This window comes from Manduca sexta, chromosome 24 (genome assembly GCF_014839805.1).
Source record: "Manduca sexta isolate Smith_Timp_Sample1 chromosome 24, JHU_Msex_v1.0, whole genome shotgun sequence".
Lineage (NCBI taxonomy): Eukaryota > Metazoa > Arthropoda > Insecta > Lepidoptera > Sphingidae > Manduca > Manduca sexta.
Genome location: NC_051138.1, coordinates 8,976,259 through 9,034,469, shown reverse-complemented (window position 1 = coordinate 9,034,469; position 58,211 = coordinate 8,976,259). Strand labels below are relative to the sequence as shown.

General features: G+C 38.2%; 6 protein-coding genes and 1 long non-coding RNA gene across 8 annotated transcripts in view; 4 read left to right on the top strand and 3 right to left on the bottom strand.

Annotated features, from left to right (window-relative positions):
- Nucleotides 1-9,326: 9,326 nt before the first annotated feature.
- Nucleotides 9,327-10,213, top strand: LOC115451667 (histidine-rich glycoprotein). Its single transcript, XM_030180032.2, has one exon. It carries the CDS (start codon nt 9,399-9,401, stop codon nt 10,110-10,112), a length of 714 nt encoding a protein of 237 aa, XP_030035892.1. The 5' UTR covers nt 9,327-9,398; the 3' UTR covers nt 10,113-10,213.
- Nucleotides 10,214-21,207: 10,994 nt separating this feature from the next.
- Nucleotides 21,208-22,011, top strand: LOC115451666 (histidine-rich glycoprotein-like). The gene has a single exon (XM_030180030.2). The coding sequence runs from the start codon at nt 21,274-21,276 to the stop codon at nt 22,009-22,011; it is 738 nt and encodes a 245-aa protein (XP_030035890.1). The 5' UTR covers nt 21,208-21,273.
- Nucleotides 22,012-22,341: 330 nt separating this feature from the next.
- LOC115451665 (histidine-rich glycoprotein-like) lies at nt 22,342-23,490 on the top strand. Its single transcript, XM_030180029.2, has 2 exons — nt 22,342-22,431; nt 22,515-23,490. Exon 2 carries the CDS (start codon nt 22,517-22,519, stop codon nt 23,333-23,335), a length of 819 nt encoding a protein of 272 aa, XP_030035889.1. The 5' UTR covers nt 22,342-22,431; nt 22,515-22,516; the 3' UTR covers nt 23,336-23,490.
- A 78-nt stretch (nt 23,491-23,568) lies between these two features.
- LOC115451669 (eukaryotic translation initiation factor 3 subunit K) lies at nt 23,569-30,651 on the bottom strand. The gene is made up of 4 exons (XM_030180034.2): nt 30,467-30,651; nt 30,174-30,393; nt 28,025-28,244; nt 23,569-23,807 (listed from the first exon to the last, which is right to left on the bottom strand). Exons 1-4 carry the CDS (start codon nt 30,517-30,519, stop codon nt 23,656-23,658), a joined length of 645 nt encoding a protein of 214 aa, XP_030035894.1. The 5' UTR covers nt 30,520-30,651; the 3' UTR covers nt 23,569-23,655.
- Nucleotides 30,652-32,600: 1,949 nt separating this feature from the next.
- Nucleotides 32,601-35,281, bottom strand: LOC115451662 (magnesium transporter NIPA2). Of its 2 annotated transcripts, XM_030180026.2 has the most exons (4): nt 34,845-35,278; nt 34,494-34,636; nt 34,333-34,419; nt 32,601-33,482 (listed from the first exon to the last, which is right to left on the bottom strand). In XM_030180026.2, the coding sequence occupies exons 1-4, from the start codon at nt 35,062-35,064 to the stop codon at nt 33,438-33,440; spliced, it is 495 nt and encodes a 164-aa protein (XP_030035886.1). In that variant the 5' UTR covers nt 35,065-35,278; the 3' UTR covers nt 32,601-33,437. The 2 variants fall into 2 exon arrangements, with proteins under 2 accessions (XP_030035886.1, XP_030035885.1); XM_030180025.2 differs by having other exon boundaries at nt 32,601-34,419; nt 34,845-35,281.
- An 11,963-nt stretch (nt 35,282-47,244) lies between these two features.
- Nucleotides 47,245-58,211, bottom strand: part of LOC119190434 — a 12,452-nt gene continuing 1,485 nt past the window's right edge. Inside the window, exon 2 of the mRNA XM_037442397.1 lies at nt 47,245-48,351. Within this exon, the coding sequence (XP_037298294.1) occupies nt 47,245-48,351 (1,107 nt within the window). The remainder of the gene's footprint in view (nt 48,352-58,211) is intronic.
- Nucleotides 49,664-51,846, top strand: LOC119190401. Its single transcript, XR_005112898.1, has 2 exons — nt 49,664-49,699; nt 50,113-51,846. It is a non-coding gene; the product is annotated as an uncharacterized LOC119190401 (long non-coding RNA).

The window sequence follows — 58,211 nt, the reverse complement described above, 5'->3', positions numbered from 1 at the left end:
AGTTGAAAAAATGATAAACGTGATAATATTTTATATTTTTCAAAACGTTTTTTATGATTATCTTGAGCAAATTAAACACTTACCAAATAAAATTATGTAATAAATTGATCATTATTACAGCTAATAATAATATTTGGGAGAAAATCACTACAAATAATTTAATTAAAAAAAGGATTATCCCTATCTACTCACTCATCACAACACATAACATCAGCCCTGTATATATACCGTCGCACTGCTGGTCACGGGCCTCCTCTACTACTGAGAGGGATTAGGCCTTAGTCCACCACGCTGGCCTAGTGCGGGTTGGTAGACTTCATACACCCTCAAAATTCCTATAGAGAAATTTTCAGGTATGCAGGTTTCCTCACGATGTTTTCCTTCACCGTTGAAGCAAGCGATTATTCACAATGAATACACACATAATTTTTTAGAAAAATCAGAGGTGTGTGCCCTTGGGATCTACTCACTATCACTACTATTTTGTAAATTTTCTAAATTACTCTCTATATTAATAAATTCTAGCTCTTCTGGTTCTGTTGACAAATGCAGAAGTTCTTTGGCTTTTGGAGAGAGTAACAATACATTTTGTTTTGTCATGCGGGGTCTAAGGCTAGTTATCTTTGGATCAGACGACAAAAGAAGATTATGGAAGATGTCCTCATTTGTCGCTATCCTATTTATTTTCCGGGAATGGTTTTCTCTATAATGTCGAAAGTCTTTATTACGTGCTTCTGCGGCTTCTTCTGACAGCTTCCCAATGGGTATGGCCCCAAAATGTTTAATTATATCAGCCCCATGCATTAATAATTTGTGTACACTGGACGGCATATAATACCAAGGATATAATTTAACATATAGTTCTGCGGTTTCATTGCAGAAAATAGAAAATTTAGTATGATCAACACGCTCTCCAGATGCAATGGCTTGAAGAATCACGTAAAAATTTTCTATGAGTTGCTCATTAATGCCAGTGATACGCGCTGTTGTGGCTTTATTTTTCAAAAATCTTCGGGCAGTATTACCGTCGTTAGTACTGCCTGCTCCTTGCTTTACTACATCAATTAATAAACCGCATTCTTCTTTAAATGCTCGTTGTATTGCAGACTTTCTGATCTTGATTTTATCTTTATCGTCACCCCTGCAGCTCCACTTCTTAACTTCCAAACGATAAGCTATGTGGAGTAGGCACTCCATGCATTTTATCCAGGCGTGCAACGATGATAATCCATACTGGTACATTTCTTCATCATTATCTCGCAGATTGTGCGATTCTAAATTGTTCATTTGCGTCGGTTTGGCTTTGCAAATATCACAAACTACTGTTGAAGTCTCAGACAAATATGAAGTTATTTTGCCGTCAATCATTGTCATCATTAGTTCATGGACTATTTTTACTTTTTTTAATGTAGTTGGCTGTAGTGTTTCGATTTCTCTTGATATACCGGCCTTTAAAGCTGCTACAGTAGTTTGAGTTTCTTTTGTAAATTTAAACATAATAGAACGAAGGTAAAATGTAGATGAAGGCCGATCGTTTTCCCATAGAACTGTTCCATCATTCCGTTGTAGTCTTATTGCAACTAAACTTGCCATAAACACACTGGAATCATCGACGTCCAGAGTTCTGCTTATAGTTACTTTGCCCCGAGGATCCATCAAAACCCCATTTGCTGATAAGCTTTAAGTCATCTTAAGCGGTTTTAAATTTGACGGTTTGTACCGCTGGCATGTTGCACATGACAAGTCATGTACGTTGCCGACTTTGTCTTTGTCAAGACAAAGTCGGCAACGTAACGTCTCATGCCAGGGAAGAAAAATCGCTGCGAAAGCTTATGTAAGGTCCTGTCAATACCTTGATCTCCAGCAAGTGGAGTGTCATGACATTCCTTCAAGACATCGAGTCGCAAACTTATTGGAAGAACGAGTTGGGGTTCTTCAACATCGACATCAGGATTGTATCTATAAAGAACACCATGCTGCATAAAATAACCTCGCTCAGACCAGCATTTATCTTCCATTGCATCGTTACTTTCAAGACCATTAATAATTATTATTTTCAGCTCCGGATCATCTAACTGAGCAGCCCGCAGATCAGCAGGACTTCGTGTAGGTAAGTCAACGACAACCGTACATATACCACACTGAACTTTACTATTTTCTTCACAGGTAGGACGACTCAACGTGTCGGCGACAACATTGGCCCTGCCAGGAGTGTATTCGAACTGAATGTTAAACTCCTGTAACTTCAAAGCCCACCGAACTAATCTACCTGATGGTGACTTCAAACTCAACAACCACTTAAGAGGCTAATGATCACTGCCTATAATAATTTGCTGACCTTCGATATATTCTCTAAAACGATCGACTGACCACACTACCGCAAGTGCTTCCCTTTCGGTAGTACTATAATTACGCTCAGCTGGGTTTAAAAGACGGCTTGCATAAGCTATCGGTCGTTCGTCTTTCCCATCTCCCTGCAGCAACACTGCGCCGAGGGCGTAATTACTGGCGTCAGTACGCAAGACAAATGGCTTGCTGTAATCAGCCTGGGCAAGAATGGGTGCAAACGTTAAAAGTCTTTTGAGCTCCTGGAACGACTGATGTTCCTCAGAGCCCCATACCCATGGTTGATTTTTCTTTAAGAGACGTGTAAACGGTTCAGCAATCTTTGAAAAATTCAAAATAATCTTTCTGAACCACGAACAAGTCTGAAGAAATGTTTTGAGGTGACGTAGCGAATTTGGTGCTTTCATATCCGCTACTGCGCGGACTTTATCATGATCAGTTGAAACCCCATCCTGATTGATGACATGTCCCAAATATTTTATTTCTTCGCGCGCGAAAACACATTTTTCGCGATTGGCACGAAGATTAAATAAGCGCAACCTCTCGAAAACCATTTGTAAATCAGCAATATGTTGATCAAAGCTTTCTGAAATGACGAGCAAATCTTGATAGGCTAATAAAGTCACATTTTTAAGTGACGCGCCAGAATGCAACCTATCTATCAATCGTTGGAATGTGGATGGAGCGTTTTTTAATCGAAACGGCATTCTTTTGAAACGATACATTCCAAAAGTTGTCAAAAATGCAGTTTTGTCTCTATCACACTCACGAACAGAAACATACCGAAATCCACTTCGCATATCTAACGTACTCATGATGCAATTGCGCTTGGTAGATTGTATTAACTCATCTATAAGCGGCATCGGGTACACATCGGTTTTCGTAATCGCGTTAAGTTTTCGATAATCAACGCAGAAACGAACTTGACTGGATTTCTTAGGCACTAATAACGCAGGAGAGCCCCATGCAGATTCACACTCTTCTATTATGTCATCAGCTAACATCTTTTCTATTTCAGATTGCATAACAGCTTTTTTCGCAGGATTTAATCGATAAGACTTGATTAACCTACGGTTGACTTACCTACGCAAAGTCCTGCTGATCTGCGGTCTGCTCAGTTAGATGATCCGGAGCTGAAAAAAATAATTATTAATGGTCTTGAAAGTAACGATGCAATGGAAGATAAATGCTGGTCTGAGCGAGGTTATTTTATGCAGCAAGGTGTTCTTTATAGATACAATCCTGATGTCGATGTTGAAGAACCCCAACTCGTTCTTCCAATAAGTTTGCGACTCGATGTCTTGAAGGAATGTCATGACACTCCACTTGCTGGAGATCAAGGTATTGACAGGACCTTACAGAAGCTTTCGCAGCGATTTTTCTTCCCTGGCATGAGACGTTACGTTGCCGACTTTGTCTTGACAAAGACAAAGTCGGCAACGTACATGACTTGTCATGTGCAACATGCCAGCGGTACAAACCGTCAAATTTAAAACCCTCAGGTCTTTTACAGACCCCAGTCTTAAATCAAAGGGAGAGGTTTTGGCGATTGATTTGTTTGGCCCGCTCCCTCCTGGAGAGAACGGGGAGAAATACATTTTGTTAATAGAGGACACAGCTACTCGGTGGGTCGAGCTTTTTGCTCTCGTTGACGCCCCTTCAGAAGCTTGTGCTCGAACTCCAATAGAGGAGTATTTCCTTAGATACGGCCTTCCACGTCGCATTGCCTCAGACAATGGCGTACAGTTCGCATCTGCCGTTATGCAACAGTGCATGTATATTCTGGGGGTTAAACACGATTTATTACCCTTGTATCACCCAGAAGCAAACCCGGCCGAAAGGAAAAATAGAGATCTAAAGGCACAGCTGGCCCAGTTGGTAAACACTGAGCATTCTTCGAGGCCTAACCTTTTACCATCGGTTCGTTTTGCTATGAATTCGGCTATGTGTCAAACAACAGGCATTTCACCAGCTTTTCTTACATTAGCTAGAGAACTTCAATCACCTGTTGACGTTCATTTCGATATAAGAGCTGTTTTAAAAAAGGATAATTTCGTGCCCCAGACCACGCCCTACTTAAAGAGGTTCTTGGATTCTTTAGTTTCAATTAGGGATAGAGTAGAAAAAGAACAGGATAGGCGTAAGGATTATGCTGATAAAGGTCGTAAACCTGAAGAATTTAATGTCGGAGATCAAGTTTTAGTTAAGTCGCATGTATTAAGTGATGCTGCAAAAGGGTTATCGTCTAAATTTGTACCAAAAAGAGACGGTCCTTATATGGTTATTAGGAAAACTAGCCCTACAGCTCACCTGGTGTCAAAACTTAATGCTCCTGATGATATTTTAGGCAGGTTTCACGCATCCCAACTTACGCCATTTGTGAATAGAGATGACGCGCCACCTCCACCGATTATGCCAAAGCGTCGTAGAGGCCGGCCTCGTCATGTACAGCCTGTTTCTGATGTTCTTGAGCGTGTTCCTGAGCGAGGATGCATTCACGAACCCGAGGGGGAGTGTATAGCGGTGACTAGTAGCAGACTCCCCGTCCGTATAGGTCGCGGAACGTTGCCTGCACGATACACCTCGTAACGGCGAGTATCCGAAACAAGTATCCAGGCGCCGCACGTGACATCTTCCCGATCAATAGAGTGTGCCTGCGCGCTCACCGGGGCGAGTCACGTAGTCCATGGCGCGCGAGTGTACTTATGTAAAAGTTGTAGTTAAGTGCATTAAAGTTTACGCTGTAATAAATGGACTCTTATTGAAGCTGACCCACCCCGACTATACATATTATTTTAATAGGTAAATATTTTAAATCACATTAAACATAGATATGCGTTACATAAGTATTTGAAATCCAACATAACGGCGAGCGAGAGTGCACTGGAAGGCCATATTGGCCTTGAAATCTATAATATTATGAAAGCGATAGAAAAGTGTTCAGCAGACCGTAGCGGTCATGAACTTATCTGTAGATACTTGCTCACGTAGCACGAACTACTTATTTACTGTAACCATATAACTAGTTTTCGTATATGCCTCGTATTGGCGCCGTTTTTATTATAAGTAGATACTTTCCCATTATATTCATTTGATATAGTATATTGTTTTCTCTATACCTATCCGGAATTAAAATTACACAATAACGCTCTACGTATATACATTACTCTGGGGTTCGCCGGCGACCAACGCTCGCGGTGGGGTCCTGGAGGAATGGGCGATCTCCGTCGGCCTGGCCGTCCTGAACAGGGGGTCGGTGAACACGTGCGTGCAGCACAACGGCGGGTCTATTGTGGATCTATCGTTTGGGAGCCCCGCCGTCGCACGTCGTGTCCAGGGCTGGAGAGTCCTCGTGGGCGTGGAGACGTTGTCGGACCATCGTTATATTAGGTTCGACGTCTCCGCGCCCCCGAGTGTCCGGCCCAATAGTGTTGGACCGAGTGCCCCTCAACAGGACGGCCCGCGGTGGGCTCTAGGACGCCTCGACAAGGAGGCCCTAGAGCTGGCCGCTCTGGCAGTCTCGTGGCTCCCTGCGCCGGAGGGTCCGGTGCGGGTCGAGCAGGAGGCGGAGTGGTTCGGGGTGGCAATGTCGGATGTTTGCGACGCCGCCATGCCCCGGACGCTCCGTCGTCCTCCGCGGCGGGAGGTGTACTGGTGGTCGGCGGAATTAGCGCAGTTGCGCGCGTCATGCGTGGCTTCGCGCCGCCGATACGCCAGACATCGCCGCCGCCGTATCCGCAGTCAGAATCACGAGGACCAGGAGCGGCAGCTCTACGGCCTCTACAAGGAGGCGAAGAGAGCGCTGCGGGTGGCCATTCATGGACACCGCGACCCTGGCAGCGGTGGGCACCGGTCACGTAGTGAGCCGAATCAGGCGTTTAGGTTTGAAGGTGGCCCTCGAGAAGACCGAGGCCATTTGTTTCCACGGGCCTCGGCGGGGGCCACCGGCCGGTGCCCACATCGTAGTTGAGGGGGTGCGGATTCCCATCGGCAAAACGATGAAGTATTTAGGTCTAATTTTGGATAGCCGATGGGACTTCTGCGCCCATTTCGAAAAGTTGAGGACGAAGTTGTACAGGGCGGCGGGCGCTCTTTCTAGCCTGCTGCCCAACCTGGAAGGTCCTGGTATCCCCTGTCGAAGATTGTACCACGGGGTCGTGCGGTCCATGGCGTTGTACGGCAGCCCGGTTTGGGCTGACGCCCTGGGAAAGCGTTCTGCCGCTCTCCTGCGGGGCCCGCAGCGGGTCGTAGCGCAGCGGGCCATACGGGCGTAACGCACGGTCTCGTACGAGGCGACTTGTCTTTTGACCGGATTCCTGCCCTGGGATCTGGACGCCAAAGCTCTCTCCAATGCATTTCATTGGAGGGAGGAGGCGTCTAGGAGCGGGCAGCGTCCGACCCTGAAGGAGGTGGAGGCCAAGAGGGCCTCCTTACGGCGAGCCGCCGTTGAGGAGTGGCGTCTCAGGCTGGAGGCCCCGACAGCGGGGCTTCGGGCCATCGCGGCAGTGCGTCCTGTCTTTGCACAGTGGCTGGACAGGCGCCACGGCGCGGCAACATTTAGATTGACACAGGTGCTCACCGGGCATGGGTGCTTCGGTGAGTACCTGTGTCAGATAACAGGACGGAGGTTAGCGCCGTGTGTCACCATTGTGACAACTACCCGCGGGATACGGCCCAACATACGTTGGAGTCTTGCCCAGCCTGGGACGATGAGCGCAGCGCTCTCGTGTCAGTCGTCGGAGGAGATCTCTCGCTGCCGGCTGTGGTCGCTTCCATGGTCGGCAGCCAGGAGGCCTGGCGTGCGGTGGCCCACTTCTGCGAGGCGGTCATCTCGCAGAAGGAGAGCGCCGAGAGGGATCGTGAGAGGGCCGATCCCTCCCGCCGTCAGAGGAGACATAGGAGACGCCGGGTGGACGACTGACCGGCGTCTCCCGCCCTGTGGAATGGGGGCGTTTGGAGAATACCACCACGGTAAACCCCTGCCTGTCGTAAGAGGCGACTTATAGGGGCTACGAAGGGGGTCGTCGGCGGGCAGCAGGGTGCTGTCCGCGCTAGTGCATTTTTGTGCATTTCTTGCACATTTTCGGTTGACCCCGGGATGGACGGCAGTGTGGCGTTGACCCCATGCTGCCGTTGACGCTGAGAGCGTCCTTCGGTACGAGGGGCTTAGGCGCCCCCACATTTAGGAGACGGGCCGCAAGGCGGCACCGCGCAGGGGCGGCCGCGGACGAAGACTCGGACCTGCTGTCTCGGGGAAGCCCGCAGTCGTCCCTTATGCGCCGAAGAGGGTCAACGCGGAGTTTTAGTTGGTAGGCCGTTGCGTAGGGACTTAGGTTAGGTTCATTGGTTAGGGACTCGGCCCGACCGCCGCCCGAGGGTCCCGGGCTGCTTCAATTGTCGGGTCGTAAGGCAACGGTTACCCCAACATAACCGCTCAGTCACCCCCCGCGAAGACTGAACGGTAGTAATAAGGGACTTTCTCCGCGAAAACAAAAAAAAAAAAAAAAAAAATACATTACCTTATAACAATTAGTATTTAAATCGTACATAAATTCTCTTCCCGTAACTCTACAACTACTTTAGAACGCAGTTTCCACCAATGTAGGTTTATTAGCAAGGAATTCCTAACAGTTTAAGCTATTATTAAATCATAATGTTCTATTGGTTATACAATATACAATTATTTTTAATGTTATAATATTACACCCAAATGTGATACTACAATATCGAGTACTTACTTCTACTTCGATACTATGTTCTCTAACTATATTCTCTAATCTAACTATATTAATATTTCTTAGCAATAAGTACTTTATTTTGGACTTCCGGATACCTCACTTACGAAACGAACCACCAAGTTGTCACCCGTTCTTAGTACCGGCTACTCCGACCGAGCGTCGGAGCGGCCATTCATAAAATTTGTGTATGCGTAAATATGTATGCTTCCTATGAATGTTGTGTTTATTATTGTATACAAATTTACTGAAATATTGGTATTTACTAATACTTATATTTCTTCTTTATTACCTAATAATAAACCTAAACCTTCGAACCACTAAGGCTGAAATATGTAAAAAATAACACGTGTATAATACCAACTATATATTTTTGAATCGTAATGAACTCCTCAATGTACCGTATAGTTCACGATTATTTAGAATGCTCAAACAGATATGGGTCGCACAAAAAATCCACGCGTATAAACCAGACAGGAGAGAGGATTAAAGGTGGTTAGTCATTCGGAAGAATTGTTTAACGTTGTCCAAATAACGGCACTTGTTGACTAAAAGAGCCGCTAAGCAGATCATTTTAGGTTTGCACTTATGAACTGTCAATCAAATGTGTACCTACGTGAACGAAGAATCTCTGAGGTTACAGCAAAGGTATTCATGGCGGCTATGTTACATCCTCTATACCGTTACTGGCTTGATAGTTATTATAAACATGAAATGAAATCATGTATGTGCATTATACATTAAGTTACAGTATTGCTGTGCGTTAACAGTTGAACACAAAAGAAATGCTACTAATATCATATTGATCTCCCCATAGCCTATTTAGATTGTTAAGTTGATGACGTCCGGAGTTGACACAACAACTATAACGAGGTAATAAATAATAACAAAAATACAAATTAATAAAATATATCGATATCGATATAGATATCGGTTTTCTTATACTTGAATAACTTACAAGTCCTTACTAAAGTTATTTCTAGGCGGACCCATCTTACACAGAATTTTCGTAGGACCATATTTTTAATTGCCTCCATTATGTCTTAATATATCAATATACTAAATATAATATACAAAATACAAATTGACAAATTACTAGACCATCATCCGACGTGCGCGCCAGAGCGACACAAACGTTGTTTTTTAGAGTTTGTCCGTGAACTAGTGCAGCGGGACTCTTGCGGAATAATTTCTCCACCGCTTTACTGTGCTATACAAGTCGCTAATATAAATAGGCAATCAACGTATCAGAGGTCAGTTACAACCGGACTTCCTTCCAATAGTTACCTCTTGGGAAGTGCTCCAATAAAAGTAAACATGAGAACACTTTTAGTGGTAGGCGTTCTGTGCCTGGCAGCTATTTGCGCTGCAGATGAGGCTGATGACCTCGCAGTGGCTGCAAGCGGTCACCACCACGAGAGCGGTGGCGGCCATGATCACCATGCGCATCACCATCATGACCATGGCGGCAAGGGCGGTAAAGGGCACAAAGGACACCACCATCACCACAAAGGCGACCACGGACACTATGGCAAGCATCATCATGATGGACATCATCACGAGCATGGAGGCGGCCACAAGAAGCACTGGGATGAACACGATGACCATGGTGAACACCATGAACACGGCCATCATCACAAAGGCGGCAAGCACGGCCACCACGAACATCATGACAAGGGTGAACACATCGACGGCTACCACAAGAAGTACCATAAGGATCACTTCCACAAGGACCATCACTTCCATGACGGCCATCACGACGAAGGCAAACATCACAAGCACGATCATCACCATAAGCACCATGAGGAACATGGCGGCGGCCACAAAAAGGGAGGTCATGGACACCACGGACATCATGAAGATCATTATGGCAAGCACGGACACCACGACAAGCACCACTACGATGAGGGCCACCACGACCACAAAGGACACCACGGACACGAGGGCCACCATCATCATCACGGCGGTCACGGCAAGAAGGGCGGTCATGAGGGCCATAAAGACTGGGGATTCCACCATGGCAAACATTAAAGTATATTGTACCAATTATTTTTACCACTTCTTATCTTTAAGAATGGAAATTGTTATTGTTTTTTTTCATACTTTTATACGAATTAAATAATTTTCTTTGATTTTCTCTTTCTATTCTGTTTTACAGTATGGTAAGGTTAATTTAAAGTTTTTCCTGGCTCCCTACCTTTCGACCCTTAAGCCACCCACACCGGTGTTGCGTCCTTGGCTTACGCCTCTTATGGGATGCCCATCTAGTGGAGGGCAAGTCACCGTCTGCCTTGAATATATAAGATTAAGACATTTTACTTGGCAGGCGTCCCGTTGTCTCAATCAATAGCCCAGCAAACAGTTCAGTTAGATCCCATCCATAGACCCAATATAATTCCCAATTCCCATCTTTTCTGCAATAGTCCCTGCACCTTGCAAGCGCTGTCTTTGGCTGTATTTCCTCCATAAGTACAGACAGAGGGAGTACTTACAAGGTGTACAAACCTCAACTAGAGTAATGTATCTGAAAGGGGCCTCCACGTGTTCGACCCATGTCCCCACGCAAGCCTTCTAAAAGGTCTGGTGTTTATGCCGTGAGTTCCCGCAGGAAAGATACAACATAATAATAATGACCAAATATAAGTAGGTGACACGACGTTCATCGGGTCATCTCGTAAGGAATATTTTGATAGTTTAAAATTGACAAAATACGTAAAATTTATTTTATAAAAAAAAAGTTTTCATAAATCTTCGCATATTCCTGCCCATAAGTCGTACGCTGTAAAGTTATGGAACGAATGTTTAAGACAATTTCCTCGGAGGAGAGCCCAAGTGGATACTGATTTAAGAGTTGATGAAGAGTAATTTTCCACTATTTTGAGTTGTCACGCGGTGACATGCTGATAGTCGGCTTTAGCGGCATTGTTATTTTAATGAACATTTTATTAGGTACAGCTCAATTGACATTTAAAAAGGCCGCAGATACTCTCCCCGATAAAGTAGGTAATATTTAATATTTATCGTTTAGTTGGGGTTTCAATTCATATTGTATTTGTCAAATATTAAATTGTTAAACTAATCAAATATACGCCATAAGTAGTTCAAGATTTGAATATACCCACGTATAAATAAATATATTAATATGCAGTTAGCTAATTGGTCAATCACTACTTAGGTACAAATATTTTGATAAATCGAAAACAATAAAGTACAATGGTAGTTCTAAATCCAATATTTTGATTTTGTAGGTCCAGAAATTAAAAAAATGTTGAATGCACCCATGAGTATGTATGGGTGCATTCAACATTATTTTAATGTCTTGACACGGCCTAATCTACCTGGGCGTCCTGGGTAAAACGTTTTAAACGCTTCTGCTTCCGTTGATCTTTTTCTAAGATATATAAGAAAGAATAGCAAGAAGGTCGTGGTCGCCTTATCCAGTCTTCACTTCTCATTGTAAACATTATGAAATTAAAATCCTCATGCTTTCTCAAAAGGTGTCCCAACAACATAAAACATAGTAATCATACGTCAGTATAACAAATAGGTTTCGCGAAAAAGTCGATAAAATTAAATAATTATATGGAATACGTAGTGCTAAACACATTGCTTCGAAGTCTTTAGTCCAGCGTTAATCAGTAAGAGCTATAGACATACTAATATTGAGACTAGGAACTTCAATAAAGTTGGATGAGGAGATGCATGTCTCTATTAGCTGATTTCTTTTAACGATCCACCGTCAAATCCACTTATATCGAAAATAGACCAATAAAATTTACTTGACATGCTTAAACAGTCTTACAGTGGAGTTGTTTCGATTGATTTATTCTTACCAGTAACGTGTAGTTAGCGGCTTCTTTTTTCTTTCTTTCTTCTTTCTTTCTTTATTGCAATCGTCCGTAGATGCCACACTCCGCACTCGCCAAGTCTTGTTTCGCCGCACGACACGCGGGATAACCAGCCTAGCCAGCATGGTACGACCGGAGTGTGGTCGCGCGATGACTGGATTGGATTGCGCGAGTAAATAACATGAAACTTACCTACATACTTGTAGCCAATAAACTATAAAAATATTGTATCCCTTCATAAAAGGGAGAGAAAGTTGCACGTGTATTTTTTTTAATTAAACAAAATAACCTTCACACTCGAATAAAGCTATATTTATTTATAATAGAGTGGTCAGAGCGTGGAATAAACTCCCAGAACATGTGGTTACAGCTGGAAACATAAACCAGTTTAAGAACCGACTGGACAATTACTTAGCTGCAAATGAAAACCTGTAGTAATAGCGAGATACGGGCATTATCAGTTGTTTCAACTGCCTGCCTGATGTATATAATAATAAATTTCTGTCTACATAAATTATTCATCAGTAATTAACACACAACCATTTTTCGCTTGGCTTCATAGCCCGCATTAAATGGCTTTACCCCATGCTCATGGGAGAATAATGTTGATAAAATAAATAATAATAATAATAATATCGGCAACACTAATCGTCAACTGCCAAAAAAATTCATTCTATATAAAAATATTTATAACTAGCTTCCGCTCGCAGCTTCGCCCGCGTGGATTTCGGACTTCAAAAATGGAGCCGGTCGCGAACGTTCGAGAATGTTCGTTTTACGAAGCTACTCGCTAGGTGATTCGCTTACCTCTAGGTGCCAAGCAAGCCGCCTGCCTGTGCGTTCGCGACCTTATATATATACAAAAATAATCCTTATAGCATGATTCAGTATTCACGCATGATGGCTTATTATTAGCGTATTTCATGTATAACTTTGGTGTTTCTATACCGATTTCTATGATTATTTTTTATGGAATATTTAATAATGTAAACTTTTTTAATTAGGATGACTGAGAGTGTTATAAACGTAAGAGTAGACAAATATAATGAGAAAGCTTCGAACTGCTAAGCTATCGGGAGTTACACGTGTTATTGTGAGTCAACCATAAAAGATAGACATATGCTGTCGTGGGATATTTTTTACATAATTTTAAGGAGAACATTTCCGTCATACATGATTTCTGTGTAGCTTTAACCATTAAGGTTGCACATGCGACGGAAGCTTAAAAAATGGAGTAACTTCTCCCGTTTTCCCAACATTTCCCTACACTGCTCTGCTCCTATTAATTATAGCGTGATGAAAAGTATACTATAACCAGCACAGGAGTATGACAAATAATTGTACCAAGTTTCGTTAAAATCCGTCGAGTAGTTTTTGTTTCTATAACGGTTATACAGACAGACAGACAAAAATTTTACTAATTGCATTTTTGGCATCAGTATCGATCCCTAATCACCCCCTGATAGTTATTTTGGAAATATATTTAATGTACAGAATTGACCTCTCTACAGATTTATTATAAGTATAGATATAGATTATTATATTTATACAGTTTTATTTGTTTATTTTTGGCACAATATTTTATTAATAATAGAAAATAAGTTTTCTGACAATTATACATATATACACATACTATAAATTATAAAAGAAAACATTGTGGATAAAATGACAATGTCAAAATTATTGTGTATTCAGTATTGTGTTTTAAAAACATCGTGGGATGACGACATATAAAGCCGTAAGAAAAATAACATGCGCACGACTAAGATCACCCAGCTCGTCGAGCTCCGCGTCGTGGGCGTCAGCTTCGGAAGTATTCGAAATGACGCCGGATATCGACGTGTTGAGCCAGCGCGACGAGCTGCAGTCGTCCTCGCCGCCACCAAGACCTGTGCGACGAAGAGAACGACAACCCCCTCCAGTGGTGGGCTTGGGACCTGCGGGGCCTTGTGCCACGACTACGGTCTCCGCTACCGGTGGAATAGTGCGCCGCATGAAATGGACTCAAAAAATGAATGAAAATGTCATGCGGGCCTATTTTGGGGCAACAAAGGGAGGAACCAATCTTACAGCGTACCGTGCTCAGATGCTGTCTCTGTTTCAGGCTTTGGAACCTACGGCCAATGTATCATCCCAACGTTTGTCGGATCAGGTGCGTTACATCCAACGGCGCAAAGTGCTGACGGATGAAGCACTTGAACGGCTGCGTACAGACTTGTGTGTTGTCCAAGAAACTATTACGCCTGTTAATGCCCAGCAAGCAGTAAACACATCTATACCTGCTGCTGACGTTGAGCTGGAAGACAACTTGGACAATATTGTAAGTCCCCATGATGAACAGCGATTGAGAGGGGCTTTGGAGGGTGCGATGTTTATTCGATTCTTTACTGCGCAGCCATCGCGGCATGTCGAGTGGATAATGTGAAATATCCGATTGGAAATAGAACCACTCGAGATGTTGCGACGAAGCCTGCATGGCAACATAGGATCGAGAAACGAATCAACTCGGCCCGAACTCTCATTGCCAAGCTAATTGCCTTCCAGGGTGGTAATTCTAGACCGAGGATTATGCGTTTCGTGGTGCAGGCTTTTTCTGGGACCAACATAAATTCCCAGGATTATAGGCTTTGGATCACGGAACGCATAGACTTCTTTAAACAAAAAGTTTATGCGTGGTCGAACCGCATTCGTCGCTACAGGAAGCGATGGGATCGATTCCAACAGAATCGTACTTTTCAAAGCGATCAAAAGAGGGTTTATAGGTGTTGGGAGAATTCTACACAAGGTGTGGCAGATGGGCGGTTACCTAGTGCTCGTGATATGCACAATTATTGAACGAATATATGGTCATCGCCCGTCTCCCACACTGAAGCCTCCTGGTTTGGTGTTGTAGATCGAGCTTGCGAGACAATACCGGCTATGGAAGCCATTTCAATTAGTCCAGTGGATGTCCTGGCTGCTTTCCGCCCAACACAAAATTGGAAGGCTCCTGGCCCGGATGGTTTGCACAATTTCTGGTTGAAATGGTTTCCCAGTTCGCATGCTCGTTTGGCAGCACAATTCCAGAATGCGCTTGATGGTGGATCGCTTCCAACATTTATGACGACAGGTGTCACTCACCTGCTCTTTAAATCCGGTTGTACCACGGACCCAAAAAATTATAGACCCATAACATGCCTTCCGACTATTAACAAACTCCTCACATCCATATTAAGACATAAAATTACAAATCATTTCACAACCAATAATATCCTTTTTCCCGGTCAAACAGGATGCAAGATTGGGTCACGTGGTACAAAGGAGCTCCTTCTCATTGACATGACCATTTGCCAGCAGGCTCGTCATAATAGGAGGAATTTATCGGCTGCCTGGATTGATTATAAGAAAGCCTATGATTCAGTGCCCCATACTTGGCTCTTGAGGGTGTTGAATTTGTATAAGGTTGGTACAAATTTATGCACCTTACTTGGGTCATGTATGGGACAGTGGACCACTGTTCTCAGATATCCAGGTGGTGTGATTCCCGCTGAATGTGATGAGCCGATTAGGATCAAGCGGGGTATATTCCAGGGTGACAGTCTGAGTCCATTGTGGTTCTGCATGGCCCTGAATCCTCTCAGTACTCTTTTGTTGGATTCAGGGTTAGGATACCGTCTACGGAGAGGGAGTGAGCCTATATCTCACTTGCTTTACATGGATGATCTCAAGTCGTTTGCATCAAAACAAACCGAATTGATTGAGTTGTTAAAAATAACTGAAAAATTTAGCAACTCAATCAATATGGAGTTTGGTGTAGATAAATGTGCAGTTATTCATGTGAAGCGAGGAGAGGTTGTGGTCTCTGATGACATTCAAATCTCAGAGACTGTAAGACTTAAATCCCTTTCTGAGACGGAAACCTACAAATATATGGGTATGCCTGAGGCACTGGGTATTATGAGTGCAGACGTAAAACAATCGGTGAGGGAACGTTTCTTTGGCCGCCTGAGAAAAATACTCAACAGTTTTTTATCGGGTGGAAACAAGATTCGCGCCTTCAACGGTTGGGTTATACCTGTACTCATGTACTCTTTTGGTATACTCAGATGGACTCAGACCGAATTGGACGCCCTGGACAGAAAGGTCCGGACTCTACTGACTGCACATCGTATGCACCACCCACGTTCGTCAGTGATGAGATTGTACATCCCGCGGAAATGTGGAGGCCGAGGTTTACTTAATGCTAAGGATTTGCATAACAGCGAGGTGTGCAATCTTAGGGATTATTTCCTTCACATTGAAGTGGGCATGCATAGGATTGTAGTTATGGTGGATAAAGGATTAACCCAGCTTTCCTTGGCGAAAGAGAACTGGCGGAGACCTCTGGTATTGGGTATAAGGGAGCGCAGGGAAATATGGAAGAGCAAAGAATTACACGGTCGGTTCTATCGGGCCCTTCATGGACCTGATGTGGACCAGCTTGCTTCCGTATCTTGGCTACGTTTTGGTAACCTCTTTGGGGAAACTGAGGGTTTTGTCTTTGCAATTATGGACGAAGTTATCAAAACGAACAATTATAGTAAATACATCCTGAAGGACGGTACGATCGATATTTGTCGGGCATGCCATCGTCCTGGTGAATCAATCAGACATGTAATTTCCGGTTGTTCGTATCTTGCTAACGGCGAGTACTTGCATAGACACAACCTTGTAGCCAAGATTATACACCAGCAAATTGCTCTTCGATATGGTCTTGTGTCTTCTGAAGTACCATATTACCAGTATATACCACAACCAGTTCTCGAAAATGATCATGCAACGCTGTATTGGGATCGATCTATTATCACAGACAGGACAATTGTTGCCAAAAAGCCTGATATTGTGATAGTAGATCGATTGTCGCGCCGGGCAATACTTGTTGATGTCACCATTCCGCATGACGATAACCTTGTTAAAGCCGAAAAGGATAAAATGTCTAAATATTTAGACTTGGCACATGAGGTTACCGACATGTGGGATGTGGACTCTACAATTATTGTTCCGATTGTCGTTTCTGCGCATGGATTGATACCAAAGAGCCTCGACCAACATCTTCGGAAGCTCTCAATTGGCCGTTGGGTCGGAGGCCAGATGCAGAAGGCAGTATTGCTGGACACGGTGCGCATTGTGAGGCGATTCCTCACTTTGAATCCCTAACCGCCGGTGGCCTGGGTCTTGCGCTTCGCCATCGGAGGGTCATACATTTTTTATATTTTTATATGCATGTTTTTTTTAAATGTATATGTAAAAATGTAAAAAAAATACCTTTAAAATAAAAATAATAATAATATTTTTTACTTATGACGTAAGAAAGATCATCTTTAATTAATAAAAATAGTCTAAAATGTTACGTGAAGTGACGCCATCTATATGTAATACCCTAATTTCATCATAAAAAAAACTGTTACGTATTATTTATTATGAAGCAAGGAATCGTTCTGCAAGAACGGCGTGCGACGATTTAGAAAAGACAACATAATCTGAATACGTCTGACAAAGATTACTAATTACAGGCCATTGCCAACATATTTTAAACTTCGTCGCTATGAAGAAATACTTTGAATTTGTTGGAAGTTAACGCATGAACTGCTCGAAGGATTGGGCCGAAGTTTCCCACAAACACTTATTGACCATTCGATTAATATAAAAACTAACTCTAAATTTAGAAACTTCTCACTATCAATGTCTTATGAAGTAAAATTTTCACTCAATTTAAATAAATAAAAATAATGTTAACAAAAAATTAAACCGCCTTCAAAAACCACTCAAAACCAAAAAATAATTTCACATAACAGTTATATATTGGATACCAATTTTGGAGTCGGTACCTAATTAAAATTGCTAGTTAGCTAACTAAATATAACTAAATATAGCTATATTTGTTGCATAATCCATCTATGAGCTACATTTCTTTCAAATGAATTAGAAGGAGTAGGTTCGCGTTTCTACTAACAAACATACACAGTGAAAGGTGTAATACCAAGCATATGTATGGTGTTTCATCTTTTTCTTTCCTCTTTTTTCGTGGCAGGGAGTGTAATATACCCACATTTGACCAGCTATATGTAACAGGGGAAGAATTTGGGTAGTGTACAGTTCACAAATTTAAATATTTCCTTAATAGCTTCCATTTGCTATGCTGCGGCGCGATATTTATCTAGCTTAACTAGCAATTTGAATTAGGCATCGTCTCCAAAATTGGTATCCAATATATAACTGTTATGTGAAATAATTTTTTGGTTTTGAATGGTTTTGAAGGCGGTTTAATTTTTTGTTAAAATTATTTTTATTTTTTGCTTTTTTGTGTTAGTAAAAAATAGACCGTCTCAGTGGCATAGTTATGTTTCGCTCATGAAACGACTATCGCGCTGAGGAGTTACACCTCTGAGTACCACTGAAAAGGGGAAAGAGTGTGATGCTATATATATGTATGTATGTAAGAAGTAGATTCAACTAAACCCAACGCAAAAACACAACTGATATATTTGGCTCACAGTACAACTATCGCGCTGTGGTGTTACACCTCTGCCTACCCCTGAAAAGGGCAAAAGGTGTGATGCTATATATATATGTATGTATGTAAGAAGTAGAGGCAACTAAACCCAACGCAAAAACACAACTAATGTGTTTTGCTCGCAGTACGACTATCGCGCTGAAATGTTACACCTCTGCCTACCCCTGAAAAGGGGAAAAGGTGTAATGCTATATATATGTATGTAAGAAGTAGATACAAGCAAACCTAACGCAAACCAATCTGGAGCCTTATTCTCTATCCCGCACGTTATTTTAACAGTTTGTACCAAGCACGGAACACAACGCATCATGTTTAGGACTATAGAAATTTGGCTTATAGAATACCATTCCCCGCACATTTCTCGAAGATAACATGACACGGCCGCGTTACGCGTTTACACTATCATACAGAATAAGGGCCCTGGAGAGAAATTCTTTCGAATAAAAACAGAATTTTCCAAATCGGTTCATAAATGAGCGAGTTCTGAGGTAACAAACATATAATAATATCAGCCCTGTATTATATACTTGCCCACTGCTGAGCACGGGCCTCCTCTACTACTGAGAGGGATTAGGCCTTAGTCCACCACGCTGGCCTAGTGCGGATTGGTAGACTTCACACACCTTCGAAATTCCTATAGAGAACTTCTCAGATGTGCAGGTTTCCTCACGATGTTTTCCTTCACCGTTAAAGCGAACGATAAATTCACAAAGAATACACACATGATTTTTTAGAAAAGTCAGAGGTGTGTGCCCTTGGGTTTTGAACCTGCGGACATTCGTCTCGGCAGTCCGTTCCACACCCAACTAGGCTATCGCCGCTTCTTAAAAAACATACAAAAAAAAATTCACGTCGAATTGATAACCTCCTCCTTTTTTTGAAGTCGGTTAATAAACTACACTGGTTTGGTGGCATACGAGGAACTCTTAAACAATAGGAAAGCCCATCGATGACAGGATGGATGATTCAAGGACAGTGAAGAAAAAAATATGGAGACAAATAAAAAAGATGCATCAAAGGGAATTTGTTGGGGAATCCAGTAGAATTAAGTAAAGTATAGAACTCTCGGGCTTTTAGTGTAACCGGACTTCTTGTCAATTATATTATTTATTTCTAACGCTATTTTAAAGGTTACAATAACGCTACGAAAATACCTTCGAATGCCAATACCTACACCTATTTAACATTATTGAATGTTTTCAACATTCAACGCAAAACGAACCATATCTATGCTAAAATATAAACCTGAATAGTTTGTCTGAACACGTTAATCTCAGAAACCACTGAACCGATTTTGTTTTTTTGTTCACTAATATGAAGCTACTTTACTCCTGACTGCTATAGGCTACTTTATATCCTGGAAAAAGAAGAACACACGGGCGGAGCTGCAGGCAAATCAATACTATAATAAAAAGCTAAAGGGTTTGTTTGAACACGCTAATATTAGGTACTACTGATTCGAATGGAAAAATCTTTTAGTGTTGGATAGCCCATTTATCGAGGATAACTGTAGACTATATGATATCATACTATGGCTAATAGGAGCGGAGCATAAATGAAAAATATTCCATGGACGGGAAAAATTTATTCTTTTTGGGGAGTTTCGTTACATGCGCCGAGTAAACGATTAAAGTCACGTAGCAAATACGTGTGCCGGAATTGTTCCCCGTTATAAAGCGACATCTGTTTGCGCGTCTGAAGGCGATAAACTCAAAACCTACCCAACTGATTTCGATGAAACTTGGTATGGAGATAGTTTTAGAGTCTTACCCCCATATTCATAAACGTTTTTTATCTAATGACGGAGCATTGCTATGATAACAAGTCTGTTTCTTAGTGCGCGACGGCATGGCAGCCTTCGCAGTGCGTTCATAGGGACGTTGTGATTGGCTAATATTGAGATACAACTTGAATCTAATTGTCTGTCAGGTAAACAAAGCTGAACTAATAGTAAGCTGTCAGATAAACAAAGCTGAAAAACAGACTTGTTATCACAGCAATGCTCAATCCTTCGATAAAAAACGTTTATGAATAAGGGAGTTAGGATATAGGCTACATTCTATCCCGGGAAAAATTATAGCAGGACTTTTATCCCGGAAAATATTTTTAATGCGGGTGAAGCCGTGAAAAAGCATTAGTATATTATAAAAATCCATAATGTGCAACAAAGGGCTTTTCTTAATTATATTTTATAATAACTTGAACTGTGAACCATGAGGTCCTGGGTTCGATTCGTTAGTCAAGCAATATAAATTTATCCAGAGCCGGCGCAAGACGTGTGCCATCGACCCTGGCCTGTGGTACGAGGGGCCGCGCTATGCGTCTCAGTTTTAATCGGTTTATCTACCGTTACAAGTATGAACCATGCACTGTTCATTTGTTAAGAATCATTCATTTTAATAATAATATAGATCAGTTATTAATTGATTAAATAAATACATCTTTCGGAAATTGTATTGTGAAGCTTATTTTACTAGATTATAAAACCTAGATACCTACGTGTCATCATTCCAAATAATATTAAATGATAGTGATTTAAGAAATAACACTATTGTTCGTTTATATGCCTATGACAGAAACATATTGTGTTTATGGCCCCTGTTTTAGGCCTAAACAAATGTCGTAATGGTCACAAATTGTAATTAAGCGTAACGCGCTCCGAGCCCGCCACCCGTAGCGTCCTTGCCCGATGGTTTCACCAACTGCAACCAATTATTATAGTAGTGATATAAAATGCTGTCTCTGGCAGCAGTAAAGTCAGTTCCGTGGAAGTATCCAAATATTCAACAAGCAGTTTACCATAAATCTCACAATGCGGACGCTAGCCGCCCTTATCCTGTTTGGATGTGTAACAGTTATTTGTTCCGGTCGCGAAATCGACCGGAAAGAAACTGACCTGGTTGCTGCGGCGAGCAACCACAAAGGCCACCACCACGAGGAAGGTGGCGGCAAAGAGCACCACGCTCATCATCACCACGAACATGGCGAGAAAGGACATAAAGGACATAAGGGACATCATCATCATCACAAGGGCGAGCACGGTGATCATCACAAGCACCACCACGAAGGACATCATCACGAACACGGAGGCGGTCACAAAAAGCACTGGGATGAACACGATCACCACGGTAAACATCATGAACATGGTCATCATCATAAGGGCGGAAAACATCACCACAAAAAACATCATGATAAGGGAGAAGAAACCGAAGGTTATCACAAGAAATACCATAAAGACGAGTATCACAAGGACCATCACTTCTACGATGATCACCACAAGGAAGGCAAACATCACAAACACGGCCATCACCACGGACATCACGAGAACCACGGAGGAGACCACAAGAAAGGCGGCCATCACCACTCCGGGCATCATGAACACCACCACGGCAAGAAAGGACACCATGACAAACATCATTATGATGAAGATCACAAGGGACATAAAGGCCATGGTGGCCACGAGGAACATCACCACCATCATCACGACCATGGCAAGAAAGGTGGTCACGAGGACCATAAACATTGGGGATTCCATCACGGCAAACACTAAATACTTTAACGTTAAGATATTTTGTTACGTTTACTTTGTTATTATATTCAACATTTCTGTAAATAAATGAACTTTTTTAATTATACATTGTAAAATATTGTCTTCAAATCCATGTATTGATCTAACTTAAAATATAATTAAGAAACTAGTAAACTACAACCGTACAAAGCAAGTGGTAAAACAAATTAGTTACACTTATTATTTGCAGGAATTGTCAATCTAACGGAACTAATTCTCTTTGACCATAGCCTCAGACCGATGTCGTCACAACTATCGTCACAAAATCACTCACCCAGAAATCGCAGCAATGATTGCCAAATGTTTCTGTAATCGACAACAGATGAAAGCGTTCTTATATATAAAATCTAAGTGAGAAAAACGTTTGTGACACTGCGGACGGAGCTTTAGCAGCAAATACAAGTAGGTCTCTAGCTGAGTTAAATCGACTGAGTTTGTTTTAAATACCTTACCAAGTATTTTTAATATCAATATTTATTTTTCAGGGATGAGGCTCCTATTGATATTAACGTGTGCACTTGTCACAACACAAGCCCGCAATGTCGATGAAACTAAAAACGAAGCCTTGGCACAACTTAAAACGGAAAAAACTGCTCCCGCAGGCGTAGACCTATCTGCGGCTGGCAGTGAGCCGGCGGATCAGGCGCTAGCAGGCACAGAACAAAAAAAATCTAAGGATAGCCATCAAGAGCAGGGTGGAGGCCACGAGCACCACGCGAAGCACCATGAAGATCATGGCGAAAAGGGAGACAAGGGATACAAATCTCATCACCACCACGACAAAGGCGAGCACGGCCAGCACGAAAAACATCATCACGAAGGGCACCATGACGAACACGGCGGGCACAAGAAGAAGCATCACGATGAACACGATCACCACGGTGAACACCACGAAGCCGCGCACGGCCATAAAGGGGGCAAATTTGGACACAAAAAAGGACACAAAAAGGGATCCAAAACAACTGGCTTCCATCACAAATCGCATAAAGATGAATACCACAAGGAACACAAGTTCTACGATGACTTCCATAAAGGCGGTCACCATCACAAGCATGGCGATTTCCACGGCCACCACGACAAAAAAGGAGGACATCACAAAAAGGGTGGTCACCACGAAAAGGGACACCACGAGAAGCATCACGGGAAGAAGGGCCATCATGACAAGGGTCATTACGACGAAGACCATAAGGGCCACAAAGGACATCACGGTCATGAAGAACATCACGCCCACCACCACGACCATGGAAAGAAAGGCGGTCATGCAGGTGGCAAGGAATTCGGTTACAGTCATGGAAAAAAGGCTTAATAAGCATGACACCTTATTGTTATGTTGTTATTTGTTACTTATGATTTTAAGCGACAATGTTTACGTGTCGTCACGTAAACATTAGGAATATGTTGTCCCATGTATGTTTAATCATTCTCTTATAGGTACAAGTACTTATTAGTTGTCATATAAAATGCGAAATTATAGTTTTAAATAACATTTGCTAGTCTAAGGTTGAAATAAGACTAGTCAAAATCAATAAAATATGTGAACTCATGCAAATATCTTTTTATTTAACGTATCAAAGAAAAAACAATTTAAAGTGTTACAAAATATTTAATTTTGTATAGTAGTAGTATCTACAAAAGCGCCATCAAAGGAGCAAGATGATCAAACTCAATTTTTTCCGTAATGTTCTTAGTTTTAATATTTTCGTCTTGATTGGCGATAAAGATAAGGCTACCCTCATCTCTCCATCCATATTTCTTAACCCAATGCTTAAGGGTGACATCTAAAAAAAAAAACAATTTTAGTAATCAATTTCAAAAATCTTGCCAACAGGAAATAGCCTAAATAAATGTTATGCAATGTATTTAACCCTGCATATTCTTATGACGCAATGGTTTTACTGTGTTTTCGGTGGATGTTAAATGCTAACTAATGACAAATCAACATAAAATAAATTGTTTCTCTTCTTCTAATTATTGTGCACCAATACTATTTCAATCAGATACTTCTAAACAGAAAATATTTATATATCACGTATTATTTATGTTTCATAATGAAATTTTAAATTAAAACACTTACTATCAATATGGTAATAATTATTTGAATTGTTTAGCTGGGATAAGGTTCATTATACTAACAATTCCTCTACTATTATTATGTTCTATAGTTGAGAATACGTACATTTTCTTTTCATGTATGAAAAACGTTATTTCAGTTTTAACAAAAAAAAAAACAAATAACGCGGTTCATTTTTCGTGTGTAAGTAAAACGTTGACCAGCTTGCACACTGGGCACTGCGGTTCCGCAAGATACCTGAATCGCGATATTATATGAAGTGCAAAATTGTATTATTTCAACCAGTTTTTATGCTTCTAATAACTAAAGCAGATAAAAACAACACATTGTTTCAGTTTTATTTTGATTTGCATGATAAACTACATATGTGACAGTAACTTTTTCACAATACTTAATGAAAAAATGTGTCATATATTGTAACCCATGTCAATTTCATTATTTTATGATTTTCTATAGGTAATGACTTAAGGTTATAGCTTAAGGTCCATTTTTCATACATTTTGTTTCACCTTTAATCTGGGTAACTAAACAAGTATTGACAAGTAAAGAATTTAAATTCACGTCTAGTTAGTGATTAAACATCAGAAAAACGTAAAAATAATTAATATGCATGGATATTTCGGCCTTTAAAATTTCGTCGTATTAAATTTTAAAGGCCGAAATATCCATGCATATTAATATTTACGTTTTTCTTCAACAAACTAATCACTAACTAGACGTGAATTTAAATTCTTTACTTGTCAATACTTTAAACCTTAAGCTTAGCTTTATTATAGTATGACTCTGTCCATTTAAACTAAGACATATACCACAGCCTGTATAATTTCATGCCATGTTATATTATGTAAAAATTCTGAAAGTTCTTAAGAGCGTTTACGCATCCGCGCGCCGTATGTCTCAAAAACAGCACTTTTCGAAGGAGATAATATCCATCAAAACATTATTTTAAAAACATATGAATTAGTAATTATTATAGAAAATTTTGTTGTCTAAAAAGTTAGTAGAGAAAATTTTTAGATTTATTGAGTATTTGTAAATTGTTTAATGATTACTGAACAGAGGTTTTCAAATTTGCGCTTCGAACGTCTATTTCGAAGCTCAAAATATCTTAAACCACTAAGGAACATAACAATATGTTATTTTTATCTAACTAAAAAGATCCTGAAGAAAAAAGAGAGAAAAAATATCTTTTTATGTTTAATTCATGAGAAATAAAAATTCAAAGAATTCGAAAATTTCAAAAATGTTGGTCATTTAAATGATTTTTTTTTATCACTATATCTTACTTAATTGAATATAATATTGGATTACTATAATAGAAGAACATCTCCTTAAAAACATACAATTTAAAAATTCTACAAAATTAGTTCTGTTATTTTTCTATAAATATTTTAAATACCACTATAAAACGCAACGCGCAAATCGTTTCAAATTAGTCCGCCTTGAGGCTTTCTAGAGAGAGGACGTATCGCTCGTCGCTCCGGCGAGACTCCAGTTGGACTTTGCTGTGCGTAGAAAAAATAGTCACGTGTATACAGTGATTGCCACATCTTAGTACTTTAGTAAGTAAAATATTTTTTTCTTTAATGATTGACAATAATTTTAGTAGTTAGTAGTTACTATAAATTATTATTATATTATTATGTTTCAGACACAATGGGAAGTAAAGCTATTTCTAGGCAAGAAAAGGAAACGTAACAACGCTGAAACTTCGGCTAAAGCAAAAGCTAAAAGATTGATGTACTAATGTTATAACATGCGTCTGAAGTATGGTTGTTGCTTTTTTTACTCATTAAACACTTGAGCATAGTTACTCGAAGGAAAAAAATTGAACCTTCAGCTAAAAACAATTAGCCCATTGAAATGTTACATGAGCTTTGTATTTTTAGAGGACCCAATTTTATTTTTAGAACATGTGTCGGGGGTCAATAGAAGCTTAATCTCAAGTTTGTGAGGTCGCCCCCTTGTCCCCTGGCCGCCATCATGGAAAAAGGGGTGAAAACACTTTTTTCGCGATATCTCAGAAACTATGCGTCTTACATAAATTTTGTAAAGTGATAATTTGTAGCAAATTGTTTTGCCTACAAATATGTTTATATAACTTTTTGCCCTAAATTAAAAATTAACGAAGTTATAAGCAAAAATGTGAGAAAATGTTTATAAAAGTTTTCTTTTTTGCTCTATAACTTTTTTCCATTTTACTAAAAAATTACCTCAAACTAACTTGTAAATGATCTTTTGAGGAAAATTGTTCCCTATATTTTTTTTTTATTTCATTCATTTAAAACGCTGTTACAGCGCTCCAAAGTTTACCGGGTTCGTCAATGCTCATGAGAATCCGGTCGAAACAAAATGTTTAACTTATTTTTGATTTTTTTTATTGTAAATATATTATTACAATTTTTTTGTTAAATTCGTACAACTTTACTTATTTATTCCTAACTCTTTTCTTTGCCATAGAACTTACCAAATTTAACTTATCGAATGTTATGCAGGTAGAAAAGGTATGAGTTACCATTTGGGGATAAAGGAGAAAAAAAACATATTTGCAGGCAAAACAATTTGCTACAAATTAAGTATGGCTTTACAAAAATTTTGTAAGACGTATAGTTTCCGAGATATCGCGAAAAAAGTGTTTTCACCCCTTTTTCCAAGATGGCGGCCGGAGGACAAGGGTGGCGACCCCACAAACTTGAGGTTAAGCTTCTATTGACCCCCCACACATGACCCAAAAATAAAATTGTGTCCTCCAAGAAATGCAATATTCGGTCCTTAAATTGTAACATTTCAATGGACTAAACGCACATTTCAAAACTCGTTTTACGCCCGCGGGGTGCGCGGTTGTATGCGGTACCCGCTGTATTGGCGGCCAACTATTAGAATCGTGCGGGCCACGGTAGCACCAGCGCGCTCTGTGGTTAGTAGGTGGGCGACTGCAGTAGTCGGTAGGGGAGGGGTGGTTACAGAAATCTGACGCCATTTTCCTCCATCGTGATCGTTTCTGATATGATATATAGCAATACCTATTAAAAAAAAAAACTATCCAAAAAATATAACCAACTTCCGAAAAAAGAAGTTTTTTATTTCTCACTTTTTAGTTATACACCTAAAAATGACATCCCATTACATACACCTTCTGACTCAAAATATAAATTCCAATATGTAATTTCTAATAACTTAATTTAAACTTTCAATACGCTAAATATTAAAAACTGCAGATCTATGGAGTAATTATGTGGTCCATTATAAACATCGTAGCACAGTAATTTTCCTGATTTATTGTCTGATTACGGAGTTCTGGTGCCTATCTTTCGGCTTCATGATGAGCTCCACTTTACTAAAGGGTACTTTCTAAATGCAAATGCATTTGCATTTAAAAAGTGAAAAAAACAATTTGTAAAATTGCCGTTAAAATTTGTTAAAAATGTTTATTTTTTTTTATAATTACAAAATGATACATATAAACTATTTCATGATGAATTCTTATATATTTAATAATAGAATTCTTCATTTATCATAAATTCATAAATCATAAGTTACATTCCAATTAGATAATTAAAGCGAAGAGATCAAAATTGGTTGGTCTGACTATAAAGATAGCCGACGCGCTAACTCTACGCACACAGCTACGCAACGGCTCTGTGTGAGTGAATTTTGCGAAGAATTACCTATAGTTGACTTCACGCGCGGCACGTAAACGCTCTTAACAGGTAGTTGAGTTTTATTTTATTATACTTTATATGAATAAAATATAAATATTCTCGATAATAATAAGGCAAATAATAACAAAATATAAGAATCAAGGGTATTGTGTATCTGCTTATATCATTAGAGAGAAAAGACACAGGTGGATTTTTTTTTAACAATAAGATATTTTTAAAACATTATGATAGTCAATTTATAATACAAATAAATTGAACTTACCATCAATACCCCCTAGTAAGTTAGCCAGATTGTTCTTATCAATTGTTTGGAAGGTGATGCCCACAACATGACATACAAATTTTCTGATAGAATCATGGAAGCCGCTGATTCTGCTGCACAATTCTGGCATTTGATGAACTCTGTTCCAAAACTGAGCAAAGTCACATTGCTCTAAAATATCAGCTAGATATTTTATCTGAGAAATAGTCTCATTCTCCACCTAAAAATATTAATAAATAAAAGAAATATAAAGATAAATGCACATAGTATCACAAGTTTAACGCTAAGGAGTTTTTTATAACCAATATATATAATATTTTGGATTTTCAATTTTCCTTTCTATGAACTATCTTTGTTGCTGTATGCATAAATCAGATTTATTTTTATTAGGATTCTGTTCATGCATAATGGCCTGACTATTTTACAGGCTAAGTGCGGGAAAAGGAATCCACAGCTAATTAGGATTCTATGCCTCAATAGGAACTCTTATAGGATCACTTCATTGCCCGACTGTCTCTCAAGACTTTTTACTCGGGAATGCATTGAGGTAGGTATCAAGTTAAAATTTCAATAATCAGTGCTATATTTTCTTTCAACTGTGTAAAAATCACACTCGTAGGTTAATGCGGTCAAAAGATATGACAGTTTATATTGCATATTTGAGAGAATATAAACCTATAGCATACTTCCCGTTAATTTGGAATCCCTTAGAAAGTCGCTAAGTAAGGAAAAACTAAAAACCTTAAATATTTACTAATGTACTTAGGCTCCTTTACTTACAAATTTATATAAAACTCTTGATGCAAAAGTTCAACATGCACTTATCTGTTTTTTTTTTTCCTATAACAGACTAAGTAGTGGTGGATCTAACAAATGCCATTGTTATATTATTGAATATAAAGGAACTTTTTTAAACAATTTCTAGTAACAGCTAAATATTTTTTTTTTGCCACCAGAAACTAAAGTGAAACATAATTTTCTAAACCAAAATTATGGCCAAAAATACAAATATTTTTCCACTAAGCCTGGCAAAGTCACCCTTTGAACCATTTCTCTTTGAGTCAATCCTAGTATTTAAGGGACACCCTGCACAAAAACATTAGATAAAACGGATAATTTCTGTTCAAGAAGCAAAAATTGATGGAATTAATTTGTTATAACCAATTACTTTTCTATACAACAAATAACTATTTTAGTACTTGATCTAATAGAAAAAGTTATAATGACAAGAATTTTACTTATTAACTACACACTTTCTCAATCATCCTACCACCCACCACCATATTCCCCATGCATACTCTTTATAATTCCTTAACTTAGCATGTTGAATGCTTGATGAGGAACCATAGATTTTTAGTGCATAGCTAGCATAGCAACGCAATTTGGGGGGAGAGTGGTCTTGTAAAATGTATGATGTTATGATGCATTACATTTCCATACACTGTGTTATGTAAAATTTGATTTTTCTATTTTAATAATAAAAATAAATATGAAATAATAATATTAGCCATGTATTATTTACTGTTCTACTGTTGGGCACAGGCCTCCTCTACTACTGAGAGGAGTTAGGCCTTAGTCCACCACGCTTGCCTAGTGCGGATTGGTAGACTTCACATTTCCTCAAAATACCTATAATGAACTTCTCACATAGTCAGGTTTCCTCACAATGTGCTCCTTCACCGTTAAAGCAAGTGATAATTCACAAAGAATACACATATAATATTTTGAAAACTCATTAGTGTGTGCCCTTGGGTTTCGAACCTGTTGACAATTGTCACGTCAGTATGTTCTATGACCAACTAGGTTATCGCCGATTTTTAATTATAATAAAAATAGGGAATTAAAATCTCCTAAAGGTGGCAATCCTTTTTTGTTTAGGGTTTACGGGGAATCCCTTAATTGCATTATATTTTTTGTATGTATGTCTTTTTTATCTTGTGTTTGTTGAAAATATTGGTTAGTATTTTTACGGCTGATTTTATTTTAAATTTGTTTGTTAAGAATGCGATTTTATGTGGAATAAACTGTTTTATTTTAATTACATTTCCGTTTCTAAATGCATCGCCAAAGGTAAAAATAAATAAATATATTATTTTATTTAAAGGGTTAACATCACTTTCCTACACAAATATCGCTATTGATTACTTACCACAGATTCAAGAAGTAAACACTTGCATAAAGTAAAGTCTGTATGTGGAAAATTAGTCAAAGCTTTTAAGAGGATCTGACACGTAATGTCAGGATTGAACTTTTCTGGATTAAACTGGTACAGTTTTAAGACCGCCAAATTAGCTTCCAAATCATAAGTATTTTCACGTGATTGCATATCGACGTATCTTTCGAGAGTTTCCAGATTGGCTGGATTATACCTACAACAACAAAAAAATGATCCAGAAACATGTTAGATCATAACATTTACTTCTCACTAGTAATCCGACTCACCTCTCTATACTTTTCAGTATAGTGGCCACAGTTTGTTTCATTGTTTCGGCCATGATATTGACACAAAATTAATCAGCTAGTTACTTTTTTTATGCTATAATAGCGCTTTATTGGCGTACCTTGCTTGAAAACTGCACTAACCTAAAAAATACGCATAAAGCTTAGGTAGCATACGTGCCAACTTAAATGTTACCAGATGTCTATTTTATACTATCTCCAAACTATATACATTACACAAAATATTAGCAATAATTTCACGTTATTACCATTATAAAACTCATAATCTACAAAATGTATACGACTTCAAACAACATTTATCCTTCTGTATGAAATTTGATTTGAAATGTTTGGCAAATCTTTTATCCATTACTTACGTAGACGGTTTGTAAATTGTTGTTGGCAGCACTGTGATTCAAATGTAATATGAAATGTCACTGGTTTATTGGTCTCTGCTGGTCAGTCTTCAAAAATATCGTTGGGTTTCATTTGGTTCCCTTCGTTAAAATCTGACAATTTGTTTTAATTTTGTTATATAGAGGAAGTAAGAAGCTATAATATATGTTCATAACTTAGAAATATAATAGCACTTGTATTCTTACAATGAACCGAGAATAATGATTTCCTATGTAGCCCAAGTGCTGAATTTATTTGCAAGGACTGTTTTATACACGGTATATGCCGCCTCATTTATTGGAAAACTAATTATAATATCTGTAACATGGATTTTATCATCTGTAGTCAAAGTTTTCGGCGTTATTATGTCGTTTTTTCAAATTGTTTACGAAGACAATGTGTCTATATTTACCGAGGAAGTTCCGAATTCGGTTAATATAATTGTTGAAACACTTGTCGACCAAATACATGGCATAAGGACAATTGTAATAACATTATGTGATAATACGTACAAACATCTCAGTGCTATTGTAACAAGTATTTTACAATTAGTAGATACAACATACACAGTTGGCCATAATCTACTGCTGATGTTAATAAAGTTTATACTATTCCTAGGGGACACTATATGGTTAATCATAACATTTATACCTGTGCACCTGCCCCAGCTGCTGAAGTCAATGTTCAAGTATATCAGGGACTCTACAGTGCAAGTGATCATAGACTCTTATATGGCCCTCTTGAAACTTACCAATTTCCTGACAGATGTGCCTTTGGAGTCATTTTTGGGACTTACATTTGCTATAATTATAGTGCGCCTATGTATACATTTTAGAATGAACATACACACACAAATGGTATTGATTTACTGGTCGTTGATAAGAACTTTTTTATATGTGTACCATGCATTTTACAATTATGTAACAAATTCTGAAATAAGAGTGATATCTCGAGTAGCCAGTGGAGAAGAATTGAGAACAAGAGAATTAAATTTTGAGTCTGAAGATATTGATAATGCAGATGGAAATCAGACAGATTCTTTGTGTGTGATTTGTCAGGAGAGGGTGAAAAATGTTCTTACACTACCCTGTCGCCATATCTGCTTGTGTACAGAATGCTGCAGAAGATTGTATGGGTACCAGCGCACATGCCCAATATGTCGAACATTTATTTACCATTCTGTCACTGTCTACTTGTGACACTGCATTTGCATCACAATTCAAACATTCCCATAAAAATCAACTGTTTATTGATTCTCCAGAAAAAAAATGTGTAGATTGTATCACAATTAATAATTGTCAGTTCTATGTAAATTAACTCTAATGATCATGTATTGGTGCAACAGGGTAAAAAAATTAAGGTTTAGTGAAAAATTACTCTTACCATTACATAAAATGTACCAATAATTAATTGTTTTCATACAAAATAATAATTTAGGGTCATTGTGTTTATAAATAATAAAAGATTTTAAATAAGAAAAGCATTTATTATGTATGTTTAGAAAAAAAAATATTGAAAATATATTTGTAAACATTTTTCAAAATGTTATTATTGTGTTTTTATCTCTTAAGATAAATAGGGTAGTTGAAAAGTTTTATAAAAGGGTGTCATTAAAAATGAAACAGATAAAGAATTTTCACTTTCAGCAAATTGAATTAGTCACCATTCAATTTGCTGCATGCATGTGATATAAACATTGTGATACCCCACCATAGCCCTACTTTTGCAATAATATTTCATATATGAGCAACTGCTTTATTTCACTACCAAATTTGATGCTGATTGTACATAAATTTAAAATATTTTTCAAATACAATATGTATAGTTTACAAGACCTTATTAATAATAATGGCAAAATAAGGACTAGACAATATTTCTTACAGTACAATACTGCTATTATACAATATTGCTATTATATAGCAATAGGTAGGCAATTCATCAAGGAAACTGAAATCAGACACACTAATAATGATCATGACACATGATCTAATCAGTGAATTTCCAGCTTAATAAAGTTTTATTTACATTACTTACGACTATGCACAGGTCATACACATCTTAGACAGTCTTCATTTATAATTTATGCTTTTCTTGTAATTGGTATGGAATGCTTATTTTAACTTTTAAGATGGCCAGTTACATTTATCATATTACAAGTGGAAAAAGATCTTTAGCACACCTCACAGGAACAATTGGCATATAGAGTGAGTTCCACTTAAAATAATATATAGTATTAGATTTTAGGATACTATAATCTCTTAAAATATAGCAATAATATGGATCAGCCATATTATGAAATACATAATATATTACATAACTATGTAAGCAATACCTACAAAAAATTTGCAGATGGTAATGTTACACAATAAAACTATTTAAAATATTATATTCAACAGGAGCCTTAACCTTTCAATGCAAATATATAAGTAAAACAATTAAATCACCTGCACAGTGCATTGGACGGCGCAGCGGGTGCATTCACTAGAGTTGAAACAGCAGTAATAGTTACCACTTACCATAACTTGTACTGTCGGATGAAAGTAAAGGGAGTATCAATCATTATCATATGTTCATGGAATCAAGCATATTGTGTTGTTTTGTATGGGTTCCAGAGCATTCTCAACTGGAAAAAACGGTTGTTAAAAATCCAGTTATTAATCTTCTTTTCCTGTTTTCTGCTATTTTTATACATGATACACTACTCAATGTATTGAAAAGAAAGGATTATCAATGTATTTTGGACATAAACATGAATCATCCCTATGATATTCAGTAATATCAAGTCTCATGCATATGACCCAATTAGTATACACAATAAAATTAAATGGCTATAAAAGATTACTAAACAACTGTCAATTTATCTAATACTGTCATAACTGTGTATTTCGTGATGATCCTAAAATGTAACTATCACTTGCCACACAATCTTCTATATTGTGCATGTTTCTCCTTTGTCTTGCATTAAGTTTTAAGTCTTTAAATGATATTTGTAAATCTTTAAATGCATTTAACAGAAAAACTGCTGTTGTAACTACTAAGAAACCACAAATACAACCTAGAATGTTTTCAGTTTTCATATGTTCCCACTCTTTAAACAAAATACCAGATGCAATAATAACTAACACAGTAAACATAACATAATACACTGGGGTTACTACACTAGTGTTGAAAATATCCAGAGATTTGTTTAAATAATTCATTTGTATTGTGATGCATACAACAGCACTAATAAGCAGCAACCAGAAAACATAATTTGAAAAATTATTTACGTTTCCACTAATGGTTTCTTTTATACCTAAAGCCACTCCCTTGCAAAACACAACAGTTAAACTTCCTATTGCTGAACACATTAATAAATATACAGTAATGTTGGTATTTCCAAATCTCGGTACAAATATTATTTTAATTATCAAGCTCATAAAAATAATAGATCCTACATATGTAACAAATAAATAATCACTTAATTTATATACCAATTCCTTGAAGGTTTGTATTTCTTCTGTTTTCGGAGAATGGATCACAAATATGATAGATCCAATAATGCATAGAAAACATCCAATCTGAAAGACAAATAACTTGTTAATTGCAAATCATATTATGATGTGTAATAAACAAAAAAACAAGTAAAAGTTACCTTTCCAATAAAGTTGAGTTTTTCATTAATACATTTTGATGCCAGTACTGCAGCTACCAATACACTTAGTGCACCGAGAGGAGTGACTAACGCAGCAGGGGCGAATGCATATGCTAAAAGATTTGCAGCTTCACCAACACCCACTGTGAATTAAATTATCAAAAATTCAAATCCCAATAAAAAAAATTCTACCCAATAGGGTGTAAACACTCTGAAAAATTCTTGGGAATGGACCTTTTATCAATTCAATTAGTCAGCACGACAGACAAGTGGAATTAAAAATATCTTGAGCATCATTACAGATTGCTTGCAAAATTATTTTATAAAACAACCATAATGCATATTTCTTACTTGTTATTAAGCCGAGCCACCACATCCATTGTTTCAAATAAGCGAAACCGCCAGCTGATGCTCGTAAACCTCCATTCGTAGAAACTTTCCTTAATGCTAGTTTCTTTACAATAAAACTAGATCCAATAAATATACTAGAACTAATAGCGAGACTTAGGCCTATTGCAAATGTTGTAGTGTCATAGTCTCTTGCACCTTCAGTTACTATTGCGGCCTTCATTGCTTCACAAGTAAACTATTGCTTTTTTGTAATTTTGAATTAATATTATGTATAAGTATGTTGGACAACATAATTCGCAACATAGATAATACCAGAGACCAATAAACTAGATAATAGTATAATACTAATTTAATCGTCGACATAGAGTAAAAAAATAAGAAATATACTACGTTAAAAAAGACACTTAGTACATTGATTTTGAGTTCACGCACGTTAGCTCAGTTTAGGTAAGATTTTGTACCCATGCCTTGGTAACTTCGGACTAAATTTTTTTTACAATGAGCGCCATCTCTTCTCCGTACATGGCACTAATTTCTTAATATCTTTTGTCAGTGTGATTAGTTCATTATATGGGAGTTTTAGTACGTATAAATTTTAATAATTCTGGTATTTTTTTTCATTTAAGCTAGAAATAAACGAGCAGTTATGCTTTGAAAATGAATTTTATTACTTCAAGTAAAAATTATCTAGAATACTTATAATTTTAAAATAAATTTGGACGAATAGAAATCTTTTTAGTATTTTATAGTAGTTTAATGCTAACAAACAATAGCAACTTCTAGTAAACGTCACAAGATATTTTTCTGCCGGTATATTTGTATACTCGTGCGCATTTTCTTGTGAATTTTGTTTTTGTTGTATATATACGTTGAATTTAACTTCATTTCTTCCGTATTGAAGAAATACCTATTGACTGTGTTTGTGTAAGTGTTTGTGAGATACATTACTCCATAAGCAATTTGGACGTCAAGCGTCCAGATGTCGCACAATGTTATGAAATGTCAAACTGAGAGTTGCCAGTCTATTTCCAGTATTATTATGGAGGGTAGAGGTAAGGAGCACCGTCTGATATGGAGGGGAACTCGAAAAAGTGTCCAGCATTTGCTGAAAATAGAGTTTCAAGTACCGACCACAATAGCGCTGGCGTACGAATAACTACGATACGAATGTGGTTGCTTTAATAGTGAGTGAAGTAAGCCAAATAAACAAATTAAATCTTTTCATGAGTCAAATAGTCAATAAACCTTTCTACCAATGTATATTAAATAAGTTTAAATATTTATACTCTTTACATAAAGTATTTTTTCAAATTTTGCACAAAACGATTTGACACTTGTTGCAAATGTAAATATAAATAATTATTCTGTTTACGCAATTATTTACATAATTAACATGAAATTCTTCATTCAATTTTTTCATAAAAATTTTATCCCATGCGATCGCAGCGCCACCCTTTTTTTCCATGTTTTGATGGACATTTTTTGATACACTGAGACGGTGCTCCCTACCTCTACCCCCCATAAGTATTATATATTAATCTATGTTTGTACCAAAGTTACGCATAAAAAATTAAGCAATGCTGCCAACTTACTATAAATTTGCGCCACTCCAGAGACGTTCCTTATTCGATCAATAATATGATATAGATAATTTTATATTGATGAAAACTGATAACCATAAATATTACACAGTATACCTGTGTAATTATGATTTTATTATAATTTGGAATATTAAAAGTAAAACGTCCACAAATTTCAATAATTTCCTTTATTTAATAACAAGTGATTATTACAAAATACACAATAATGTTACACGAATTTCTTATGTATAAATTGTATACAGTGTTTCGGTCCATTACTCATAAATTCAATACAGTCCAATTTTCTGTTATTTATTTCTAAATTTATATAGAAATTGAACAGTATGATACCTTAGAGGTATGATCTTTTTCCATCAAATCAAAAATTACTTTGATTACAACCGATGCAAAGCTAAATTGTATTGCAAAGCTATATTGTGTAATTTGAATATTTACGTGAGGACTGCGATAAACTACTTAAAGAAAATTATAATAGTTATATTACATGTATGGAAACTGAAATTATAAAAAATCCTAAAGTTTTTTGGACGCACATTAAAAATTTGCGCAAAAATAGCTCGAACTATCCACCTACCATGTACTTGAATGAATTTAAATCTAATAATTTGAACGATGTGTGCGATTTGTTTGCAACGCACTTTTCCTCCGTTTACGAAGTCGACTCCCACACTGAACCCGCAGGTGTGACTGTAAGTGGTGAATGTGACCTTCGCATAGATATGCAAACAATCAAACGTGTCGTTAAGCAGCTTAACTTAAATAAAGGTGTCGGTCCGGACAATATTCCTCCTATATTCATACATAAAACTATAGATAATCTCCTAGTTCCATTACAAGCAATTTTTAACACATCATTATCAACTGGGATTTTTCCTGATAAATGGAAAGAAGTTAGAATTGTTCCGGTTTTTAAAAATGGTAAAAAAGACTCGATCTCTAATTATCGACCAATTTCTATTCTTTCTAGTTTTGCAAAAATTTTTGAATCTTTAGTTTACCCGTATATTTATAATTTATCAAAAAGTCTCATATCACCTTGCCAGCACGGATTTATGTTAAAACGATCCACTAATTCTAATTTGTTGGAATATATGGATGACGTAGCTCAGTCTGTAGATGGTGGCTATCAAGTAGATGCAATATTTATTATACTGATTTTACAAAGGCATTTGATAAAGTAAATCACACAATACTACTAAAAAAACTTAATAAATTTGGTGTAGAAGGCGCACTACTGCGTTGGTGTGAATCATATCTTAAGAATAGAACCGCCACCGTCGTAATAGATGGATGTGCGTCCAAGTGTTATGTAGCATCTTCTGGGGTACCGCAAGGTTCGAATCTCGGTCCTCTTTTTTTTAATGTATATATAAATGATGTTACTAATTTATTTCAATATTCTCAATGTTACCTATTTGCTGACGATTTAAAGTTAATACGAGTAATAAAAAATGTAAGGGATTCTGAACTATTACAATCAGATTTAAATAAACTTATGGAATGGTGTTGCATTAATAAAATGTACTTAAATCCATTAAAATGCTATCATATAAAATTTACCTTAAAACGAAATCTGATCTACACTAATTACAATATTGCTGGTAGTATATTAAAAGAAGTACCTTGTGTTCGCGACCTAGGAGTTTATATGGACACTAAATTAAATTTTTCTACTCATATTGACGAAATGCTTAGTGCAGCTTATAGATCACTTGGTTTTGTGCTTCGTAGTAGTAAAGAATTCAAACAGGTCTCTACTACAATTTTACTTTACAATTGCTATGTTAGAAGTAAGCTGGAATATTGTTGTGCTATCTGGTCGCCCAGTTATAAAATACATATCAATAGAATCGAAAGTGTCCAAAAAAAATTCCTTAAACATTTGGCTTACCGTAGATACATTCCCAGAAATTTAACATCGTATCAAGATAGGTTAATTTACTTGAATATGACTTCTCTTAAAGTTAGACGTGATACTCTGAACATGGTGCATTTACACAAATTATTAAATAATAAATATGACTGCCCCAACTTGTCAAAATTTAGTTTAAGTGTACCCTCACGCCCTCCCCGGCGGGCTCGTCCTGTGCTACAAGTCCGTCGTTGTCGAACCAATGTAGGAAGACATTCACCCATCCCTCGTCTGTCAGCTCTCTATAACCGGCTGTCTATTAAAGTAAAAAATTTAGACATTTACCATGATTCCTTACGTACATTCAAACAAGCTATTTTGGCAAATATTGATGAGGTATAATATGCATTCTGATAATAATAAACTTTAATATTAGTTATTAGGTATATACTTAGTATATAGATTTATATTATTAACTATTTCTCTTTTTTTATTTTTATATGTTTAAATTATTTTTTCTAACCTTGCGCATGTTGTGGTTGCCTGTAATTAGAATTGCAATTAGTCCAGATGTTTTTTTTTTGTTTTAGTTATTTGTATGTAATATTGTATATTCTGTTGGTGATCCTTAATAAATAAAATAAAAAATAAAATAAAATAAAATAAATTCATAGATTTCGCAAGTGCCTTTTTTTATTAGTTATTTGCTCCATTGTAACACACACAAAAAAAAATTCTCTTACCCATTTTCCCCACCCATGCACAAGGTACAATATAGGTAAATCAGGTATAATATGTTGTATAGCTATGTAATATTTGTTAATCATATAAATTCATTCATCATTATAAAATGCTGTGTCTGTAATTCTCTGCTTTATTACTAACGTCATAATATGGAATTTGGAACAAAGTTGTCGTACATTTCTTAGCTCTTCCCTTTATTCATGTCGTAAGGTCACAAGTGTATGTTAATATAAATATACAATCTTAAGCGCACTTTATTCCTAGGGAACAAAGTATAGTTTAGGTTGACTGCAATATTAGACCTTTACATCGTTTTTCCATTTGGTAGTATATTCAGCCGTGTCATATTTGAGTTTTGGTTTTCTTCCTGAGGCGTTATCTAGTGATATTGTTGATCGAAGAACACACATGACACAAATTCATAAAAGAAAAATATATACGGAACCGAGGATCAGGCTCAACTCAACTTATTCGGCAGAAAACTCAAGTTATTATTGAACAAAGTCGCAATTATAAAGAACTATCAAATAAACTCCAATAATAACAAATCTTGCATCAATAATAGCAGCCAATTGTCAGTCATAATGATAGCCAACATACTTTCTAGATTGTTAGGTCTATAATGTTGGTACTAAATGTAACCTAAAGTTTTGTTAACTAAAACTGTACTCTATGTAATACAATTAAGATACATAATCATTCTTAGAAAACCCTAACCCAAACGTCATTACACAAAATATTCTAAGTGTAATGTAAGTGTGAAAGAGAATAATTATACTATAGGATGTAATATACTAGGTTGGCGTAGCACAGCAACACAGTGCTTGTAACTAGCTTGTAAATAGCTTATAGCTTTCTTGCAGTCATTTTGCATTTATTATATTATTTTATATATATATATATATATATATATATAGGTACGTAACAGAGATAAATAAACTTGAGTAACATTAATTTAAAAATAATTACATTAATCAGTATTATACTCAGAACAATAACAAGCATAAGAGTCTATATACTTATCCTATTTTTTCAAATAGGTCATAACCGTTGAAAAAACAAGACAAAATATATTACGTTGCTAATGCCGGCGCCACCTACAGACAAATATTTGAACAAAGACTTTGCCACATATTTGAACACAGTTTTTCCTTGACCTGCCACCATGGAGTTAATATGTACTACGTACACCTGGAGCGCTAACTGATGCCGGAAAAACGGTCTCGAAAGAGAATACTTTTTGGTAGCTGTGTACTTGTCTAATATGTGTCAATGAAACATTAAAATATAGGACAAAATTATTTATTGTTGTATAGATTAGACTTACCGTTTTAATTATAAATGCGACAGAATTTTCTTTTGAGTATTTCCGTAGGTAGAGGCCAGGGTATAACGTGTACTAATAGTATTAACTATAGTAATAGTATTAGTTCAAAGAGTTACAGAGTAGTGCTCAAATTTGCGGCAGCGTAACAAACACGACGGGTCGTCCACAGGACAGGTGTAACAAGACAAGTAGTAGTAGAAAATACGGAAGCTTTTTATCTATAAAAGATTTCTAAATCTGTAACCAACATTTTAGGAAATAAAACACAATGGGTAACCAATATATAATATTTATGGCTACTAAAGACATTAAACTGTATAGTTAGTTATAGACTGGACATCAGGGCCAAATTTTTTCCAAAACTTATTACCGAAAAAACTATATCACGCGGGCGGATCCGCGGAAAAAAGATAGTTGGTAATAAGTCACTATCTTATTTGAAATGACCGTGTATCAAGATGTTACAACTCACAGCGCCTAAGATATGTATTAATACAAAAACAATAATGGTTTATAATATATGTATGTTAACACAAAATACTACTTTAGGCAATACTGAAGGAACTGCTTGTAGCTTTAACTTTTTCTTAGTTACTGTTAAATACGCATCATCATTTAATGTAAGCTACAAACACATGGAGTTTTTGTCACATTACTGTCAAGGTTCATGGCATTAACCCACAAGGCTCTCTACTCTTTATTAACTGGAATCCTGAAAAAAGAACGCGCAATTTAAACTGTAATATTATAACTAGTAATGATGCTTGGTTTATGGTGTAAAGGTTGCATAGCAATGATCATCCCCGTCAGAAGGGTCGTGACCCTTCTGACGTCTTATCGATATCGATAGATGCTTTGTCTATCGGCTATGGTAAATTCACAGACCTGCTAAAATAAACACGTTTCGGTCAGTCAACCACAAACCGTTGCAAATTGCTATTTTAGATAAAGGCTAAAAAAAAGATATCTAAAGCCTGATTTGGTATTCAAGTACCAAATGAAGTCTGGGTATATAAAAGCACTCGTTAAGAAGCTGTTAAATTACAACAAACAAAATTTTGTCCAATTTTCATTTGCTATTTACAGCAGTTTCTATGCTTTCCGAAATGTCACTCACACAAAAATGGTTTAGCATTTAGATTATTAAATTAAGAAAATGTTAGAAATTTCGGAAGGAATGGAAACCGCTGTAAGTAACAAACAAGAAATCGGCCGAAATTTCGTCTAGGAGAAAGCCAGTACGCCTTCTGTTCTTTTCTGACTTTCTTAGGGATTAAAAGATACCCAAGAGGTGTGATTTGACATAAGCTACTAAAATGGGACAGTAAAATTAAAACACAGCGGTATCATTCATGTCACATATGTTTGATAACTTATTTCAATGTAAATAAAACTTTGTTAAAATGCTTAGAGCCAACACAGTGCTGTTTTTTCCAATGCCAATTGGGACGAGCTATGGCAACGATCCATTTTTGCCTCATAGCATCATCTGTGAGGAATCTGCAATAAAACACATTGTATGAAGCACACTATGAAAATCAAATAGTTTCCTCGACCCCAGCCTTCGCGCACGGTTTCCAAGTGGCTTTAACCACTACACCACCGTATATTGAAAGTAAAAGGCAATTTATGCAAAATAGTAAACTACAATATACTAACATCTATGTTATCGACAGAATATGCATTACAACACTATTGAACACGACTACTTAAATTGGTAAAAATGAAAAATACTTAATAATTACTGGATCGAATGGCCAACAGCAGATTATAATATGACTACAGCATAATAAAGTATAATTAATAACACTTTTTGCACTTATGTACAGGGTTAAAGCAAATATATTAGGTTTTTTGTTTACTCACCGATGGAAGCTGATGATTTCAGTTTCATTTTCTTTACGAGAAGAACGAGATTTACACCCCACAATAACGCAGGCTATTGCTTGTTCGTAGGGCTATATTTTACTTAAACAGCACTGTGTATTTATTAAAATTAACAACAAAAATATTACAAAACATGTAGCCACTTTTGAAAAGCACGCGCTGAAGGATAACGCAATTAATTGTGTGGGCGCGTTTTTTTTTTTTTTTGTGTGACTCTACGTTTGTTAGCCTGGCAGGGCCGGCTTTTACAAACACACCTGACTTTCGGGTGAATGCTTTAGCCACTCGAACCCTTAAATTAAGTGACCATGCTGAGGGCGACCCTCTAAAGGGTCACGGCCTCGGCTCAGGACGGTCACTGAGAGATGATGTTTGGGGACATCAGCGATTAGGGGGTTTACGCGAGGTGCACGGAGCGACCTACACAGTCTACCTAATCGTCTTCGTCGGCGCGCGGGCCGACGGAACTAATCGAAGGGTCGGGAGGACGGGGAACGCGGCGAGGTCCTCGGCGGCGAGGCCGGAACTGCGGTCGTGTAGAGTGTAAGAGCTTTAAGTGCTCGTGCTTTCGGCGGATGGCCAGAGTTATATCGTCCTCTGGATCTGTAAGGACAGAACGTGGACGTCTCCATTTCGCGCGGTCGAAAGGAGTGTATATGGACACGGACCTAATGAGCGGATTCGGATGATTGACCGCCCGGTCGAAATAGCGTCTGCAGGACATGTGCATGAAATGCCTAATGGTCGGCATATCGGTGTCCACGTGGAGGTTGCGATTGCGAACGTACCACGGGGCACCGAGAGCACGTCTTAGGAATTGATTTTGTAAAACCTGCATATGCTGAAGATGAGCAGGCGGTATGTGCGCGTACGCGGGCGACGCGTAAGTCATTATCGGCCTAATACACGAGGTAAAGATCCGAATTTTGTTGCGGGTGGACAATTTGCTATTTTTGTTAATGAGCCAGTGCAGCTGGCTCATCGCGAGTGCGGCTCGCGCGCGTACCGCATTAACATGTGGGACGAAGGTCAGCTTCTGATCAAGTAGCACGCCTAAATACTTGACCTTCCTAGTCCAAGGAATGGCCTGTCCTGACATGACTATAGAAGCGAGAGGCGCTTGTACTCTGGTATGCTGAGTGAAGACTATAGCCTGACTTTTAGCGGGATTTATGGTGATGCGCCATCTGCGACACCACGCACCGAATAGATCGGCTGCGGATTGCAAAATGTGCACCAGCTTGTCGGGGTTTCTATGTGAAGCATAGATTGCTGTATCGTCAGCGAAAAGCGCCAGATGGGCGTCTTCGAAGGATGGAATATCGCTTGTGTAAAGCGAGAATAGAAAAGGAGAGAGAGCGGAGCCTTGCGGGACTCCGGCAGAGATGGTGTGTCGGGAAGAGAGGGTTCCCTCCACTCGATATTTGAATCCGCGATTCGACAAAAAGTCTCGTATGATGTGCACGAGCTGTGTGGGCACATTGAGAGTGTACAGCTTAAAAAGTAAGCCGTTGTGCCACACTTTGTCAAATGCTTTTTCAACATCGAAAAATATTTTGACTAAATGCTCCGGTAGCATTTTTAATAACCTGTTCGGGATTCCGTCAGCCCCGGGGGCTTTACGTCTTTTGAGTGCCTTGATCAGAATGATGACTTCTTCGGTCGTCACCGGAGCGAGGGGATCGAGCGGCGGCGAGTCGACATCCGGGCCGACGGCAACGATTGGATTTAAGTTTAACGGACGCGGGGTAGGTAGAGGCGGAAGGGTCGCGTTCCTACTTTCGAAGTAAGTGTCCACCGCAACGACGATGTCGTTTTCTACGGGCGTATCTGTCAGGGAACAATGAGACTCCAGGCTGGAGGCCAAGAGCTCCGCTTTCTCGTCGTCATCAAACGCCGGGCGTTGATTCGGGCGATCGAGCGGATGCACTACATCCTTTCTCTTGAAGGAACGAACCAGTTGCCAAAAGGCCGTGTGGGTCGGTTTGATTTCCGACAAACGTCGCTCCCATCCCGAATCGACGGCGCCTTGTATGCGACGTTTGGCCTCACGTTGGAGGAAACGCGCAAGACGTCGTCGTTCCGGGACGGGCCGAGACGCGCAGGCTTTGAGTGCCGCGTTTCGCCTCCTCACCACCTCCCGCACGTCTTCGGGAAGGCGCCAGTGGTCGTGAACGGCCGCTGGCACCCTATCGGAGCTTTCGCTGAGGGCGTGTTGCAGGTGGTCGGTGAAGGAGCGAATCGCACCGGTCGTTTCCTCACGAGAAACAATGTTGCTCGGAATCGCGTCGTGATTAGGGGATGAGGTGTCTGCGAGTTTGGTGCCTAGGAGGCGCCAATTCGTTTTCACCGTCATCGGACCGTTAGAGGCGTTAGGACCTGTGCCTGGGGGGTCGGTTTGGGGAACTAACTCTATGAGCACAGGTCTATGATCTGAATTTAACTCTTGTACCACCTGCAGGGAACGCACGCGGAGGCATACGTTCCCTACAAGCGCTATGTCGAGAATATCGGGTCTATAGGAATCGTCTTGGTCGGGATAGTGAGTTGGCTCAGAAGGAGCCAAGATGCACATGTCTATATCTTCAAGACAACTCTCGAGGACTGCACCCCGACTGTTAGTCGAGTTGCAGCCCCAGAGAGTTCTTGGCGTTGAGGTCGCCCGCCAGAAGGACGGACTCCCCCATGCTGAGTAGGGTACGGATATCATTGGAGTGAAGCTCCTTAGTGGGTGAAAGGTAGGCCGAGATCAGAGTGATCGCCGGATGTCCTGTCATCGAAAGCCTACAGACTGAGACCTCAATGTTCCTTAGGTTATCGGGGGGATCGAGAGGTATGCAATGCAGGGACCTCTTATAATAAATGAGAGTGCCACCGAGAGGGCCACTGGTACGATCGTTTCGCACCAGTTTGAAGTGCGCGAGGTTGGGACTTCGATGAGCGGGTTTGAGAAACGTTTCCTGGAGGAGGAGAACGTCAAGATTATGATCGCGGACAAAATGTAGGAGTTCGGCCCGTTGGCCTTTAATACCATTCAGGTTGAAAAAACCCACTCTGAGGGAGCGGGGTTTGGACCGCGATTAGGGATTTCCGTTAGGTGAAGCCATTACGGAGCGAAAATTGTTTTCATCGTTAGCGAGATGATCCTACGCTGGATTTGGATGACCTCGGTACAGAGACCATCATCGGGGTGCCCTAATGCCTTCTCGATCAAAGAGCATAATAATAAAATAAAATAAAACCAACCAAATAATTGCTGGCTACCTTATCTTATGACATGTATGATGTATTAAGTAAATATCTTAATGTGTAACTTAAATTTTTAGCAAGGAATAGTGCAACATACAAATATAGATCAAACACAACTGGATGTTTGTCACAACAGGTACTGCTTTCTTTAACAATTGTTACTTATAAATCAGTTGCAGTTTGTTTATTTATATTATGGTTTGTTATATTTATATTATGGTAGAACCTAACCCCTTTCGTATTTGATCTTTTTTGGGCTTGTTTGTCTCTCTTTTAATTCTTCGATGTCGATACAAAATTTTCGGTACTAGCATATCACTATAGTAAGGGGCGGAGTCGGCGCCATTTTATGCATTAAATGTGCCGCATGTCACGTGACCATATCACTCATCCTCTATACTCTTTTATCATTGGTTTGTGACATTGTTTTGAGGTTGGCAAGTTGGAACATTTGACATTTTATTTGCCTTTTAATTCGGCATCGTAAAGATGACCAAAGTCACCATTGTTACAAAGGTTACAATTGTAATGTGTACGCAAGCCGACCTTAGCAACATAATATTTGTGTCGTTCTTTTCAACGGTTTTGGCCTATTTGAAAAAATAGGATAAGTATATTAGGGTAATTTAGATTCCTTCTATGCTTGTTCTTATTCTGAGACACAAGTATTCGGAGAGTTCGACAGTTACTGCTGAATGAAGCGGAATAGTCACCACCTTAACTTATAATATTACATTATATTCTTATGTATATATGTATATTTATACATATATGTTTATGTAATTATAATATGTATTTTATGTATTTTGATAGTTACAATGTTACTTATATTGTATTTATAGTTATTATAGGTATTTTATATATACCTTCTTTCTCAATGTCACATTACCGTGATGCACCTACCTTGATTATCTCTGCACCACCCTAAGGTTGACTGGTAGAGAATGCCTTTGGCATTAAGTCCGCCTGTATACATTTGTATATTAAGTGCAATAAAATAAAAAAAAAAAAAAAAAAAGTATTCACCATAATTACACAGTAACTTCTACGATTTAAAAAAAGGTAGCTTAAAAGTTATTAAATCCTTCTTTATCGTCAAACCACAAATGTAAACAAGCGCCATTTTGTTCAATAGCATTCATTCATTTTTTCAGTACATGGTGTTGCCGAAAGGTATAATAATTCCTTTTATTAATTTGTAACATAATAAAATATAGGATCTAAGGATTTAAGCAGACAATATTGTTTTATTTTATTTTTTATTACTGTAGTCTTATATAGATTTTTTATTTATGTTTTAATACTGCCATAAATATTATTAATGTAGAAGGCAATGAACGTTGGCAATATGTGTGAGAGGGACAAGGCTACCAAAAAGTGATTCTCTTTTGAGACCGTTTTTGCCTTACATCTATTGCTAATGCAAAATGAACTTTACGTTGTAGGCATAAAATATCTTTTCAGTATTAATGTCAAACGTAGTACGCTCTCCAGGTACATATTAACTCCATGCCTGCCACACAGGCTTTACAATTTTTTTTTTTTTTTTTTTTTTTTCTCTCTGGCAAGGCGCGGTTTGCGCATCTGCCAATGTCAACGTTTTTGGATAGACAGTTTATAAAGTAAGTTGCACTTTGTAAAATAAAGTTAGGGAAACAACAGGAAATAAAATGAAGACCGGGGAATTACGGGATAGGATCAGAGGAATATATTTAAAATAAATAAAAATAGGAAAAACTGTTACACTTTGATATTATTTATACTTATATATACAGATAAAATACGATATATGTCTATATTATAATTACAGAGTAAAGTACATATATTTGTAGGAAAAGGAACACCAAGTGAGGACAGGCTGGAATAAAGGGAAGAATGATCATGGTTAGGACAAGAAAATATAAGGTGATTTAGATCCCCAACATCACACCCACAACTACATGCCGAAGATTCCACAATTCCAAGCCTCGCAAGACGGGCTGGGGTACATACGTGCCCCAGACGCATCCGTATTAAAACAGATGTAGCCGTCTTGCCAAGCTTCAAACCGCAGAACCACGGCCGCAGTGGTATCGTAGGCTGGATTAGATAATAAAATTTGCCCTTTGACATACCGCTAGATGTCCAAAGTTCACTCCAGGATTCCCGAAGATGAACTCTGGGCAAAGCGGCCAAGTCATGGCTATAATTTTTATACGGAAATAAATCTCCACAGTCCACCGCTTGATTGGCCAGTTCGTCAGCCTTTTCATTTCCTTTAACGCCACAATGACTCGGTACCCAAGCAAAGGTCACGGAATATTTTTTCAGGTAACAGTGATGAAGTTTTGTCCTAATTTGCATAATGAGAGGAGTGAAAAAATTATGTTTAAATGGGAACCTGGCCAATGCTTGTAAAGCACTCTTAGAATCGGTGAAGATGACTGTGTTTGCTAATTTCATCATCAAAATGTATTCTATTGCTTTTAATAGTCCAAAGCATTCTCCAGTGAACACTGAAGATTCCGGGGGAAGTTTAATTTTTTGGACGATTTTGTATTGAACATGATATACCCCTACACCAACACAGCCAGGAGTTGTATGTTTTGATGCATCTGTATAAATTTGATGCCAACAGGGCCAGTTCTTATCTATTAAATAGTTCAAATAGCTGTTCGCATAGTTTACATGTTCCTGTATACCCAAATTAAAGCATATATTCGGTGAAAGTAGTAAGGAATCAAAGTTGGTGGAATAAATAGGTAGGTATTGTGAATTGTGTGTAGGAGCTTCTATTGCTTGAAATTTTTGGAGACTTTTAACTAGACAAGGCCAGGACTTATGAACCCAGTATTTTGACAATCTAACCTGTTCATTAAGGCGGCACAGTTTAGATAGAAGAGGAGGATTGGAAAATTGCAGAGTACGTAATAAAAATTTGTCGGAGAGATATTGCCGTCTAAGCCTTAATGGGGATTCAACGCATTCAACCTGTAAGGCATTAATAGGGCTTGATTTCATAGCGCCACATATGATTCTCAAAGCCCTTGATTGTATGGCATCTAGTTTCTTAAATCCAACGATGTTACCAGGTTCTAAGACAAAGGTTCCATAGTCCAAGACGCTTCTTATGACTGCATTGTATATGAGCTTTAGGGATAATGGGTGCGCACCCCACCAAACTCCTGAGAGACACCTGAGCATATTTATATGTCTCTCGCATTTAGCGCTTACATAGTCACAGTGAGGTACTCCTGTAAGTTTGGAATCTAGTATTATTCCCAAAAACTTCACTTGGCTTTTAACCGGTATAAATTCGCCGTCATATTGTATGTTAATCAGGGAGGTATTCTATGTCTAGTAAATAATACGGCTGTACTTTTTGGAACAGACAGTTGTAAACCATTTAAATTTAACCAACCTTTTAATAAATTTAGTGAAGAAGAAATATTAAAACAAGCAGTGTCTATTGACTGGTCAGAAGTATACAAAAGTAGATCATCCGCGTATTGAAGCATAGAAACGGAATCATTAATTGACGATCCTAAGTCGTAAGTATATATATTGAACAACAGAGGACTAAGAACCGAACCTTGTGGAAGGCCTTGCCATAGTCGCCTTGACATTTTAGGAGAATTTGGAATATCTAATGAAACTTTTCTATCAGAGAGAATATTCATTATAAAATTAGTAAGCATTTCTGGTACTCCTACTGTTTTTAGCTTATTTTTAAGAGCAATCAAACAAACATTGTCATATGCTGCAGCAATGTCTAAAAAAACACCAACTACTGATTCCTTGTTAGAGAAGGCCAAACGAATATCTGTAACAAATATACTTATACTATCCATAGTACTTCTACCTTTTCTAAATCCGAACTGACTATCAGGTAGTAAGCCTCTGCTTTCAATATACCACTCTAGTCGGTTTTAACTAAATGTTCAGCAATTTTTGCTAACACAGATGATAACGCTATAGGACGATAGGAGGAAACATAAGATGGATTTTTATTGGGTTTTAGTATTGGCAACACTAACTGATGTTTCCATGACAATGGCATTTTCCCTGTAGTAATAATTAAATTAATAAGAGCTAAATAATAGGAAAGAGCACCGTCTCCTAGATTAGCAAGGAATGAATATGTTATGCCATCATTTCCAGGAGCAGTATCTTTGACATCTGTTAAAAATACCTTTAAGTTCAGGGAGAGTAAAAAGTGAGTTGAGTTCAGACCTGTCGGAAGAGATGGCTGAATATCTTTCAAGCAAATCTTTTTGTGGTACGGATGCAGGAGCTACAGTATCTAGGAACTGATCAGCTAAATTAAGGGGAATGCTTGAATAATTTTTGTTTTCAAACGCAAGCCTAAATCTTTTAATATTTCGCCATACTATTGTAGAATGTGTATATGGGGAAACAGAAGAACAGAAATTCTGCCATCCGAAAAATTTCTTTTTTTTAAATAACTTCTTAGTATCAGAAATAACATTAGATAAAATTTGAAAATTTTCTTTAGACATGTCATCAGCATAGATCTTTTCTGCTGCCTTTCTCTTATTAACGGCATCTGTACACTCTTTGTCCCACCAAGGAGGAGAGGGTATCTTATTTTTCGGTGTATTTTTACAGGGAACACTTTATCAGCTGCTTCATTTAATAATGTGCATAAGGCATCTGCACATTCACACGGATCATTTATTGAAACATTTGGAAGAGAGGATATACTGTTTTCAACAATTGATTTAAAATTACCCCAATCTCCATCATTCAACCTATATTTAATTCTTGGACCTTGTTGAGGGATTTTTAAATATTTCTGAGGAAACTTAATTAAAATTGGGAAGTGATCACTTCCAAAGGTGGAATCCATAGTATTCCAGGACAAAGTGGAAGCTAAATTTGGAGTGCAAATGGATAAATCAATAGCGCTTAAGATTCCATCAGGACCAGTGCGATGTGTTGGACTACCAGTATTCAGGATGCAAAGATTATGAGTATCTAAAAGTTCCAAAACAGCTTCTCCATTGGAGTTAGAGATGGAACTGCCCCATGATCTATGATGTGAATTGAAGTCCCCTAGCAATATAAATGGCCGAGGTAAAGAAGAAAGCATATTATTAATTTCAATGAAAACGAGAGAAGAAGGATGAGGAATGTAGATGGAAACAAAACATATATTGTTAATAATGACGGCTATAATTGAATAATTATCACTGTGCGGAGGAAGACTTAAAGGAGTGTATGTCTGGGATTTTTCTATAAGTATGGCTACACCACCATACCCATCTGCTCTGTCTTCTCTAAGACATATATAATTGGGTATTCGAAACATAGAATGTGGTTTAAGCCATGTCTCAGTAAGAGCTATCACAAAGGGATCATATTTATTAACGATGTAAGCTAAGTCACTTTTTGCTGATTACACTGCGGCAATTCCATTGGACCAATTGATCCATTATTATGTGTGTTAATGAGAGAGTTTAATAATTCAGGGGCAACGTTGGACGGTTCATTTATATATTGAGATAAATAATTTATAAGTGCTAGAACAATCTCAGATAAGGATTGTTCTTGTTGCTGGTGTGGATGCTGCAAAGCACAACCATTGCCAGATTGGGATGGCATATTGTAATCCTTAATTAGTTCCTTATGAGCATGTTGATTATAACCACTTATAGCGGTAGGTGGTGGGCGTGGCTTTAAAAAGATTGTTTTTTGTGTGATGTAGATTTATTGGTTGGCTGTTTAAAGTTTAAAGGTTCATTACTAAGAGGTTTATTAATCAATACATCAGCAAAAGATCTGTTAACTGATGGAAAATTTTTTGCAGCTTCGGTATAAGAAATACAATTCTCAGCCATGTACAGCTTAATATCTTTTGTCTGTTAAATTCTGGGCAACATTTATTAATAGCAAAATGATTACCAGAACACAAGCAACATGAGCCGCAATCCTCTTCCACATTGCAAGAATCTCCTGTGTGTCCTTGACCACATTTAAAACATCGAGGTTTTGATCTACATTGTACTTTCGTGTGACCAAAGCGACAGCATGCAAAGCATTGGACAGTTGGGTAAACATATAACTCAACAGGAAGAGCATTGTAGCACATAAATATACGTTTAGGTAACACTTGTCCATCAAACGTCATTACAATTGTTTGGGATGGTTTCCATGTTGGAGAACCTTCCACTAAAACTTTATAGTTTAACCGTCTCATTTTTATAATTTTACCACATCCTATAGGCACTGTAACATTATCTAAAACTTCTTCTGGTGACCATTCTATAGGGACTCCCCGCACCAGTCCCATTCGTGTAATATTAAATGTGGGAATAAAGGCTTTAAGATTTTGTGAGGATAGACTGTTGTGTTCAATGAAATTGTTTGCATCAATGAATTTTGAAAATGACATAGAAATTTTGTTTCTGCCAATTCTTTTGATACTGCCATTTATAATATTTTTAAAATCATGTTTTTTAGGAATTTGCCAAAAGCTAAAGGGTGGAGTGTGGAGCCGTCATTGGGGATGATTGTATTCTGTGTACATGTATAACATATGGAGCACTATCAGTACTTTCGTATAATTTTCTACCGATAGAAGTAGGGGTATGCTGGGGATTTAATGTGTCATTGCTGTGATCGAATTTAGTCTGTGTATCGGGGTTATTAGAATTAATTCGAGTTTCAGGTAGTTCCATTACGTCAGAATTATTGCAATGACAACTTATCGATTTGTTGTCTTCCGAACCATGTGTCCTTCTACGCTTATTACATCGTTTACAAATTTTGTTCAAACGACTTCTTTTAAGTGGGCGTTGAGAAAGTGAACTGTCCGTGTCCATTCCTGATTCAGATTCATTACAAGTAGTATTAATTGTTACATTATAGCCCACCGGAGGGACTGTCCCCAGGATCGGGGGCTCAGCCATCATCCAGCAAGTAAGATAAAAGAACTTACCAGATGGCCAGCACTGACAAAGAAATTAACAAATAAAGAATAAATTGTAATACTTAAACTTAAAATATATCTAAAAACAGTTTATACACCACTGATCACTATGAATAAGTTATTAAAATTATATTTTAAAATAAAAAATCAAAAAAGCGCGCCTTACAAGTCGAACGTTTCCCGCCCCTTTTTCTACGAGTACCAGGCTTTACAATTAAATTCGCTCACAGTATTCAAAGCCAGGGGGTGGACACTTAGAACATTTTGTGTAATGATGAATGATTATATATCTTAATACCGTTAGATAGAGTTTAGTTTTGGTTGACCAAAAGGACGTCTCAGCGTTACATCTCGTACCAACATAATAAACTAAAAATTTAGAAAGTATATTGGCTACCATGATAGTTGATAATTTGCCGCCATTATTGACGGTAGATTTGTCATTGTTGGAGTTTATTTGCAAAAATTTGTATAATTGCGATTTTGTTCAATAATAAGTTAAGTTTTTATGCCGAATACGTTGAGTTGAGCCTGCTTCTCCGTTTCATGTATATTTCTTCTTGAAGGTGTTTGTCTAGTGTGTGTTACGAGATAGTGACTTTTATTATTCCGAGATATTGACTCTAATTCTGTTTACATTTGAGTAGTTTATTTATTTTGTGTGCGAGAATGGGGAAAAGAACTAATGTGTATAAAATGTGAGGTTTGTGGCATACTAAAGCACTAAAAGTCAAACATAATTATGGCTAAATTTCCACTTGATCCACACCGGTAAGAGAAAATATATATTATGATTTAAAACATTACATAAAAGTGATATATATTTAATTCTAATTTACAAACTCAGGTAGTCGTTGAAGGGAATATTCTAGATTAAGGAGTTTCAATTCTATGCTTATTAACCTAATCAAAAAAGGCACGTGCGACATCTATGAATTTGCCCTTGCAATGATTGTATCATAGTAATTGTTAATTGGATGGAAAAAGATCATATCTGTTGTAGTGTACTGGCTGGTACGTTTTTCTTAATATAATATTTTGTTTCAAAGAAATGTCGGTTTGTAAATAAATGGATTCCGAAGTACAAACTCAGAATATTATTTCCATGTTTTCTGGAATTCTACAGTGGCGACGAGGAAAATTGAGAACATATTGTATGTAAGTTATCTCGGAGGAAGGGTATAGCGTGTTAAAATGTCGATTGGAAAGGTATCAAAATTCGACGTACAAAATGATACGTGGTCAACATATATAGACCGACTGGAAATGTATTTCAAAGTAAATAATGTGAAAGAAGACATGAGGTTACCAACTTTAATTGCTGTAATGGGCGAAGAGGCCTATGAACTATTAGTCAATTTATCCAGTCCGAAAAACCCTCAGAAACCGAGGTACGAAAAAGAGTGGTGGAGCAGATGCGGAATCATCTGCAACCCACACCATCGCCTCTAGCGGAGCGCTATAAATTTAGGCAGAGGAGACAAGAAAGCCAAGAAACTGTTGCCGTTTACATGGCGGAATTAAAAAATGGCACGTTATTGTGAATTTCGAGCAAATTTGAACGAAAATTTAAGAGATCAATTTGTCTGTGGGATTAAAAGCGAGGTGATTCGGCAGCGTCTATTTGCCGAAAACGGTATTCTGTCTTTTCCGGAAGCGGTGATGTTGGCGAGCTCATTAGAAGCGGCAGAGAGAGATGCGGCGGCTGTGATGGTTCTGAGTGCGGAAGTGACGGAATCACCGACGACTGCAGAGGAAAAGTGCACTTACTCGCGTCGCATGAGCGTGCAAAGAAGGCTCGTGGCGGTCTTTTTGTTCACGGAAATAGCGGATCGCGGACAGGGGCACAGAGTCCGCACCACAGGTTGTGGCCGATGCGGTTCTATAGATCATGGTAATGTAGACTGTAGGTACCGCGACTTCGTATGCGGAAGATGCGGAATTGTTGGTCACTTACGGCGAATGTGCCGATTTGTCGCGGCATCGAAGACTCGAGTAAGTGAAATACCAGCGGTGGCAAGATCTCAGGGTCGCACAGGAATACACCACGGCCAAGCCAATCAACGGGAAAATGCCGAAGAGCAATCGGATGTAGAAGAGAACCTTCACCAGTTATGTTTAAATAATTATAAGGCGGTGAGTTTGCCCATATCCATTGATGGTTGTACTATACAAATGGAAGTAGACACGGGTTCAGCTGTGTCATGCATTAGTAAAACACCTATGATGCGTATTTTAATCATCTAAAACTGAAGCCGCACAAGATAGTTTTTAATTTTTATAATGGTGTAAGTATAAAACCCATAGGGGTTATTAATCCGCTAGTACGTTACAGGGAACAAACTAAACGATTAGAGTTGTTTGTAGTAAAAGGTACTACCTCACTCTTAGGAAGGCAGTGGTTAACTGAACTACATATCAAAATACCACTATTTACCAATACGAATGTAAACCATTGTAATGTTGATCGGACTCATTTTAATAAAGAAATAAACTTATTATTTGACAGATATAACAAGCTGTTTGATGGACGTTTGGGCCGATTCACTGGCTGTAAGGCGACGTTGAAATTACGGGAATCGGCGGTACCGGTGTTCCATCGTGCGCGGCCACTGCCTTACGCACTGCGCGACCGTGTTAACGCAGAGTTAGACAGAATGCTGCGCGATGGAATAATCGAGCCAGTCGATTGTTCCGACTGGGCGTCTCCTCTGGTACCGGTAAATAAAGCGGATGGCTCTCTGAGAATCTGTGCGGATTATAAGGCTACTGTTAATCCTATGCTATATGTAGATAGGTTTCCGTTACCGAGAATTGATGACTTATTGAAGCGCCTAGGCGGGGCTAAATATTTTCTAAGATAGATTTATCCCAGGCCTATAACCAGATAGAGTTAGATGAAACAAAAAATATACTGTGATAAATACTCATCGCGGCTTATTTCAGTATAATAGATTAGTTTATGGTCTAGCGTCTAGTGCGGGCATTTTTCAGCGCATAATGTGTGAATTAGTAAAGGGAATTCCTAATGTAGAGGTATTTTTAGACGATGTGATAATAGGGGTAGCAATAAGGAGGAGCATTTGGCCGCTTTAGAAGCAGTGCTTGAGAGACTTTATATTAAAGGAATGAAATTGAAAACCGAAAAATGTGTTTTCTTAGTTGATGAAGTAAAGTATTTAGGATACGTTTTACATAAGGACGGCATTAAAACCGACCCAGCGAAATTGGAAGCGATTGATAAAATACCTAGACCGAGTAATGTTACGGAGTTGCGATCTTTTATAGGACTAATTAACTTTTACGCGAGATTCGTAAAGAATATGAGCACTATATTAGTACCGCTCTACGAATTATTCAAAAAGGGCAAGGTTTGGGTTTGGTCGGCCGAATGTGAACGTTCTTTTAGTAAAATTAAGCAGTTAATGATGAGTACAGAGGTTTTAGCGCATTACGACCCAAATAAGCCTCTTATTCTGACTTGTGATGCGAGTGCGCGTGGAGTGGAGCGGTGCTATCGCAACCGGCGGCAAGCGGAACGGGAGAGCGCCCGATAGCTTATGTATCGCGCACTCTACCGACGCGGAAAAGAATTACTCTCAAATACATCGTGAAGCGTTGGCAATAATATTCGGGGTCAAAAGTTTCACCAGTATTTGTATGGGCGTCATTTTCTCTTGAGAACGGACCATAAGCCGTTGGTATCGATCTTCGGCCCTCATAAAGGAATTCCAACGATGGTAGCTAGTCGTATGCAAAGGTGGGCTATCATTTTATCTGCTTATGATTTTGAAATAGAGTATGTTAGGTCGGAGAAAATGGTGCCGACGGGTTGTCGCGTTTACCGATAAATAGTAAGCAAGATGTCACTGTGCCGGAACAAACTTATTTGCATTTCAACAGGCTTTATTGTTAGATTATAAAGAGTTAAAACTACAGACTAGTAAGGATCCGGTTTTATCGAGGATATTGAGTAATTTGCGCGATGGTTGGCCAAGAGACTGTGATATCGAAGAGTTTAGACCTTATTTTAATCGGAAAGATGAACTCTATGAAGAATTGAGTTGCGTGTTGTGGGGGCATAGATTATTGATTCCGGTGAAGTGTAGGGAAAAAGTTTTGAGGATGCTCCATGAGCCCCATATGGGTATAGTTAAATCAAGGCTATGGCTCGTAGTTACGTATGGTGGCCCGGACTTGATGAAGAAATAGAGCGCATGTGTCGTAGTTGTGAGATATGTGCTGCTCGAGGGCGGATGCTCCGCCGCGGCAAACTCCGAGTATGTGGCCGTGGCCGAATCATCCATGGACCAGGCTGCATTTAGATTTCATGGGGCCCATATTTGGGAAAACATACTTGATCGTAGTGGACGCTACATCTAAATGGACGGAACTTTTCCATATGAGTAATACAACAGGACCGAAGGTCATAGATAAGTTATGTGAACTTTTTAGCAGATGGGGCCTACCCAAGCAGATCGTTACGGATAATGGGCCCCAGTTTACGTGCAATGAATTTGGTAGTTTCCTTAAATCTAATGGTATAGATCACGTTTTTTCGGCGCCATATCATCCTTCCTCAAACGGTCTCGCGGAAAATGCAGTGCAGAATCGCTTAAGGGGTTATTAAGAAAGCAGTGCGAGGCTAAGGGAAGAGAGACACTTTTATACTTATCTTTACACTATAGAAATACTGCGCATTCGACTACGGGAGAAAGCCCTGCAATGTTAATGTTAGGTAGACGGTTACGGACGAAGTTAGACGTTTTAAGGCCAGACAGGGAGAATTTTGTAAGGAAAGCTCAGCAACGGCAAAGTGGAGCTAGAAAAGGGGTACACAGATCATAGATCAGGGTGAAGAGGTATGGTACCGTCAGTATTTGAGTGGAGACAAATGGGTCTCAGGCAAAATTCATAGATGTTTAGGGAATACTGATTACGAGATTGTAGGCAGCCGGGGAGAGTTAGTTCACAGGCATATAGACCAAATTAAAAGGAAGTTTCATAAAAATGAAAACCAAATTAGGAAGGAGAACGCTGGTTTATCCTAGCGATTCCAATGAAAAGGGTGTCTCAACTTCCTAGTGCAGGATTAAGGTCAGCACTAGGTTCAGAGCCAGCCACTTTATCATCGGTGCAGGGGCAGAGAGTGTGCGATTCCGCAATTCATACTCCGGTCAGTAGACCGATCGCGACGCGGTCTCCGTTAGTGGAACTTCAGGGTAGTGCCACCCCGGTATCACCTGAATTTCAGGACGCCTTACCGTATGAGCCAACGACTCCACGTCCCGAGGCAGCGCCCTATTAGGCAGTGTAGATTAACAAACGTTCCTGATTATAGAATGTGAGGTATATCATTTTAAGTTGTAGAGTTGAGTATTTTGTTAATTTAGTATGGAGGAGTGTAGTGTAATGGCTGGTACGTTTTTCTTAATATAATTTTTTTTTTCAAATAAATGTAAGTTTGTAAATAAATGGATTCAGAAGTACAAACTCAGAATATTATTTCCATGTTTTCTGGAATTCTACATCTGTAAGGAATCAAATTTTTAAATTTCCATATAAAATTGGAAATAAATAACGGAAAATTGGAGTGTAATGAATTTTTGAGTAGGAGACCTAAACATTATACAATTTATACATAAGAAATTCACGTGATAATGTATTTTCTAATTAAATAAAGGGAATTATTAAAAATTGTGGACGTTTTATTTTTTAATATTCTAAATTTAATCATAATTTATACCAGTGTAAGATTTACGGTCAGGATTTTTGT

Coding starts and splice junctions, on each gene's coding strand:
- LOC115451667 (XM_030180032.2), top strand. CDS start 9,399: ATGAGAACACTTTTAGTGGTAGGCGTTCTGTGCCTGGCAGCTATTTGC.
- LOC115451665 (XM_030180029.2), top strand. CDS start 22,517: ATGAGGCTCCTATTGATATTAACGTGTGCACTTGTCACAACACAAGCC.
- LOC115451662 (XM_030180025.2), bottom strand. CDS start 35,064: ATGAAGGCCGCAATAGTAACTGAAGGTGCAAGAGACTATGACACTACA. Junction 34,637..34,844: donor GTGGCTCGGCTTAATAACAA/GTAAGAAATATG, acceptor TTTAATTCACAG/TGGGTGTTGGTGAAGCTGCA. Junction 34,420..34,493: donor AACTCAACTTTATTGGAAAG/GTAACTTTTACT, acceptor TTTGTCTTTCAG/ATTGGATGTTTTCTATGCAT.
- LOC115451669 (XM_030180034.2), bottom strand. CDS start 30,519: ATGGCCGAAACAATGAAACAAACTGTGGCCACTATACTGAAAAGTATA. Junction 30,394..30,466: donor ATACTGAAAAGTATAGAGAG/GTGAGTCGGATT, acceptor TTGTTGTTGTAG/GTATAATCCAGCCAATCTGG. Junction 28,245..30,173: donor GTTTACTTCTTGAATCTGTG/GTAAGTAATCAA, acceptor TAATATTTTTAG/GTGGAGAATGAGACTATTTC.
- LOC115451666 (XM_030180030.2), top strand. CDS start 21,274: ATGCGGACGCTAGCCGCCCTTATCCTGTTTGGATGTGTAACAGTTATT.